Source organism: Ictidomys tridecemlineatus, chromosome 9 (assembly GCF_052094955.1).
Source record: "Ictidomys tridecemlineatus isolate mIctTri1 chromosome 9, mIctTri1.hap1, whole genome shotgun sequence".
Taxonomy (NCBI): Eukaryota; Metazoa; Chordata; class Mammalia; order Rodentia; family Sciuridae; genus Ictidomys; species Ictidomys tridecemlineatus.
In genome coordinates, this window is record NC_135485.1 from 73,828,143 (window position 1) to 73,900,231 (window position 72,089).

Consider the following 72,089-nt stretch of genomic DNA (forward strand, 5'->3'; position numbering starts at 1 on the left):
TTCTCTGGGCGCAAGATAAGTCCACCCTGAATGCCAGGGGGAGCTCCACATGCTGCTGTAGCAAGGGTACAGGGCACTTCCTTCTCCAGGGGCAAGAGGCCTCCAACTCCTATCTGGAGTTCTGCACACTGCAAGAGGCAGACTGCAGGGGACTCTCATTACCAGGGGAGAGATCCCTCCACCCTGGGTGCCAGGGGTGGGGGGAGCTCCTCACCCCGCTGCAGCCAGGTTTGAGGGGAATTTCCCCTCCAGGGGCAAGACCACTCCACCTTGGGTGCCAGGAGAAGCTCCTCACGCCACTCCAGCCAGGATCAAGGGCACTCCCCACTCCAGATGTGAGATCCTTCCATGCTGGGTGCCACGGGATCTCCACACACCACTGCACCCAGACTCCAGAGGACTCCCTCCTCAAGGAGCGAGACTCTTCTACCCAGAGTGCCTGGGGTCCCACCTCAGCTGCTGCAGCCAGGGTCCAGGGGACTCCTCCTCAAGTGGCAGGACCCATCCACCCTAGGTGCTAGGGGGAGCTCTGCATGGCACCGCAGCCAGACTAGAGGCAACTCCATTCTCCAGGAATGGGACCCTGCCACCCTGAGTGCCAGGGGGAGCGCCACAGGATGTTTTACCCAGGCTCGAGGACACTCCCCTGTCCAGGGGGAGACCTCTCCACCCTGGGAGCTTGGGAAAGCTCTGCATGCTGTTGCAGCCAGGATCCAGGGCACTCCCACCTCCAGGGGCAAGACCCCTCCATCCTGGATGCCTGGGGGAGCTCCAAATGCCACAGCACCCAGGCTTTAAAGGCCTCCCCCCTCCAAGGGCAAAACCCCTCCACCTTGGTGCTGGGAGGACCTCAGCATGATGTTTCACCCAGGCTCAAGGGGACTCCACCCTCCAGGGCGAAAACCCTCCAACCTGGCATCCAGGGGGAGCTCAGCATGCCTGCAGCCAGGGTGGACGACACTCCCCCCTCCAGGGTAGAGATACCTCCATCCTAGTTACCAGGGGGAGCTCCCCAGGACCAGCAGCCAGGGTCGAGGGCACTCCCCCCTCCAGGGGCCAGACCCCTCCACCCTGGGTACTTGGGGGAGCATGGAGCTCAGTGATGTGTGGACATCACTGAAGCCAGGGTCAAAGGGACTGCCCCCTCTAGGGGCGAGACCCCTCCACACTGGGTGCCAGGAGGAGCTCCATACTTCACACCAACCAGGGTCTAGGGCACTCCCTCCTCCAGGGGTGAGACTCCTCCACTCTGAGAGCTGGGTAAAGCTTCTTACTTGGATCCAGCCAAGGTAGAGGGCACTTTCTCCTTTAGGGATGGGACCCCTCCCTGCTGAGTGCCAGGGAGAGCTCTGCATGCCACCAGACCCAGGCTAGAGGGGACTTCCTTTTCCAGGAACAGGAACCTGCCACTCTGGTTGGCGGGAGAGCCCACAGGATGCTTCAACCAGGCTCGAGGGGACTCCCCCTTCCATGGGTGAGACCCCTCCACCCTGGGTGCCATGGGTAGCTCAGCACAACTCAGCAGCCATGGTCAAGGGCACTCCCCCCTCCAGGGGCGAGACCCCTCCACCCTGAGTGCCTGGGGGAGCTCCACACACCACTGAAGCCAGGGTCAAGGGGACTGCCCCTTCTAGAGGCTCCTCCACACTGGGAGGAGCTCCATACTCCACCCCAGCCAGGGTTGAGGGCACTCCCTCTTCCAGGGGAGAGACCCCTCCACCCTGAGTGCCAGGGGTAGCTCAGCACACCACTGCAGTCAGGGTTGAGGGGACTCCTTCATCCAGGGGCGAGACCCCTCCACCCTGGGTGCTGAAAGGAGCTCCATACTCCTCCCCAGCCAGGGTCGAGGGGACTCCCCCTTCCAGGGGCAAAACCTCTCCACCCTGGGTGTCAGTAGGAGTTCTTTACTCTGTCCCAGCCAAGGTCAAGGAAACTCCCTTCACTAAGTGCAAGACCCCTCCACCCTGGGTGCCTGGGTCAAGGGGATTGCCTCCTCCAAGGGTGAGACTCTTCCACCCTGAAAGCCACCACAACCAGGGTCGATGGGAATCCCTCTTTTAGGGGCTGGACCCCTCCACTCTAGGTGCCAGGGGAAATTCTGCATGACCCTGCAGTCAGGTCAGGGGACTCCTCCCTCCAGGGCCATTACCCCTCCACATTGGGTGCCTTGAAGAGCTCCTTACTCTGCCCCAGCCAGGGTTGAGGGCACTCCCCCATCGAAAAGCTAGATCCCTCCACCCTGGGACCTGGAGGTTGCTCGAAAGCTTCTGCAGCCAGGGACCAGGGGACTCCCCTCTCCAAGGGTGGACCACTCCACCCTAGGTGCCAGGAAGCTCTGCAAGCCACTGCACCCATGCTTGAGGGGACTTGCCCTCCAGGTGCGGGACCCCTCCACCCTGGCAGCCGAAGGAGCTCTGTATGCTACTGCAGCCAGGGTGGAGGGCACTGCCCCCTCCAGGGGCAAGACCTCTCCACCCTGGGTGCTGGGGGTGGCTCCACACGCTGCTGCAGCCAGGGTCGAGGGGACTCCCCCCTCCATGGGTGGGACCACCCCAACCTAGGTGCCAGGGCAAGCTCCGCAAGCTGCTACAACCAGGCTCCAGGGCACTCCCCCCTCTAGGCTTGAGACCCCTCCACCCTGAGTGTCTGGGGAAGGGGGGAAGCGCTGCAGGCCTCATCATCCAGGCTCTAGGATACTCCCCGCCTCAAGGGGCAAAACCCCTCCACCATGGGTGCCAGGGGGAGCTCCATTCGTCGCCCCAGCCAGGGTGGAGGGCACTTTCTCCTCCAGGGGCCAGATCCCTCCTCTCTAGGTGTAGGGGGGAGCTCTGCATGCTGCTGCAGCAAGATTCCAGGGGACTCCCTTCTCCAGGGGTGGGACCTCTCCACCCTGGGTGCCTGAAGGAGCTCCACACACCACTGCAGCCAGGGTTGAGGGCACTTTTCCCTCCAGGTAGACCTCTCCATCCTGGGTGTCTGGGGAGCTCCTCATGCAGCTGCAGGCTTGGTTGAAGGGACTCCTCCCTCCAGGGGCCAGACATTTCCACCCTAGGTGCAGGGGGGAACTCTGCATGCTGCTGCAGCCAGGGTCCAGGGCACTCCGCCCTCAAAGGGAAAGACCTCTCCAACCTGTGTGCCAAGGGGAGCTCTGCACACCACAGCAGCCAGGGTTGAGGGTACTTTCCCCTCCAGGAGTGAGACCTCTAGACCTGGGTGCCAAGGGAGCTAAGCAAGCCACTACAGCCAGGGTCGCAGAGATTCTCCCCTGCAGGGGCAAGACCCCACCACCCTTGCTGCCGAAGGGAGATCCTCAAGCCCCTGCAGCCAGGGTCGAGGGGACTCGCCCCTCCATGGGCTATACCCCTCCACACTGGGTGCCTGGAGGAGCTCCTTACTTCACCTCAGCCAGGGTCAAGGGCACTCCCTTCTCCATTGGCGAGATCCCTCCATGTTTGGTGCCAGGGGGAGCTCTGCAAGCCTCCACAGCCAGGGTCCAGTGCACACATCCCTCCAGGGGGAAGACCCCTTTACTCTTGGTGACAGAGGGAGCTCCACAAGTAGCCTCAGCTAGGGTCGAGGGGACTCCCGGCTCCATGGGCAAGACCTTTCCTCCCTGGGTGCAGGGGGTCGCTCAGCAGGCCACTACAGCCAGAGTCAAGAGGACTTCCCCATACAGAGGAGAGACCACCTCCACCCTAGACGCTGTTGGGAGCACCTCACGCCAATGCAGCCAGGGTCCAGGGCACTCCCTGCTCCATGTTCCAGACCTCTGCACCCTGGGTTCCAGGGGAATCCCCTTAAGCCGCTGCAGCCAGTGTTAATGGCACTCTACCCTCCAGGGGCAATACCCCTCAACCCTGGGTGATGGGGGAGCTCTGCAGGCAAGCATCCATCACATTCAGCCTCCAGGGGACTCCTTCCTCCAGAGGCCGAACCCCTCTACCCTGGGGTCTTGGGGTCGCTCAGCATGCCACTGTAACCAGGATCCAGGGAAATCTCCCCTCCAGGGGTGAGATCCTTCCACCCTGGGTCCGGGGGAGCCCTAAACGCCACAGCAGCCAGGGTCCAGGGCACTCCCTGCTCCAGGGGCGAGACCCCTCCACCCTGGGTGCCAGGGTGAGCTCTGCACACCACTGAAGTCAGGATTGAGGGGACTCTCCACTCCAGAGACCAGACCCCTCCACCCTGGTTACCTGGGGGAGTTCCGCATGCCACTGCAGCCAGGGTCGAGGGGACTCCTTCCTCCAGGTGCAAGAGCCCTCCACCATGGTGCCAGGGATAGCTCTGCACACCGCTGCAGCCAGGGTCCAGGGAACTCCCCACTCCAGGGGCAAGACCCCTCCACCCGGGTGCTGGTGGTCGCTCTGCATGCCACTTCAGCCAGGGTCGAGGGGACTTCCCCATCCAGGGCAGGACCCCTCCAACCTAGGTGCCAGCACAAGCTCTGCAAGGGCACTCCCCCCTCCAGGCTTGAGACGCCTCCACCCTGAGTGCCTGGGGTCGCTCAGCAGCTGTTTCAGCCAGGGTCGAGGGGATTCCCTTCTTCAGGGGCAGACTTCTCCACCCTGGGTGCCAAGGGGGTGCTTCACAGGCCAAGGCACCCAAGCTAGAGGAGACTCCTCCCTCAAGGGGCGAAAGCCCTCCATCCTTGCTGGGGGGAGCTCCATTTGTGGACCCAGCCAGGGTGGAGGGCACTTTCTCCTCCAGGGGTGGGACCCTTCCTCTCTAGGTGCAGGGGGGAGCTCTGCAGGACCTCTCCACCCTGGGTGCCTGAAGGAGCTCCACATGCTGCTGCAGCCAAAATCGAGGGCACTCCCCCCTCTAGGGGGGAGAACCCTCCAACCTGGGTACCAGGATGAGCTCCACACCACTGCAGCCAGGATTGAGGGCATTTTACCCTTCAGGGGTTAGACCCCTGCACCTTGGGTTTTGGGGGGAGCTCTGCATGCAGCCGCACCCAGGCTCCAAGGGACTCTCCCCTTCAGGGAGAAGACCCCTCCAACCTGGGTGTCAGGGGGAGCTCCCCACGCTGCTGAAGCCAGGTTCAAAGGGACTCTCCCATCCAGGGCCTGACACCCCCATGCTGGGTTCCAGGAGGAGCCCTTTACTCTGCCCAAGCCAGATTTCAGGGTACTCCCGGCCCCTGCCCTGAGACTGCTCCACCTTGGGTGCCAGGGGTAGCTCTGCACACTGCACACTGCACACTGCTGTAGCCAAGGTGGAGGGGACTCCCCCATCTAGGTGCAAGACCCCTCCACTCTGCATGCTGAGTGGAGCTCCTTACTCTACCTTAGCCAGGGTCAAGGGCACTCCCCAATCCAGGGGTGAGACCCCTCCCCTCTGGGTGCCTGGGGTAGCTCCACACACCACTGCAGCCAGGGTCCAGGGGACTCCCCCATTCAGGAGGTAGATCCATCCAGCCTGTGTGCCCAGAGGAGCTCCTTACTCTGCCCCAGTCAGGGTCAAGGGCACTCCCTCTTCCAGAGGCAAGACCTCCCCACACCCTTGGTGCCTGAGGTAGGGAGCTCCACAAGCTGCTGCAGCCAGAGTGGAAGGGACTCCCTCCTCCAGGAGGGAGAACCCTCCATCCTGGGAGGAGGGGGGAGCTACTCATGCTGATGCAGCCAGGGCCTAGGGCACTCCCTTCTCCAGGGGTGAGAAGACTCTAACCTGTGTGCCAGGGGAAGCTCCTCAGGCCTCTGCAGCCAGTCTCAAGGGGATTCCCATCTCCAGGGGTGGGATCACTTCACCCTGGCTGCCAAGGGGAGCTTTGCATGCTGCTGCACCCAGGGTTGAGGGCACTCCCCTCTCCAGGGGAGACGCCTCTACCCTGGGTGCCTGGTGGAGCTCACACACTGCTGCAGCCAAGGTCGAGAGACTTCCCCCTCTAGGGGTGAAACCCCTCAAACCTGTGTACAGTGGAGATCTCCACACAGCTGCTGCACCCTGGCTAGAGGAGACTGCCTTCTCCAAAAATGGGACCCCGCCACCCTGGGTGCTGGTGGGAGCTCCACATGATGCTTCACCCAGGCTAGAGGGGACTCCCCCCTCCAAGAGCTAGACCCCTTCACCCTGGGTGCCCCGGGGGTAGCTCCACAGGCCACTACTCCCAGTCTCGCGGAAACTCTTTTCTCAACCTTGGGTGCCAGGGATAGCTCCACACACAGCTTCATCCAGAGTTGAGGGGACTGCCCCCTCCATGACATGACCCCTCCTCCCTGGGTGCTCCAATGAGCTCCTTACTCCGCCCCAGCCAGGGTCTGGGGCACTCCCCTCTACAGGGGCTATACCTCTCCGCCCTGAGTGCTTGGGGTAGCTCAGCACACTGCTGTAGCCAGGGTGGAGGGGACTCCCCCCGTCCAGGGGCAATACACCTCCACTATAGGTGCCTGGAGGAGCTCCTTATTCTTCCCAAGCCAGATTGGAGTGTACTCCCCCCTCCAGGGGCGAGACCCCTTCACCCTGGTTGCCTGGTGGAGCTCCGCAGGCAGCGCAGCCAGGCTGAGGGGACTTTCTCCTCCAGCAGAGAGACCCCTCCATCCTGGATGGCAGGATGCGCTCCAAAGGCCACTGCACCCAGGCTCTAGAAGACTCCCCCATCAAGGGGCGAGACTCCTCCACTCTGGGTTTGAGGGGAGCTCCTCATGTTGCTGCTGCCAGGGTTATGGGGACTCCCCCTCCAGTGGCAAGACCCCCTCCAACTTCGGTGCCTGGGGATCGCTCCACATGTCACTGCAGCCAGGATCCAGTGGACTCCCTTGTCCAGGGGCGAGACCCCTCAACCCTGAGTGATGGGAGAGCCCTGCACGCTATTGCAGCCAGGGTCCAGGGCACTCCGGGCACCAGGGGCAAGATTCCTTCACCCGGTGCCTAGGGAGACCCGCACATGCTGCAACCAGGCTCCAAGGGATTCCCCCTTCCATGGGTGAAACCTCTCCACCCTGGGGGCTAGGGGGAGCTCTGCATGCTGCTGCAGCCAGACTCCAGGGGGCACCCTTCTCCAGGGGCAGGACTCCTCCACCCTGGGTGCCAGGGTAAGCTCAGCACGCTGCTGAAGCCAGGGTCAAGGGCACTCTCTTCTCTAGTTTTGAGACCCCTCTCACCTGGGTCCCAAGGGGAGGTCCACACACCACAGAAACCAGGGTGCAGGGTACTTCTCCCTCCAGGGGCGGGTCCCCTCCACCCTGGATGCAGGAAGGAACTCCACATGCTGCAGTAGCCAGGGTCAAGGGGATTCCCTCCTCCAGTTGAGAAACCCTCTAACCTGGGTGCCAGGGCGAGCTTCCGCATGCCCCTGCTTCCAGGCTCCAGGGGACTCCCTGTTCCAGGAGTGAGACCCCTCCACCCTGGTTGCCTGAGGGAGCTTCTTACATCATCCAAGCCATGATGGAGTGAACACCCGAGTCCAGGGACAAGACCCTTTCACACTGGAAGCCAGGGGAGCTCTGCATGCTGCAGCCAGGGTCCATGGCACTTCCCCCTCCAGGGGAGAGACCCCTTCACCCTAGGTGCCAGGGGGAGCTCAGCACGCTGCTGCAGCCAGGGTCCAAAGGATTCCCCCTCCAGGCAAGGGACCCCTCCAACCTATGTGCCCAGGGAATCTGTGCATGCTGCCTAGCCAGACTGGAGAAGACTCTCTTCTCCAGGGGCAGGACCCCTCCACCCTGGGTGCCAGAGGGGAGTTCCAAATGATTCTGCACCCAGGCTCAGTGGACTTCAGTAGCGAGACCCCTGAACCCTGGGTGCTGGGGGTTGCTCTGCACACTGCTGCAGCCAGGGCCAAGGGCCCTCCCTACTCTAGGGGAGATACCCCTCCACCGTGGGTGCAGGGGAAAGCTCCTCACACCGGTGCACCCGGGCTCCAGGGAATCTCTCATCCATGGGTGAGAATCCTGCACCCTGGGTGCAGGAGGAGCTCCACATGCAGATGCATTCAGGGTCAGAGGGGTCTCCCTCCTCCAATCACTGGACCCCTCCACCCTAGGTGCAATAGGGAGCTCTGCATGCTGCTGCAGCCAGACTCCAGGGGATTCCCTTCTCCAGGGGCGGGACCCCTTCATCCTGGGTGCCAAGGGGAGTTCAGCACGCTGCTGCAGCCAGTGTGGAAGGAACTTTCTTCTCCAGGGGTGAGACCCCTCCAACCTGGGTGCCAGATGGAGCTCCACACGCCACTACATCCAGGGTACAGAGTACTCCCCCTTCCAAGGGCGAGACCCCTCCAGCTTAGGTGCAAGGGGCACTCTGCATGAGGCCACATCAGACTAGAGGAGACTCACTTCTCCAGGGGTAGGACTCCTCCTCCCTGGGTGCCAGGCGGGAGCTCCTTAGGATGCTGCAGCAGGGTCAAGTAGACTCCCTCCTCCATGGGTGAGAACTCTCCACCTTGGGTTCCAGGCAGAGCTCTGCACGCTATTGCAGCCAGGGTCTAAGGGACTCCTCTGTCCAGGGGGACCACTCCACCCTAGGTGCAGGGCGGAACTCTATGATGCTGCAGCCAGACACCAGGGGACTCCCTTCTCCAGGGGCGGGACGCCTCCAAACTGGGTGCCAGAAGGAGCTCCACATCACGCTGCTGCAGCCAGGATCTAGGTCATTCTCCCTTCCAGGGTAGAGACCCCTCAATCCTGGGTGCCAGGGGGAGCTCCACACACCACTGCAGCCAGGGTAGAGGGCACTTTCCCCTCTAGGGGGTAGACCCCTCCACCCTGGGTTCCTGGGATCACTCAGTATGCTGCCACTGCACCCAGAGTCCAGGGAAATGCCCCCTCCCGGGAAGGGACCTCTCCACCTTAGTTGCCTGGAAGAGCTCCCCACGCAGCTGCAACCAGGCTGGAGGGGACTCCCTGCTCCAGACTTGAGACCCCTCCACCCTAGGTGAAGGGGGGAGCTCCACAGCCAGCTTCACCAAGGCTTCAGGGGACCCCTCCTCCTAGGGCTAGACCCCTCCACCCTAGGCGCCTGGGGTCCCTCCACAGCCACTTCAGCCAGGATCCAGTGGACTCCCCCATCTAAGGGCAAAACGAAACCTCTTCACCCTAGACGCCTTGGAGAGCTCTGCATGCTGCCACAGCCAGATTCAAGGGGACTCCCTCTACAAGTGCAGGACCCCTCCACCCTGGGTGCAGGGTGGGAGCTCTGCATGCACACCCAGCCAGGGTTGAGGGCATTCCCTCTCCTGGAGCAAGGCCCCTTCACCCTGGGTGTCAGGGGGAGCTTCATACACCGCCCTGCCAGGATGAAGGGCACTTTCTCCTCCAAGAACTAAACCCCTCCACCCTGGGTGCAGGGGAGAGCTCCACACACTGTCACAGCCAAAGTCAAGGGCACTTCCCCCTCCAGGGGCAAGACTCCTACACCATGGGTGCCTGGGGTCACTCCTTAGCCTCTTCAGTAGAATTGAGTGGAATCCCCCCTCCATGGGTGAGATCCCTCCAACCTGGGTGCCAGGGGAAGTTCCCTATGCTGCCCCAGCCTGGGCGGAGGGCACTCCCCACTCCAGGGCGAGACCCTTCCACCCTGGGTGCAGGAGGGAGCTCCATACACCTCCCCAGCCAGGGTGGAGGTCACTCCCCCTTCCAGAGGCAAGACCCCTCTACCATGGGAGCCAGGGGAGCTCTACATGCTGCAGCCAGAGTCGAGGGCACTCCCCTTTCAGGGCGAGACCCCTCCACCATGGGTGCTGGGGGAGCTCCGCATGCCTCTACACGCAGACGGAGAAGACTCCCCCTTTCAGGAGTAAGATCCGTCCACGCTGGGTGCAGCGGGGGGAATCTCTGAACGCCACCGCACCCAGGCTCCAGGAGACTTCCCACTCCAGGGGCGAGACCCTCCAACCTGGGTTCCAGGGGGAGCTCAGCATGCCACTGCAGCCAGGGTTGAGGGCACTTTCCCCTCTATGGGCGAGACCCCTCCAACCTGTGTGCTCAGAAAAGCTGGGCATGCCGCCACACCCAGGGTGTAAGGGACTCCGGGCTCCAGAGGGATATCCCTCCACCCTGGATGCTGTGGGGGGAAGGTCCATATGCCACCGGAGCCAGGGTCCAGGGAACTCGCTCCTCCAGGAGCGGGACCCCTCCACCCTGGGAGCTGGGGGAAGCCACCCCATGCTGCTGCAGCCAAAATCCAGGGCACTCCCCCCTACAGGGGCAAGACTCCTCCACCCTAGATGCCTGGGGGAGCTCCACACACCGCGGCAGCCAGGGTCAAGGAGACACCCCCTCCAGGGGCGAGATCCTCCAACATGAGTGCCAAGGGGAACTCAGTGTGCCACTGCAGCCAGGGTTGAGGGCATTTTCCCCTCCAGGGGGGAGACTCCTCCAAACTGGGTGCTGGGGTTGTCTCTGCATGCTGCTTCAGCTTGGCTCACAAAGAATCCCCCTTCCATTGGCGGGACCCCTTCTCCCTAGCTGCCTGGGGAGCTCCATGAGCTGCTGATCCCAGGCTCCATGGGACTCCCCCATCCAGGAGTGACACCTCTCCACCCTGGAAGCCTAGGGAGCTCTGCATGCTGCTGCAGCCAGGTTGGAGGGCACTCTGCCCTCTAGGGGCGAGACCCCTCCAACCTGTGTGCCCAAGAAAGCTCTGCAGCCATCAAACCCAGGGTCGAGGGCACTCCCCCCCCTCCAGTGGAGAGACCCTTCGACCCTGGTAGCCAGGGGGAGCACTCCTCTCTGCTGCAGCCACGGTCCAGAGCACACCCCTCTACAGGGGCGAGACCTCTCCACCCTAGGTGCCTGGGGGAGCTCCACACACCATGGCAGCCAGGATCCAGGGGACTTTTCCCTCCAGCGGGGAGACCCCTCCACCCTGGGTGACTGGAGGAGCTCCTTATTCCACCTCAGCCAGGGTCGAGGGCACTCCTTCCTCTATTGGTGAGACCCTCCACCCTTGATGCCAGGGGGAGCTCCACAGCCCTCCATAGTCAGGGTCCATTGCACTCCCCGCCCGCTGCAAAGGGGAGACCACTCCACCTTGGGTGACAGGGGGAGCTCTCCACACTTAGCCTCAGCCAGGGTCCATGGGACTCCCCCACACACAGGGGCAAGACATTTCCATCATAGGTGCTGGAGGTTGCTCTGCATGCCACTGAAGCCAGGGTCAAGGGAACTTCCCCCTACAAGGGCGAGACCCTTCTACCCTAGAAGCCTGGGGGAGCACCACACGCCACTGCAGCCAGGGTCCAGGAGACTCCCCCCTTCACGGGGGAGATCCTTCCACCCTGGGTGCAGGAAGGAGCTCTGCATGCTACTGCAGCCTGGTCTAGGGCTCTCCCCCCTCAAAGGCAGAGGCCCTTTCAACTTGGGGGAGCTCTGCAAGCCCACAGCAGCCAGGGTTGAGGGTACTTTCCTCTCAAGTGGGAGACCCCTAGACCTGGGTGCTCGGGGAGCTTCCGAGCCGCTGCAGCCATGGTCGAGGAGACTGCCCCCTCCAGGGTTGAGACCCCTCCACCCTTGGTTCTGGAAGGATCTCCGCCCTCCCTGCAGCCAGGGTCCAGGGGACTCCCCACTCCAGGGGCAATACCCCTCCACAATGGGTGCCTGCAGGAGCTCCTTACTCTACTCCAGCCAGGGTTGAGGACACTCCCCACCTCCAAGTGGGAGATCCCTCCACCCTGGGTGCTGGGGGTCGCTCAGAAAGCTGCCATGGTGGAGAGGACTTCTCCCCTCCAGGAGGGTGACCCCTCCATCCTAGGGTCCTGGGGGAATCTTCATATACTGCTGCATCCAGGGTTGAGGGGACTCCCCCATCCAGGGGTGCCTGGAGGAGCTCCTTACTCTGCCCCAGCCAGGGTCGAGGGCACCCCCTTCTCCAGGTGCAGGATCACTCCACCCTGGGTGCCTAGGGGAGCTCCAAACACCACTGCAGCCAGGGTGGAGGGGACTCCCATTTCCACCGAGGAGACTCCCCCCTCAAGTGGCGAGACTCCTCCACCCTGGTGCCAGTGGAGCTCCTCATGAAGCTGCACCAGGTTTGAGGGGAATTTCCCCTCCAGGGGCGAGACCTCTCCAACCTGGGTTATGGAGGGAGCTCAGCACGCCTGCAGCCAGGGTGGAGGGCACTGCCCCCTCTAGAGCGGAGACCCCTCCAACCTTGGTGCTGGGGGAACTCTGCAGGCTGCTGCAGCCAGTTTCGAGGGCACTCCACTCTCTAGGGATGAGACCTTCCACCCTGAGTGCCCAGGTGAGCAGCAGCCAGGGTCAAGGGGACTCCTCCCTCCAGGGGCGGAAACCCTCCACCCTAGGTACCTGGGGGAGCTCCCCACACCCCTGCACCCAGGCTAGAGGGGACTCCCCCGTACAGGCGGGAGACATCTCCACCTAGGATACTGGGTGGAGCTCCACATGCTGCTGCACCTAGGCTTGAGGAGACTCCCTCTCCAGGAGTGAGACTCCTCCACCCTGGGTGCCTGCTCTGCGCAGCTGCTCAACCAGAATCCAGTGGACTCCCCCTTCTTGGGGCGGTACCCCTCCACCCTAGGTGCCCTAGGAAGTTCTGCATGTTGCAGCAGCCAGACTCCAAGGGACTTCCTTCTAGAGGTGCGGGACCCCACCACTCTGGGTGCCAGGGGGAGCTCTGCAGGCCGGGGCTCCCAGGCGCGAGGAGAATCCCACCTAAAGGGGGGAGATACCTCCACCCTGGGTGCAGGGGAGAAGCCCCTTACTCTGCCCAAGCCATGTTCAAGGGTACTACTGGCTCCAGAGGCGACACTACTACACCTTGGGTGCCCTGGGGAGATCCGCATGCCGCCCCAGCCAAGCTTGATGGGACTCCTCCCTCCAGAAGTGAGACCCCTCCAACCTGGGTGCCAGGATGAGATCCACAGGGTGCTGCACCCCGGCTCGAGGAGATTCCCCCCTCCAGGGGCTAGAACCCTCCACCCTGGGTGCCAGGGGAGCTCCTCAGGCTGCTGCAGCCAGGGTTGAGGAGACATTCCCCTCCAGGGGCAAGACCCCTCTAACCTGGGTTGTGGGGGAGCTCAGCATGCCTGCAGCCATGGTGGATAGGACTCCTGCATCTAGGGTGGAGACCTCTCCAACCTAGGTGGTGCTGGAAGGAGCTCTGCAAGCTGCTGCATCCAGAGTCCAGGGCACTCCCTTCAAGGGTCGAGTGGTCCTCCCCCTCCATGGGCGAGAACCCTCCACCCTGGGTGTTGGGGGAGCTCAGCACACAGCTGCAGCCAGGCCTGAGGGAACTCACCCCTCCAGGGGCGAGATCCCTCCATCCTGGGTGCCTGGGGTCGCTCCACATGACACTGCAGCCAGGGTCGAGGGGAATCCCCCCATTAAGGTCGAAATCCCTCCACTAGGTGCATGGAGGAGCTCCCCATGCCGCTGTACCACCCAGACTGGAGAGAACTCCCCCCTCAGGCGTGAGACCCCTCTACCCTGGGTGCCTGAGGTCACTCCACATGCCACTGCAGCCAAGGTCAAGGGGAATCGCAGCTCCAGCAGCAGGACCTCTCCACTCTAGACACCTGGGGGAGCTCCTCATGCTGTCGCACCCAGGTACCAAGGAATTTTCCCTTCCAGGCCTGAGACCCCTCCATCTAGGGTGCCGGGCGGGGTTGGGGGGAGTTCCGCATGCCACTGCACGTAGGCTTGACTGGACTCCACCCTCCAGGGGTGAGACCCCTCCACCCTGGCTGCCTGGGGTTGCTTCCCAGCTGCTCAACCACATTCCAGTGGACTCCCCCCTCTAGGGGGTGTACCCCTCCACCCTAGGTGCCCTGGAGAGCAGAGCTCTGCATCCTGCCGCAGCCAAACAAGAGGGTACTCCCTACTCCAGAGGCGAGACCCCTCCACCTTGGGTGTCAGGGGGAGCTTCCCAGCTGCTGCAGCCAGGTTCAAGGGTACTCCCCACTCCAGGTGTGAGACCCCTCTTCCCTGGGTGCCAGGGGGAGGTCTGCATACCTCCGAAACCCGACTCCAGGGGACTCCCATCTCCAGGAGTGGGACCCCTACACCCTGGGTGCCTGAAGGAGGTCCTTACTCCACCCCAGCCAGAGTCGAGGGCATTCCCTTCTCCAGGGGAGAGACCCCTCCACCCTGGGTGCCCAGAGGAGCTTCTTACTCTGCCCCAGCCAGGGTCCAGGGCAGTCCCCCCTCCAGGGGCAAGACCTCTGTGGGGGGATCTCTGCACGCAGCCGCAGCCAGGGTCCAGGGGACTCCCTCCTCCGCGTGCGAGGCTCCTCCACCCTGGGTGCAGGGAGGAGCTCCTTACTCCGACCAAGCCAGGATCCAGGACAATCCCCCTTATATGGGCGAGACTCCATCACCCTGTGTGCTAGGGAGAGCTACCATGGTGGAGGGGTCTCAGGATGGTATACCCAGGTTCCAGGGGACTCCCTTCTCCAAGAAAGGAACCCTGCCACCCTGGGTACCAGAGGGAGCCCCTCAGGATGCTTCACCCAAATTACAGAGGACTCCCCTCTCCAGGGTCATGACCCCTCCACCCTGGATGCCAGGGGGAGCTCTGCATGGCACTTCAGCCTGACTCCAGGAGACTCCTTTCTCCGGTAAGGAGACCCTGTCACCCTGGGTGTCAGGGGGAGCTCCGCATGATGCAGCACCCAGGCTCAAGGAAACTCCCCCTTCCAGGTGCGAGACCCCTCCACCTTGGGCACCGGGGAGGGGGGAGCTCAGCATGCAGCTGCAGCTAGACTCCAGTGGACTCCTCCCTCCAGGGGCAAGACCCCTCCACCCTGGGTGCTAGGGTGAACTCCTCAGGCCACTGCACCCAGGCTCCAGGAGACTCCCACCCCATAGGGGCCTGACTCCTCCCTGGGGACCAGTGGGAGCACCACAGCTGCTGTGACTCCCAAATCCTGGGGCATGACCCCTACAATTTGGGTGCCTGGGGGAGCTCCACACACCAAGGCAGCCAGGCTCAAGGGGATTCCCCCCTCCAGGAGTGAGACTACTCCAACCTGGGTTCCTTGGGAGCTCAGCACACCTTCAACCAGATGGAGGGCACTCCCCACCCCAGGGGCGAGAGCCCTCCACAGTGAGTGCCAGGGAGAGCTCTGCATGCTGCTGCAGCCAGGGTCCAGGGCACTACTTCCTCCAGGGGCCAGCTCTGCTCGTCTCTGCACCCAGGCTAGAGGGGAAGCCCCCCTCAGGCATGATATGTCTGGGTTCTGTGGAGAGCTCCGTATGCCAATGCACCAAGGTTCAAGGAGAATACCCCCCTGCAGGGGCGAGACCCCTCCACCCTGGGTGCCTGGGGGAGGTCTGCATGATGCTGCAGTCAGACTTGAGGGGACTCCTTTCTACAGGGGCAGGACTTCTCCTGGATGCCAGGGTGGAGCTCAGCAGGCCGTGGCACCCAGGCTAGAAGAGACTGGAAGAGACTCCCCCTTCAAGGGGTGAGACCCCTGGGTGCCAGTGGGGAGCTCTGCATGATTCTGCACCCAGGCTCAAGTGGACTACCCCTCCAAGGACGAGACTCCTGCACCCTGGGTGACTGGGGTAGCTCTGCAGACAACCACACCCAGGCTCCAGGAGACTTCCCTATTCCAGGGGCGAGGCTCCTATACCCTGTGTGCCAGGGGGAGCTCTGCACACTGCAGCAGCCAGGGTTGATGGGACTCCTCCCGCCAGCAGCGGGACCCCAACACCCTAGGTGCATCCGGACTCCAGAGGACTCCCTTCTCCTGGGGTGGGATCCCCTCAACCCTGAGTGCCTGGGGTAGCTCCGCAGCCACTTCAGCCAGGGGTGGGATTCCCTTCACCCTAGGTACCCTGGGGAGCTCTGTATGCTGCCGCAGCCAGACTCCCTTTTACAGGTGCGGGACCCCTCCACCCTGGGTGCCAGAGGGGAGATCCACAGGCTGCTGCTCCCAGGCTCGAGGAGACTCCCCCCTCAAGGGCCGAGTCCCCTCCATCCTGGGTGTCAGGGTGATCTCCGCATGACACTGCAGCCAGGCTTTAGGAAACTCCTGCCTCCAGAGGCGAGACCCCTCGACCCTGAGTGCCGGGGGAGCTCCTTATGCTGCCCAAGCCAGGGTGGAAGGCACTTTCTCTTCCAGGTGCGAGACCCCTCCACCCTGGGTTTTAGGGATAGCTCCCTCCAGGGCAGGACCCCTTCACCTTAGGTGTGGAGGGGAGCTCTGCACAATGCTGAAGCCAGATTCAAGGGGACTCCCATCTCAAGGGGCGGGACCACTTCACCTTGAGTGGTGATGAGGGGTGCTCCGCAGGCTGCAGCACCCAGGCTTTATGAGACTCCCCTCTCAAGGTGCGAAATCCCTCCACCCTGGGTGCTGGCGTTGGGGGTGGGGAGCTCTACACGCAGACACAGCCAGGGTCTAGGGGTCTCTATCCTTCAATGGCAGGATCCCTCCAACCTGGGTGCCAGGGGGAGGTCAGCACGCTGCTGCAGTCAGGGTGGAGGGTACTCCCCCTCCAGGGGCGAGACCCTTCCACCCTAGGTGCCCAAGGGAGCTCTGCATGCTGCTACAGCCAGACTGGAGGAGAATCCTTTCTCCAGGGGCATGACCCCTCCACCCTGGCTGCAGCGAGGAGCTACTCAAGATGCTGCACCCAGGCTCAAGTGGACTCCACCCTCCAGGGACGTGACCCCTTCACACTGGGTGACTGGGGAAGCTCCGAAGGATGCAATACCCATGCTCCAGGAGGCTTCCCCACTGCAGGATGAGGCCCCTATACCTTGGGTGCTAGGGCAAGCTCTGCATGCTGCTGCAGGCATGCTTGAAGAGATTCCCCCCTCCAGGGACAAGACCCCTCCACCCTAGGTCCAGGGGAGCTGCATCCAGCTGCATCCAGTTTTGAGGAGACTCCCCCATCCAGGTGCAAGACCCCTCCACCCTAGGTGCAGGGGGGCGGGAGCTCTTCACAAAGTCTCAGCCAGACTTGACGGGATTCCCATCTCCAGGGACGGGACCCCTTCACCCCGGGTGCAGGAGCCAGGGGAACTCCGCAAGCCTTCACAGACAGGGTCGATGGGACTTCCCCCTCCATGGGCAAGATCCCTCCACCCTGGGTTCTGTGAGTAACTCCGCACAACCATGAAGCCAGGGTCGAGGGGACTCCGGCCTCCAGGGGTGATACCTCTCCACCCTGGATGCCAGGAGGAGCTCCTTATTCTGCCCTAGCTAGGGTCGAGGGCACTCCCCTCTCCAGAGGCAAGACTCCTCCACCCTGGGTACCAGGGGGAGCTCCATATGCTGCCCCAGCCAGGACTGAGGGCACTACCCCTCTAGGGAAAAGACCCTTCACCCTGGGAGCCTGCAGGAGCTCTTTATGCTGCTGCAGCCAGGGTCAAGGGCACTTCCCACTTTAGGGGCCAAACACCTCCACCCTGGGAGCCAGGGGGAGCTCAACACACTGCTGCAGCCAGGGTCAAGGGCACGCCCTGCTTCAGGGGGGAGACCTTTCCACCCTAGGTGCCTGGGGTAGCTTAGCATGCCACTGCAGCCAAGGTAGAGGGTACTTACCTCTCCAAGGGGGAGACCCCTCTGCTGTAGTAGCCAGGGGAGCTCTGCATGCTGCAGCCAGGGTCAACAGCACTCCATCTCCAGCCAGGGGCAGAATCCCTACACCCTAGGGGCAGGGGGGAGCTCAGCATGCTGCTGCAGCCAGTCTCCAGAAGATTCCCTTTTCCAGGGGCAGGACCCTTCCACCCTGGGTGCCAGAAGGAGCTGCACACTCTACTGCAGTCAAGGTTGAGCGCACTTTGCCCTTCAGGGAAGAGACCCCTCTAACTTGGGTGCCTGGGGGAGCTCCTAAACCTCTGCACCCAGTGTCTAGGGCACTCCCCACTCCAGGGGCGAGACCCCTTCACCCTGAGTGCCAGGTGGAGCTCTGAACTCTGCTGCAACCAGAGTCTAGGGTACTCTTCCATCCAAGGGTGGGACCCCTCCACCCTAGGTGCAGGAGGGAGCAATATATGCTGCTTTAGCCAGACTCCACAAGACTTCCTTCTCCAAGGGCAAGACCCCTTCACCCTGGGTGCCAGGGGGAGCTCTGCACTCCAGCTCGATGGGACTCCCACCTCCATGGGCCAAACTTCTCCATCCTGGGTGCTGGGGGGAGCTCTGCATGCTGCTGCAGCCAGACTCCAGGGTATACTCTTCTTCAGGGGAGGGACTCCTCCACCTGGGTGCCAGGGGGAGCTCAGCATGCTGCTGAAGCCAGGGTCAAGGGCACTCCCTTCTCCAGGGGCGAGACTCCTCCAACCTGGGTCCCAGGGGGAGATACACAAGCCACAAAAGCCAGGTTCCAGGGTACTCCTCTCTCCAGGGGTGACCCCCCCCCCCAGCCTGGGTGCAGCAAGGAGCTCCACTGGCTGCAGCATCCGGGGTCAAGGGACTCCCCACTTCAGGTGAGATACCCCTCCAACCTGGGTATCTGGGAGAGCTCTGCATGCCACTGCCCCCAGGCTCAAGGGGACTCCCTCTTCCAGGGGCTAGACCCCTCCACCCTGTGTGCCTGAGGGAGCTTCTTAAACCGCCCCGCCAGGGTGGAGTGCACTCTCTGCTCCAGGGGCAAGACCCCTTCACCTTGGGAGCTCTGCATGTTGCAACCAGGGTCGATGGCACTTCCTCCCACAAGGGGCAAGACCTCTCCACCCTGAATACCAGGTGAGGACTGCAGGCTGCTACACTTAGGGTCCTGAGCACTCCCCACCTCCAGGGGCGAGACCCCTCGACCCTGGGTGCCAGGGGTAGCTCAGCACTCTGCTGCAGCCAGGGCCAAAGGGACTTCCCCCTCAAGGGGCGGGATCCCTTCATCCTACGTGCCAGGGGGAGCTCTGCATGCTGCTGCAGCCAGACTCCAGGAGATTCCCTTCTACAGGGGCGGGACTTCTCCACCCTGGGTGTCAGGGGGAGCTCCTCAGGCTGTGGCACACAGGCTCTAGGAGATACCTCCCTCAACGGGTGAGATCCCTTCACCCTGGGTGTCAGGGGAAGCTCCAAACTCCTGTGCATCCAGGGTTGAGTGGACTCCTGCCTCCAGAGGCGAGATCCCTCCAACCTGGGTGCCAGGGGAATCTTCACATGCCACTGCAGCCACGGGTGAGGGGACTTCACCCTCCAAGCATTGTACCCCTTCAACCTAAGTGTCCAGGGAATCTGTGCATGATGCCCTAGCCAGACTGGAGGAGACTCCCTTCTCCAGGGGCAGAACCCTTCCACCCTGGGTAAGTGGGGGAGCTTCCTAGGACACTGCACCCAGCCTCCAGGAGACTTCCCTACTCCAGGGGCGAGGCCCCTATACCCTGGATGCCAGGGTGAGCTCTGCATGCTGCTGCAGACAGGCTCGAGGGGACTTTTTCCTCCAGGGGCAGACCTCTACATGCTGCTGCAGTCCTGGTCTAGGGAACGTCTCCATCAAGGGGTGGGACCCCTCCACCCTAGGTGCAGGGAGGAGCTCTGTATGCTGCTGCAGCAGCCAGACTCCAGGGGACTCCCTTCTCAAGGGACGGGACCCTGCCACTCTGCCAGAAGGAGCTCTGCAACACGCTGCTGCAGCCAGGATCTAGGGCAATCCCCCATCCAGGGGGAGACCCCTAAAGCCTAGGTGACAGGGGGAGCTCCACACGCCACTGCAAGCCTGGTTGAATGCACTTTCCCCTCCAGGGGGAGACACCCCCACCTTGGGTGTAGGGGGTGCTCTGCACTCAGCTCAGCCATGATCCAGAGGACTCCCCCCTTCAGGGGCAAGACCCCTCCACCCTAGGTGGTGGGGAAGCCCTGCACACCACAGCAGCCAGTCTTGAGGGCACTTCCCATTCCAGGAGCCAGAACCCTTCTCCCTGGGTGCCAGGGGGATCTCTGCAAGCCGCTGCACCCAGGTTCGACTGGACTCCCCCCTCCATGGGTGAAACCTCTTGATCTTGGGTGCTGGGGGAAGCTCTACATGCTGCTATAGCCAGACTCCAGGGGACACCCTTCTCCAGGGGCGGGGCTCCTCTACCTGGGTGACAGGGAGAGCTCAGGACTCTGCTGAAGCCAGGGTCAAGTCGAGGGCACTCCCTTCTCCAGGGGCGAGACCCCCTCAACCTGGGTCCCAGGAGGAGGTCCACAAGCCACAGAAGCCAGGGTCCAGGGTACTCCTCTCTCCACGGGGGGTCCCCTCCACCCTAGGTGCAGGAAGGAGCTCCACATGCTGCAGTAGTCAGGGTCAAGGGGACTCCCCCCTCCAGGTGAGATAACCCTTTAACCTGGGTGCCAGAGAGAGCTCCACATGCTGCTGCATCCAGGCACAAGGGGATTCCCTCATCCAGGGGCGAGAACCCTCCACCCTGGGTGCCTGAGGGAGGTTATTATGCCGCCCCAGCCAGGGTGGAGTGCACTTCCCTCTTCAGGGGCTAAACTCCTCCACCCTGAATGCCAGGTGAGGTCTGCAGGCTGATGCACCCAGTGTCCAGGTCACTCCCCCCTCCAGGGGCGAGGCCTCTCCACCATGGGTGCCAGGGGGAGCTCAGCATGCTGCCTCAGCCAGGGTGGAAGGGACTTCCCATCCAGGGGCAGACCCCTTCACCCTAGGTACCCTGGGGAAATCTGCATGCTGCAGCAGCCAGACTCCAGGAGACTACCTTCTACATGGGTGGGACCCCTCCACCCTGGGTGGCAGGGGGAGTTCCTCAGGCTGTGGCACACAGGCTAGAGGAGACTCCTCCCTCAAGGGGTGAGATCCCTGCACCCTGTGTGTCAGGGGAAGCTCCAAATGCCACTGCAGCCAGGGTTGAGGAGACTCCTGCCTCTAAGAGTGAGACCCCTCCAACCTGGGTGCCAGAGGGAGCTCCGCACACTGCTGCAGCCATGTCAAGGGGACATCCTCCTCCAGGTGTGGGTCCCCTCCGACATAAGTGCCTAGGGAATCTCTCCATGCTGCCCTAACCAGACTGGAGGAGACTCTGTCCTCCAGGGATGGGACCCCTTCACCCTGGGTGCCAGGGGAGAGTTCTGCATGATTCTGCACCCTGGCTCAGTGGACTCCCCCCTCCACGGATGACAGCCCTCACCCTGGGTGACTGAGGGAGCTCCACGGGCCACTGCGCCCAGCCTCCAGGAGACTTCCCCACTCCAGGCACGAGGCCCCTATACCCTGGGTGCCAGGGCTAGCTTCTCAAGTTGCTGCAGCCAGACTCCATGGGACGCCTTTCTCCAGGGGCAGGACTCCTCCACCCTGAGTGTCAGGGGGAGCTCAGCATGCTGCTGAAGCCAGGGTGGAGGGCATTCCCTTCTCCAGGGGTGAGACCCCTCCAACCTGGGTCCCAGGGGGAGTTCCACAGGCCACAGAATCCAGGGTCGAGGGTACTCCTCCCTCCTGGGTCGGGTCCTCTCCACTCTGGGTGCATCAGGGTCAATGGTACTTCCTCCTCCAGTGGTGAGACCCCTTCACCCTGAATGCCAGGTAAGGTCTGCATGCTGCTGCACCCAGGATAGAGGGCAATCCACCCTCCATGGGTGAGACCCGTTCATGCCCAGAGAATCTGTGCATGCTGGGGTAGCCAGACTGGAGGAGACTCCCTTCTCCAGGGGTGAGACCCCTTTATCCTGGGTGATTGGGGGAGCTCCACAGGCCACTGCACCCAGCCTTAGGAGACTTCCCCATTCCAGGAGGGAGGCCCCTAAACCCTGGGTGCCAGGGCAAGCTCTGCTTGCTGCTATAGACAAGCTCCAGGGGACTTTCCCCTCCAGGGGCGAGGGGTTGCCAGGTTGTCCCCATGCTGCTGCAGCCTGTTTCAAGGGGACTACCCTCTCCAGGTGGGAGGCCTCTCCACCCTGGGTTTCAGGGATAGCTCCCTCCAGGGTGGGACCCCTCTACCCTAGGTGCGGGGGTGAGGGAGCTCCACTTGCTGTCGCAGCCAAGGTGTAGGGGACTCACCCTTCAATGGCAGGACCCCCTAAAACCTGGGTGCCAGGGGAAGCTCAGCACGTTGCTGCAGCCAGACTCCAGGGGACTGCCTTCTCCAGAGGTAGGACCCCTTCATGCTGGGTGCCAGGGGTAACACACCACGCTGCCACAGCCAGGCTCGAGGGCACTCCCTTCTCAGGGGTGAGACTCCCCCTATCTGGGTGACCAGGGGTGCTCCACATGCAGCTAAAGCCAGGGCCAAGTATACTCCACCCTCTAGGAGAGTGACACCTCAACCTGGGTTCCAGAGGTAGCTCCCCAAGCCACTGCAGCCAGGCTCAGTGTTCTACTCCCTCCAAAATGGAGACCCCTCCAACCTGGATGCCAGGGTGTGCTCGGCACACCACCTCCACCGCACTCAGGCTCGAGGGGACTCCCCCCTCCAGGGGGAGACCCCTCCACCCAGGGTCCCTGTGGGAGCTCTGCAAACCACTGCAGCCAATGTCGAGGTGATTCCTTCCTCCAGGGACGAGACCCCTCCACCCTGGGTGTAAGGGGGAGCTCCTCATGCTGCTGCAGCCAGAGTTGAGTGGACTCCCCATACAGGGGTGGGACTCCTTTACCGTTGTGTACCTCGGGAGCTCTGCACGCCACACCGCAGGCAGAGTTGAGGGGTCTCCTCCCTCCAGGAGCCAGACCCCTCCACCCTGGGTACCTGGGGAGCTCCGCACACCACTGCAGCCAGGGTCAAGGGGACTCCCTCCTCCAGGGGCGACCCCTCCATCCTGGGTGCTCACCCTGCTGCAGCCAGGGTCGAGAGGACTCCCTCCTCCAGGGCAGAAAGCCTCCATCCTGGTTGCCAGGGAGAGATCCATATGCTGCCCCAGGCAGGGTCAAGGATACTCCGTCTCCAGGTGAGAGATTCCCTCCAACCTGTGTGTCTGAGGGAGCTCTACACACCTCCTCACAAGGATGGAGGGGACTCCTCCCTACAGGCGCAAGCCCCCCACCCCCACCCCCGGCACCTTGGGTGCCAGTGGGAACTCCGCACACCAGAACACTGCTGCAACCACGTTCCAGGGGCGAGACCCCTCCAACCTGGGTGCCAGAGGGAGCTCAACACACCTCTTCAGCCACGGTTGATCTGAACTCCCTTCTCCAGGGGCAATACCCCTCTAACCTGGGTGCCTGAGGCAGCTCTGCAAGCGGCCTCAGCCACGGTCCAGGGCACTCCCCACTCCACGGGCGAGATCCCTTTAACCTGGGTGCCAGGGGGGAGCTCTGCACACCACTGCAGCCAGGATCCAGGACACTCCCCCTTCCAATGGGGAGACTCCTCTAATCTGGGTGCCAGGGGAGCTCCACACATGGCTTCACTCAGGCTCCAGGAAACTCCTTCCTCCAGGGAGGAGACCCATCAACACTGGGTGCCAGGGGGAACTCCACAAGCCACCGCAACCAGGGTGAAGGGCACTCTCCCATCCAGGGGTGACCCCTGCAACCTGGGTGCAGGTGGGAGCGCTGCACACCAAGTTGTATCATAGTGTGAATTTCAAGTCAGACAAGATATAACTATCATCTGCCTTTTACTTCCTTTCTGGGTTTTGCATAATTTTCATAATTTTTACTTTTTAGGACCCCTGAATTGGGGAATGTGATATCTAACTGGAATGCCAGTATTCTAATTTGTATCTGCCTCTGTTTATAGATTCTAATGCTGTTCTTATCACAATCATGTGGGCTGTTCTTTGGGAAAGAACCTACTCACTGCAGCACAGTTTAGGTTCTTATCTGGTGTTTAAAATCTTGATTACTTGAACTATCAACTTACTATTGGTTTTCCCTCTACAGAAAAACAGAACTCTGCAGATATCTGCCAATAAGGACTCACTTTCAATAGACTTACTCCCAATAAACTCTGATGGCTTCCTTGGGACCACCTCCAGTGACCAGAAAGGACTTGTATTATGTTTCTACAACATCTGTTATCATGTAAAAGAGAAGAGAGGCTTCCTATTTAAACAGAAAATAACTGAGAAAAGGATACTATCAGATATCAAGTATGTGCATGACCTTTTTTAAAAATTAAATTATTTATTTATTCTAATTTGTTATACATGATGGCAAAATGTGATTCATTTCACATTGTACATATAGAGCACAATTTTTCAAGTCACTGATTGTACACAAACTATTTTCACATCATTCGTGTCTTCATATATGTACTTAGGGTAATGATGTCTAACTCATTTCACCATCTTTCCTATCCCCTTCCCCCCTCCCTTACCCTTACTCCCCTTTACCCTATTTAAAGTTCCTCCATTCCTCCCATGCTCTCAGCCATTGCCATTGTGAGTCAGCATCCTCATATCAAAGAAAACATTTGGCCTTTGGATTTTAGGAATTGGCTTGCCTCATTTAGCAATATATTCTCGAACTCCATCCACTTACCTGCAAATGCCATGATTTTATTCTCTTTTAATGCTGAGTAATATTACATTGTGTATATATACCAAAGTTTTCCTATCCACTCATCTACTGAAGGGCATTTGGGTTGGTTCCACAATGTAGCTATTGTGAATTGTGCTGCTATAAACATTGGTATGGCTGTGTCCCTGTAAGATGCTTTTTTTAAGTCCTTTGGGTATAAACTGAGGAGTGGGATAGCTGGGTCAAATATTGATTTCATTCCAAGTTTTCCAAGAAATCTCCATACTGCTTTCCAGAGTGGTTGCACCAATTTGCAGTCCCACCAGCAATGTATGAGTGCGCCTTTTCCCACACATCCTAGTCAACACTTATTGTTGTTTGTATTCTTGATAGCTGCCATTCTGACTAGAGTGAGATGAAATCTTAAGACTAGTTTTGATTTGCATTTCTCTAATTGCTAGAGATGTTGGATATTTTTTCATATGTGTGTTGATTGGTTGTATATCCTCTTCTGAGAAGAGGGTCCTTGGCCCATTTATTGATTGGGTTATTTGTTTTTTTGATGTTAAGAGTTTGAGTGCTTTATATATCCTAGAGATTAGTGCTCTATCCCATGTGCTTGTGGTAAAGATTTGCTCCCAAGATGTAGGCTCTCTATGCACCTCACTGATTGTTTCTTTTGCAGAGAAGAACCTTTTAAGTTTGAATACATCCCATTTATTGATTTTTTATTTTGTTTCTTGCACTATATGAGCCTTACTAAGGACATTGGGGCCTAATCGGACATGATGGAGATTTGGGCCTACTTTTTCTTCCATTAGGTGCAGGGACTCTGGTTTAATTACTAGGTCCTTGGTCCACTTTGAGTTAGATGAGTTTTGAGCATGGTAAGAGATAGAAGTTTAATTTCATTTTGTTACATGTGGATTTCCAGTTTTCCCAGCAGTATTTTTTGAAGAGGCGATGTTTTCTCTAGTGTATTTTTTTGGCACCTTTGTCTAATATAAGATAACTGTAGTTATGTGGGTTAGACTCTGTGTCCTCTATTCTGTAACATTGGCCTACAGATCTATTTTTGTGCCAATACCATGCTGTTTTTGTTTCTATTCCTCTGTAGTATAGTTTGAGGTCTGGAACAGAAATACCTCCAGCCTCACTTGTCTTGTGCATGACCTTTTAAAGACTACTTTATTGACCTACAATGAACTTCTAGCTTTTATGTATTACCAATAAACTCTATGAATATTTCTGTTCAAATCTTTAGATATTTAACAAATGCTTTCATTTCTTTTGTCTAAAGTAGGAGTGAGATGATCTCTTAAGTGTATATATTTAACTTTGAAAGGAACTGAACTAACAATCCATTTGTAAAAGTGATTGTACCATGTGTATCAATCTTTGAGAAACTGACAAATTAATGTGCCTTTTAGTTTTTCATAAGTCAACCACATGTTTTAATTGAAATAGGCCAATATTTCTATTTCACTACTCAAATGAGCTTTCTAAACATATTGGTTTTAGGTACTTGTGCACTTTATGTCCTTTATTTTCTACAACAAGGAGGTTGAAATGAGAATATATTGTGAAAGTACTTTTCTTTTTAAATAGACCTGTTTTAAATGAATGGTCTATTATTTTTCACATTCTATAACAGTTTATTTATTACAATAATGAAGACAGATGAAACATATACAAATATAAGATCCCTAGAATCTCACTGATGTTATGTAGTTTATAGAGTACCTAATAATTTTAATTTTATTTTTATTCTTTTTATCCAGAAACATAATCAGAATTCAAAGTGTGGTGTTGAAGTGAGATCTAGAGCTGAAAGGAGATGAGTGTTATCATAGAACCTATTACTATGAGGTACCTCTATGAGGTACCTCTATGATGCTGGCCTCAGGAGTGTCAGCGTTTTTGTAATATTTGTGAGGCTCTACTTCCCTTCTATGGAGTCATGATGTAATTTGGCTTTGCTCAGATACCATTGCCTATGAATTTTGTTTCTGTAATAAGGGAAATAATCATCCCTGGTCAAAGTAAGCACCCTCAACTGGCTTTTCAAGGCTGAAGAGTGGCTACAAAATATTTTTTGACTCAGTGTGGCTGCAGATCTATATGGAAGTAGATGTTTGTTCCATTTTCTTGATATTTTTATATGATTTTACACTTTCAGTTAATGCCAGCCAACTCCCTTTAGAAATCAAAGAATTGACAAAATAGCATAGAAATTTTTAAGTCATCGAAGGTAAAGAAATAGCAAGATTTTAAGGGCTGACTGGGCTGAGGCAAGGGCTGCTGTGCAGGACTGGAACTCTGTCCATGCAGGAATACCTGCTCTCTTGCCTACTTTTAATTTTTCTCTTGTGTTGGTTAAGTAATCCTGACTAGAATAGGGAGAGGAATAGTGGATGTAAGGCTTTGATCTTTTGCTATATGATTAGATAGATTGACTACTGAAAAGCTGACAAGCATTTTGTGAAACACAGTAATTATGAAATTATTTTCCCTAAAAATTTTTTGATGAACGAGGTAGAAGGTACCATGCTTTGAATATGTGCAAGTTAAACAACTATAAAGCACACACTGTATGAGTGTTCATTTACCTCACTTATCCCTTCTAACTAGTTAATTATGCACTCAATAAACTAAGATGGATATTCTCTTATTCAACCAAATAGGGATCCTAGTAGGTGTCTGGTGTTGTTGAAGATGCTAGTTACAGAAATGCCCTTTATTCATAGAAACCTGATGGAAGAATTATGAAACTAGAGCAGTTTTCCTGCATTTTTTTTGCTGTGATTGATTGAAGTACTCAAAGACAATACAGAACCTCCTCATCCTCCATTGGAGGGCACATGGAGATACAGAAAGTGAAAACTCTTTGTGTGTGTGTGTGTGTGTGTGTGTGTGTGTGTGTGTGTGTGTGTGTGTATGTAGAGAGAGAGAGAAAGAGACAGAGTGAGAGAGAGACAGGGAGGTTGACCATGTCCCAGAATGGCATTTAACTTCTTTGACTATAAACAAAACAAGACCAAAGGGTGCACCATAATCTCATAATGTGTAGTAGATCCAACAGGAATCCTTCAGGTCTTTTCATGTTGTAGAGTCAGTATTTGGGATTCAGTGTTCCATGTCTAATGAGGGAAGGTGTCAAGAGCAGTAAATGAATTATGGTCTTTGAACTGTACGGATTCAGAAAAGATGCCCCTCCTAGAAACTCTAGGGGCCTAAGTTGCCAATTGGAGACCACAGAACTTCTTTAGTGATAATCTGTTCAAAGGGAAATTCCATACTAGCCATGGATTTATCAGTTCATCACCTAGGTTCAAATACCAGCTGCCTGGGGGAAGAGAATTAGGGGTGTAAGCTGATAGTTCTAATTGGGCTGTTTATATTCAAATTTTCAGTTTTGCTTTTCATTTTTAAAAATATTTATTCTTAAGTTTTAGATCCACACAGTATCTTTATTTTACATTTATGTGGTGCTGAGGCTCGAACCCAGTGCCTTGTGCATGCTAGGTGAGCACTCTACCACTGAGCCACAACCCCAGCCCCAGTTTTGCTTTTCTTGAAGAAACTTTCTCACAATTGTTCCTTTTGCTGTTTAAACCTGTATAATGAATTTGCTGAGCCTGCTCATGGTCACTATTAATCTATCAATGTACAGTGATCTACCAGGCCCCAGTTTTTTCTCTATTTGTGTGTCTGTTTGTCTTTTATCCATACCCTCACCGCCCAGTATAGAAACTTGAATTAATAGTAGTGCAGGGTGCAGCAGAAGGGCAGGAGGGAGACGAGGTTACAGAAAGACACAGTCTTCTTGGCAAAGTTTTACAGTTTTAAGAGGGATTCATATGCTGTAAAGCAGAAATAAGAGGGGAATGGCTTGTGAGGGGTGAGAGAAAGGTGGAGGTGAAGATGGGGGGAACAGAAAAGGTGAAGGACTTAACTGAATTTTTGACATGAGTGTAGTTCCAGACTCTATTGAAACAAATTAGCATGGCTCTGTCTACTCATGGTGTTTGGGAAATAGAAAATAGTTGACCACCTGTAGGTGCTCATTCCCTTGACTAGAGTGTGAACTTCAGGGGGCTAGGACTTTGTTTTTCCATTTGTTTATCTACTGGATTTGCTCTCACCTCTATCCCATGTCCTAAAATAGTATCTTGTACGTACATAGTAGACACGGCATAATTGTGTTGCCTGAATGGATGTGGAATTAGTCAGTGTCCTACATAGTAACTGTGGCATTTGGGTTTCTACCTTCTGATGTTTTCTGTAACATTGTCAAAAAAACCAACAAAGGGACTTTTGAAATGCTTTGCCTTACTATATTCACATTTGTTTTTCTGGTTGAATTGTTCAGGATGGCTTGCTCTCTCTCTCTTTTTTTTTTTTTTTTGACTACATATCTTGAAAACATGGGAAATTTTCTAGGCAATAAAAACTTAGGAAATAAAAAGGATTTTACTGATCATTTCTGAAGCAGTTTCTAGGTAGATATTAATAAGGGAGATGCATTAAGAACTGTAGACAAATGCAGTTTGAGAGTTTGCCCAAGCATTGTGAACTTGGGTTATTGCTAATGATTGAACCCAAGACTTCATGCATGCTAGATACTCTCACTTGCACTGACCTACACCCCCAGACATACCCAGTCATTTGTGTGTCTTTACATTGGGGGAGGAAGGATAACAAATGAATTAAGAATTTTCTGAATCCCAGTTTACCACACTCTCAGTAGTCCAGTGATTCAGTTTCCACAGTTAATAAACAAAGTGAATTGTACATATCACCTCAGCCTCTGACAGCCCTGGTTTCATTTGTTAAAGATCAGGTGCTACAGGCTAAGAAAGATGAGATCATTCTAGATGTGAGTGCTGTGGGGCAGTTGCTCTGGTACTTTCATATTTCATGACACCTATGCAATCATAGGATCAACCTCCCTGGGTATCAGTATGTGAGGGCACATAGCTGTTGGCTTTGATCCTGTGCTTGGAATAGATACTGATTCCACTGTAGAACACATCTTGATGTATCTAGCAATTCAAAAGAAAGACTGGCATACACACCAGAGTTCTGAATGCCTTAAGCCAGACTGCTTTGCACACTCCTGTGCCCCTGCAGTAGCCCTGCCCTTAGTTCTATTCCTCCACTTAATTCTTCCTAGTAGATTCACCTTTTATGTTTAGGATAATAATTAGTTTAAAATTGACTTCTTGGGTCTTAGCACAGTCAACACTGCCATAATCATCCTCTTCTACTCTGATTGTTTACTACCCTCAGGAATACACTTAATTTGATTGAAGCATATTTATATCCATTTTCTGACTGTGCATCTCACAAGGATGTCCATACTACAGGGATGTCATGCAATACTAAACAGAATGTTTTCAGTCAATTAACCAGATACTTAACAAAGCAGTGAGTCATCTACCCTGGTTTTTTTTAATTGGTAAGATTTTTTTTTTAATGTGAACAACACGCAATTTTTTTTATACTCTGGAGTACTTTGCTTCACTCTTTGATTTCTACTGAAGATATATTAATTTTCATTCTGACTAGAGTTTAAAAGTGAGAACATTACTGCTGATAAATCTCCAAATCAGTGTTCATTAATGGTGTCTAACTTGACTGGGAAGCAGGTGAGGGGATTTGAAGAGGCTGATCATTAAATATGATTTAGAAACTGTTTTAAAAGGAGTAAGAGTAATGCAGGTTATTCATAAAAAAATCGCTACTTATTTTGTGGTCTGAACATGAAATATGTCATTTCCCCCAAAGAGATTAGGGGTTTCAAGATATTTGAGGGATCTCAGACATTTTTTATAGGTCCTGACTAGACTTCTAGTAATCAATGATATTTTACATTAATATTTGGTGCTTTTTATCTATCTGTAATTTCATCAAACTTTCCTAAATGCATTCAGTGTAGTCCCTAAACCTATGGAACTCTTTATAAAGTAAAATACTAAATCAGTATATTTTTGTGTTTACAGTGGGATCATAAACCCTGACCTTAATGCCATTGTGGGACCCTCAGTTTTAGGCAATACTTTGTGAGTACAAACGAAGGTGTAATTAAGCCTTTTTGGCTGCATTTTAGTATGCTTTTTAAAAAATCACATGTGTTGGTTGTGCATGGTGGTACACTCCTGTAATCCCAGCAGCTTGGAAGGATGAGGCAGGAGGATCATGTGTTCAAACCATCCTCAGCAAAAGTGAGGTGCTAAACAACTCAGTGAGTTGCAGTCTCTAAATTAAATACAAAAGCTGACTGCAAATGTGACCTAGTGGTCAAGTACTACTGAATTCAATCCCTGGTACCTGGTCCCCACCCCACAAAAAAAAAATCACGTGAATTTTCTGTGCATTTCCTGTCTGATGCTAGGTACTATGGATAAAATCAATTTAGACTAGCATATGGTTTTAATCCAAGGACCAGGAAGTCTTATTAAATTCAGCTTTAACAACATGACATGATGAAGTGATCCCAATATAGCAGTCCATCATATTATGAACTAATGTGGAAAGAAGATAAGGGAATAATGTTAAAAGTGAACAGAAGGAACTGAAGTTCTCAGGGAGATCATGCATCAGACATAAAGAATACTGTTGCCTGGGTTGGGACAATGAAGGTGAGGGTCACTGGGAATCTATACTGGATAAGCCAATAATATTTTGCTTTAATGATTTTGGAATGTCTTGTAGCACATGAAGAAAAGAACACTAAGAATTTCTGTGTGTGCATGCACATACACAAACACACACATAGGTTAAACCATAGAATTTTTGACTAGTTCAATTTTTAACTTGAACAGAATCTGGATTCTGAGTAGGTGAGAGATGTGGCCTTTGTAGGAAGGAAAAATCACTCAACATGTGTGTCTTTTTATAGGTTGTTAGATAATTGGCTGCAAGGAAGGATCCAAGTGGTATATCTGGAGATGTTGGGGTATACAAAGTACCTGAGGATTCCAATATACCACAAACTACAGGGTATGTGGTACAGGTAAGTATTGGTGATTTCGCTTTTTTAAGTTTCCCCTGTTTCTGTATGTGCAAGAGACTGGGCTTATAGTTTTGCATGCTTCCAATTGAAGATGCTCAGTACCAACTTTATTTATACCACCTTTACATAATCTCCTTTAAGATTGAGGTAGGAGTCAAAAGGAGAGGCAGAAAGAACCTGGAATATAGACTTTTAGGCAGTAGTATCAATTCTAGATTTTATATCATTTCCAAAACCATCTACTGTTGTCTTTTCGGCTCTTCATTCACCTCTCTTCTTCTCCTAAAGGATGACTTTAGCAGCTCCTCATAGAAAGCATTTTGTATATGTCTAGAAGTTATCATAATTATGTGTGCTCCATCTGAGTATGCAAATAGCTTCCCTCAGGCTCTAAAACTGTCTGTGTAGAATTTCTGAAATCCTTAGAGTTGAAACTTTACAATAACTAGAACTTTCCTTTGGTTTTATTTTACTTATTTATTTTTTTAGTTGTTGATGAATCTTTATTTTATTTATTTATACGTGGTACTGAGAGTCGAACCCCATGTCTCACACATGCTAGGCGAGCACTTTACACTGAGCCACAACCACAGCCCTGGTTTTATTATTTTCATATTTTAAGTTACACACACAGAAGTGATGGTCTTAGAAAAACTCAGTGTTTCTCAATGAAATCACATTTGCCTTCAGGATGATGTTGCGATGGACACACTATCGGTGAGAGAAAACTTATGGTTCTCAGCAGCTCTTCAGCTTCCAACAACTATGACAAAACAGGAAAAGAAGGAGAGGATCAACAACATCATTAAAGAGTTAGGTCTGGAGGAAGTGGCAGATTCCAAGGTAATGTGTAAAATCTGAAAGAGTCATAACCAGGAAAGAGGAGCTCAGAAGTTTCCTAATGTGTATGGTGTCAAAACTAGCTGCTTTCTGTAGTGATGAGAAAGGTAACTAGTTACATAGTATGAAGAGGGAAATATGTGGGGAACAATCTTACCTGTGGTCTATTCCTGAAGAAGGAGTAGATCTATGTGGAGAGAGCCCCTCACATGGCTGTTTTTATGGTCCTCCCACCCCCATTGTTCAAGACACAGGTTGTTTGATGTCTTTGCACTGATTTTTCTTGTTCTTCTTTTTCCTCTTATAGCTGCTCTTCTCCAACTCTTCCTCTAGGAAATATTGTTGCATGTTTTTTGAGGTATACTTCTGGATTTCATAAATGAAAAGAATCCAAGTATTCTTTTTTTAATTGTTTTTTAGTTATATGTAACACTGGATTCATTTTGACATAATTAGAGAATATAATTTGTTGTGGTTCATTCCCAGGTACTTCCCTTTTATTCCCCTCACTCCTTCCTATTCCTCTACTCTGCTGATCTATTTACTTACAGTATTTTTAACATTATTTCTTGTGTGTGTGTGTGTGTGTGTGTGTGTGTGTGTATATATATATATATATATATATATATATATATATTTATTTATTTATGTACATAAAAATGTTTGGTCAGATTCATTCCATTGCCTTTCCTTATCTAATTTTCCCTCCCTTCACTTCATTCCACTTTGTTGATTCCACTGAATTTTTCTATATTTTTATCCCCTCACCCTTTATTCTGAATTAGCTTCCACATATTAGAGAAAATAATCAACCCTTGTCTTTTTGGGGGTTGGCTTGTTTCACTTAGTACGACATTGATATTCTCCAGCTCCATTCATTTACTGGCAAATGCCACAAAGTTGTTCTCTTTATAGCTGAGAAATACTCCATTATATATATACTATTTTTTCTTTACCCATTAATTGTTAAAGGGTATTAGTGATTTCCAGGTATTAGCAATTTTGCCTTTTAGGTTTCCCCTGTTTCTGTCTGGGCAAGAGCCTGGGCTTATAGTTTCATTCCATAACTTGGCTATTGTGAACCATACTGCTATAAACATTGCTGTGCATCACAGTAATATGCAGATTTTAATTTTTTATATATAACAAAGGGTGAGATAGCTGGTATATGGTGGTTCTATTCTTAGTTTGTTTGAGAAATCTCCATACTCCAGAGTGGTTGAACTAATTTGGAGTTCCACCAACAATGTATGAGCACACCTTTTTCCCCATATCATTGCCAGCATTTATTGTTATGTTTATTCTTGATAATCATCTTTCTGACTAGAATGAGATGAAATCTCCGTGTAATTTTAATATGCATTTCCCTAATTGCTACAGATATTGAACATTTTTTTTGTGTATTATTTCTTTTGAGAAGTGTCTATTTAATTTTTTTGCCCATTTAATGGTTGATTCGTTTGTTTATTTGGTGTTTTTGGGGGGATTATTTGTATTTTCTGGAAATTAATGCCCTATCTGAGAAGTAGGTAAGAAATGTTTTCTCCCTTTCTGAGGCTCTCTTTTCAAATTCTTAGTTCTTTGCTGTGCAGAAACTTTTAAATCTAATGCCATCCCACTTATTGATGTTGAGTTTATTTCTTGTGCTCTAGGAGTCTTAATAAGAAAGAGGTTTCCTGTGCCATTTGTTGGAGTGTTGGGCCAACATTTTGTTCTATCAAGTGAAGGGTTTCTAATCTAACATCTAGGTCTTTGATCCACTTTGAATTGAGATCTGTGCAGGGCAAGAGGTAGGATCTAAATTTAATTCTACTCCTTATGAACTTCCAGTCTTCTTGGTTCCACTTGTTGAAGAGATTGTATTTTTTCCACTATATGTTTATGGCATCTTTTTCTAGTATGGGGTAACTGTATTTCTGTGGCTTTGTCTGTATCTCTCCTATTCTGTTGGTCTTTATATCTGATTTTGTTGGAAGCCATGTATAAATTATGATAAATTTTGTGTTTGTTTGAGCCAGCATAAGGCAGGGAAGCTGCTTTTCTGGGAACTCCTGGGTGAAATTCCTTGATTGGAGAAAGCCCAGATCATGCTGGTGCCCTGCCTTAGCTCACAGGCATAGGATCAAACACAGCCCTCAGGAGGTGGGCATAACCAACTAAGCATTAAACAACCTGTTTTCCCCCACACTTATCCTGTTTTTCCTGATGAAATTATTTACTATGCCCTTTGGTCTTTACCGCTATACATAAAGTAAGCACAGGTTTTCCTCTTTATTAGGATAAGACCCCATCAGGTATGTTCCACCCATCACCCATCTTACCTCTTGTTTTTATTTCTTTAATATTACTTTCCTAGCTTTTATTTCCAGCTAGTACACACCTCTCATAGTTACCCACTCCCTCCCCATGCAGTTTGTGAGTGAGATGTTTTGGTGCATGTAACATGCTGTTTTTGTTACTATAGCTCTGAAGTATTATTTAATGTCCAATATGGTGATACCTCGTGCTTTGCTTTTCTCTCTCAGGATTTCATGGGCTATTCTGTGTCTCTTATTTTTCCAAATGAATTTCATAACTGTCTTTTATAATTCTTTGAAGAGTGTCAGTGAAATTTTGATGAGAATTGCAGTGAATCTGAACAGTGCTTTTGGTAGAATGGCCATTTTTGACAATATTAGTTTTGATTACCCAAGAACATGGAAGGTCTTTCCATTTTCTTTTTTTTTTTTTGACATATCATACCTTTGAATCAAATGGGGTATAACTTCTCATTTTTCTGAGATCTTCTTCAACTTCTTTCTTTAGTGTTCTGTAGTTTTCATTGTAGAGGTTCTTTTGTCTCTTTTTTTCAGATTGATTTTTGAAGCTATTGTGAATGGGTTGTTTTCCTAATTGCATTTTTAGCCAATTTATCATTGGATTATAGGAATATGGTTAATTCACGGATGCTGATTTGTGTCCTGCTATTTTGCTGAATTCACATATGAACTCTTGAAGTCTTCTGCTAGAGTTATTTGGGTCTTCTAAATAAAGGATTATGACATCATTAAACAGAGATAATTTGAGCTCTTCTTTCATATTTGCATGTCTTCAATTTCCTTTTCTTGCCTGATTGCTCTGGTTTGAATTTCAAGGTCTATGTTAAATAGGAGTGGGAAAAGAGGGCATGTTTTGTTCCTGTTTATAGAGGAAATGCTTTCAGATTCTCTTCATTTAATATAATGTTGGCCTTACGTTGCTCACATATAAATACAGATAGAAAAAATTTATCTCAACATTATAAAAGGTATATGTCAATATCTTTAAGATTTTATAGAAAATTTTTGAATTTGCAATTTTATTGGTTTCTGCTCCCACTTTAATTATGTCCTATCGTCTAATGATTTGGGCATTGGTTTGTTGGTTCTTGTTTTCCTCGGGGCTTGAGATGTAATTTTAGATATTTATTTGTTACCTTTCCATTCTGTTAATGTATTAGCTCAATGCTATGAACATTTCCTTTTAGAGCTGTCTTCATATTGTCACAGAGAACTTGATATATTTTATCACTCTTCTCATTGACTTCTCAAATTTTTAATTTTTCCCCCAAGGTATTCTTCTATCCATTCATCTTCAAAAGTGTATTATTTTATCTGCTGGTGTTAGAGTGGTTTCTGCTTTTTACCTTATTGTTGATTTCCAATTCATTCTGTTGTGTTATTGTAGAATTCAAAATATTATCTCTATCTTATTGTATTTGCAAACATTTGGTTTGTGACTGAAAAGGTGGTCTGTTTCAGAAAATTTCCCATGTGCTCTAGTGAGGAAAGTGAATTCAGTCATTGATGGATTAAAATATTCTGTTGATGTCTTGTAGGTTCATGTATTAATGGTATTTTTTAGTTCTCTACAGAACTAGAATCTTTACTTATCTTATGTTTGGTTGATCTATCCAGTGTTGAAAGAGGAAATTTAAAGTCACTCAGTGTCATTGTATTGTGGTCAATTTGATTCTTAATATTGCTAAGGGTTTCTTTCATGTATGTAGATGCTCTGTTGTTTGAGGCATTGATCTTTTCAATCATTATCTTGTTGATATATATTCCTTTAGTAGTATGAAGTAACTTTCTTTGTCTTTTCTGATTAATTTTGTCTTAACATCTACTTTATCTGATATTGGAATAATTATGGTTGATTGTTCATGGTTATATTTTAATGATATATCTTTTCCCATTCTTTTACCTTATGTCTATGGATATATTTACCTCTGAGGTGAGTCTCTTGCAGACAACTATTGTTGGGTCTTGTTCTTTAATGTAGTCTGCCAATCTGTCATTTGATTGAAGATTTTAGACTATTTACATTCAATGTTGTTATTGAGAGATGGTTTATAATTCTAAACATTTGATCTATTTCTAATGTTTAAAGCAGACTTGTTTTCCTTTAATTGACTTTGATTTCAGGGACTTCATTCCTATGTTTCTTTTCATTTTCACTCTTCATTTGTTCTTTATGGAAAATTTCATTGAATATGTCTTACAATGCAGGCTTACTAGTTATGAATTCTTTTGTTTCTGTTTTTCATGAAATATTTTTATTTCATCTTTAATTCTGAATCTTAATTATGCTGAGTATAGAAATTCTTTGTTGATACCATTTTCTTTCAGAACCTTGTTTATAGTACTCCAAAATCTTCTGGATTTTCGATTCCGACTTGAGAAATCAGTTGGAATCTGTTTTGATTTAGTTCTAAATGTGACCAGCCCTTTTTTATTGTAGCTTTTACAATTCTATCCTTACTCTATATGCTAGGCATTTTCATTATAATGTTTCTTAGTGTGAATCTATTGTGATTTTGTATACATGGATTCCTATATGTTTCTTTGATTTGAATTTCTCTCTCATTCCTAAGGGTTGGAAAATTTTCTAATATCACTTTATTTAAAAAATTGTGCATGCCTTTAGCTTATATTTCAGAGCCTTATTCTAGCCCAATAGATACTAAATTTGGTGTTTTAGTGATCTTATATTTTTTGAGTTTTCTATTCATTCTTAACATCTTTTCTTTATGCAATCTTTATTCTAGATTATATGTTTTGTTTTCAAGACCTAAAGATTTATCTTCAAAGTGATATAATCAATTCATGTTGCTTTCCATTGAGCTTTTAGTTTGGTTTCTGAGTCTTTAACTTCCAAGATACCTATTTGGTTCCCTTTTAGACTTCCTTTATTTTTATTGAAGTAATCTTTCACTTTCTGTATTTTTTCTCTGATTTCAATTTTATAACTTTTTAGGTTATATAATATTTTATCTTTTAACTTTCCATTATTTTTTCTGACATTTTCTCTATGGTAGTGTCTATGGAGTCAGTCATTGAAATATTAGGGAGGGACTTTGGGATGATTTTTTTTCTTGATTTTTTTTCATAGCAATTCTATGCCTGCACATCTCTTGGTATAGTTCTCACTTCTTTTTTAAGAGAATTACTACTTATGAGTTTTTTTTTTTTCTTAAGAGCCCTGGGATAATTTCCTATTCAGATGCTAAATTTTGTCAATGTGTGACCTCTGCTGATCCTAATATCAGCACCAGTTTCAAGGATGCCACTGAATCCTATTTACTATAACTACTCCAGAGCCAAGGCTTGTATTATTCAACCTTATAAGAAAGAAAAACTTGTTGCTATTTTTCTCCACAGTTTCCCAAATACATATGTAAACCTTTAAAAGTGTTCTGGAATAGCTCCAATAATAGTTTTTAAATTTAGTACAATTACTGTAATCATAAATGAGGGATTGGTGGGGAATTGGGGAATGTAGGCCCTAAATGATTGGAAAAGAGAAAAATTAAGAGATAGAGAAAAGATAATTTGCACTAAGGTACAAAGGTAAAATTGATGGATAGTGGATATGTGAGGTAGTAGCAGATAATGCAAGAGAATGAATCAGGGGTAAGAGGAACAAGTATAAACTAGAGATATGAAAACAAATATAAGAAGATTTATTCTTATAATACTTTAAACCATTAGATAAAATACATTCAAATGGATTGAAGGGACAATGTTGGCTATTGGGGTTAAAACACTCATTCATGCTAAAGAGTTATGTAAATGATCATAGTTGATGTTAGAGTTATTCATAGTAAACCATGCCAAGATGAAGGAAAATCTTGTTAAATTTTGGTTGGGATATCAATGGGGCTTGGACAGGTAGCAGATAAACATCATTTTTTTTCCTGTGGATCTCTCCTGAGTTACAATGGCACAGGAGACACTTTTTACCCCCTTTGGTTGTTGTTGTTGTTGAGAGATTGGGGCTGCTTTTCAAAATGATTTTATCTTTCCAGGGAGACAGTTTCTTTTACTTAGTTCCAAGCAGGCACTTTAGTGTGTTGCTTTCTTGGATTTCCAGGGGAAATGTATAAAGGTAATTGTTGGCTTCTTAGAATCATATAATCTCATTGATTTAAGTAATTTTTTCAGCTCTTTATGATATTTTAACATAAAAAATGTAGACAAATAGTCTGGTTACCTAAATGATATGATGGATAACCTAACACTGAATTACTGTCTCTATAGAGTACTACTATTCCCTTCAATGGTCATTTGTATCCCTTTTCTCCCACAATAACCTAAGGAAATGAGCACATATCTTACCTTACTGATACCATTATAAAACAAATGGAACAAGGTCTCTATATTATGAGCTGTTACATGTTTATATTTATTAATATGTCCCTAATTGTTCCCAAAAGCCTTTTTCTCTGCTTATAATAATTGTATAAAATAATATATTTCATTGTGCCATACTCATATATTTATATAATACTTTGATCAGGTACCCAAATGTCTTTTAAAGATCAGTTCTTTATAGAAACCATTCAAGGATTGTGTGTTTTCTACTTCCTACCTCCCCTAAATCTTCTTTATCCCCTCCCCACACATTTACTGGCTGCAAATATTGTGCCATTCACCTTGTGAAATATCCCCTGTTCTGGATTTTTCTGAAAAGATGAGTGAGCAATTCTGAGGTAAGTTACATATAGAAAAAATCATTTGGGGGAAAATATGAAATTTAAAGGATGCTAATATAGTATGTTGGAAATTATATGCTCCTGGCTCCAAGATGACTATCTTCTTTTCAGTCCAGTTGGGATATTTTGTAGATGTGGTGTGTCTGTATGGGATGTTCAGAACACACTAAAAGATCATTGTAAGTAGTTTTTTTTTCTTTTCCTTTTTTTTTGTTTTATTGTTTTGTTTGTTGTTGTTGTTGTTTTTGTTGTTGTTTTTGTTGTTGTTTTTTTTTTTTTTTTGGTACCAAGCGTGCTTAAACACTGAGGCACATTTCAGCCCCTTTTTATATTTTATTTAGAGATTGGTTCTCGCTAAGTAGCTTAGGGCCTCATTAAGTTGCTAAGGCTGGCTTTGTCCTTGAGAACATCATTCCTGAGCCTCCCTAGCCACTAGGATTACAGGCATACTACACTGTGCCAGGCTCTCCTTTATTAAATATATTTCCCTACATCATAGTTTTCTTTTTGGTTTGGTTTGATTTTTTAGTGTTTTAACTTACTCTCTTAAAATATTTGACTGTCAAGGCATGCTCAGGACTATTAAAAGAATGAGATTCAAATCAGGTGACTGCTCTGCATTGAGGCTTAGCTTACACATGGGGTTAGAGAAAAACTTTTTTCCCCCAGATGTCATTTATTTCCTGTCCAGAATGATGAGGAATATGAAGTAAAATGACTCTAACAGGAATGGTACTGATTAATTCACCAAATAGCAGTGACCATGGAAATTCTTGAACAAGATAATAATTCGTGTTTTAGGTGGAATCTAAAGGAGAATGAAAAAAGACTAGTATAGGAATGAAGCTGATCCTTGATCCTCTCATCTTGTTCCTGGATGAACCCACAACTGGCTTAGATGGGAGAACAGCTAATGATGTCTTTACACTTCTAAAAAGGTAAAAACTATGGCAACATTTTATTTCATTCATTTACTCTTTGATCACTTCTATTTTACTGGTATTTCTGGTGCAGGAGATTTAGAAGTTTTTTTTTTAAATGTTTCTTCTTAATTATCAGGATACAGTCAATAAACAAGAAGCGGTTCAAGAAAGATGAAGCAAGAATATAGGAAAGGAAGGCTAAGGTGAAGGCAGGGAGCTTTCTAATTAGAAGGATCAGAAAAGGCCTCAATCATGTGACACATACGCTGGGAGAGAATGAGTGAGATGTGCTATAATTCAGAAGAGAGTTCGGGTTAGAAAAGGCAGCCAAGTGCCTCTGAAGCACAGCATGTCTGATGTGTGGGGAAAACTAGCAAGTCCAGAGGGACAGACCCAGAGACTATGAGGAGTGACGTTTGGTGAACTGTCACAATACCACAAACTGGAGGCTTAAACACAAAAATTAATTTTCTCATGACTCTGAAGGCAGAAATTTGAAAAATTGTATGTTGTGGGTTGTTTCTTCATTGGCCTCTCATTGGCTGCAGATGGTCACCTTCTCCCTTTGTATGTCTGTGTCTTAATCAACTCCTAACTGGACATAGTCAGATGAGAACCATCAATACCTCATTTAAATTTTAAAAGACCTCTTTGAAAGCACTGTGTTCAATGTGGCCACATTCAGAGGCCCCGGGGGATAGGGCTTCAATATCTGAGTTTGAGGAGGACCCAGTTTAGCCCTTCACAGGTGGATTAGGATGTTAAGTGGAGTTGGGCTGGTGGCAGAGGTCATGTAAGAAGTATGGCTTTTCCTGTCACTAGAGGAAATGGGGAGGTTTTTGAGAGTTTTGGAGCATAGCAATGGCTGTGGAAAGACTGCAGTTAGGCAAGGATGAGGGAAGATCCAATGAAGGAGCTGATGAAAGATGATGAAGCTTCGACAAAGATGGTCCTGGTGAGCAGAGGGTGGATTCTAGATCTGTTTTCAAGGGAACCAACAGGATCAGCTCAGGATTTCCACCTGTCATGGGAGGATTGAGACAATGACTGCTGACATTTGAGGCTTCAAAAAGTGGAAGAATGAAATTAGACAAATGCATTTCTTTTTATAAAGAAAGAAAAATGTGAATGGATGTTTATAGAAAATTTTTCAATAGTTGAGATTTAGACATCATCTTTAAAAATATAGTAACATATTTCAAACTGAAAGAAAATATCCAAGAATAATACAAATGAAATTCTACTTTTCTCGCCTGTATTTCCCTCTGTTACATTTCACTGTATCTGTAGCCCCTCCTTTCCTCTCTGCTACTTCCCATGTAGTTTCTTCTGCCATCATGCCTTTCATCCCAAATACTTCCTACCAAAATTCCAATCCAAGAGAACACACCATCATCTTAAATTCCCAGTCAATAAGCCTTTCTTTGCCAGGATCCAATCATGGCTACTCAAATCTGTTGCTAGGATACAATCAGAGATACTGTGACTGTTTCCTGTCTGTCAATATCTCTCCAGAAATACACTTTTCCTGTCTTCTTACAATCTAGAGCAATTCATGGTGTGACCCCCTGCAGGGTCCATCCCAGTGAGTGTTGCATGATGCTCAAGAATGAAAGGATGCTGAGTACTCAGTGCAACACACCTGAGAATGCAACCTGCACAGGTAATGTCAGCCTTTATCATCTAATTGTGGTACACATATATGTATACATAGATATTTACTAAAAAAATATGTGCACGAACAGAGATCTATAACTATTGCTGTTTTGTTATTGTATATACATTGAAAATCCCATGAATTCATAATAATATTTCTGACTCCAAACTAACACCTCTGTCTTACTTTTAGTCTTTGCTATTTTCATGTTTCTGACTTCAGACAGGGAGAGTTTAGGCTCCCATTATCTCATACTATTTGCTTACTTGCTTACTGATGTAATTTATTTGTTTATTGGAACCAGTCTCCAAGAAGTTCCAGTCTCTTCCTTTACCATCTCTAGAAACTCCTCTGCCTCATTGTTTTAAGGTGTCAATCACACTATCTTCAAGGCTTCCCCTCTCTGTCACAACCTTGCTTCCTCTGATCTCATAACCCTATGAGCAAGTCTCTATGCTAGAAGAGAGGAAACAGCAAGAAAGGAAGATATTTATGAGTTAGACATCACAAATTTAAAATGCCATTTGCACATATAAGTGATGATGCCCAGTCATGGCTCTGGAGTTCAGGCCCCAATACAGAACCCATGTATGATATTTAGATTCATAGAAATTTTCTTTGTGGTTTGCTCTGCTTAGCACACAGGCATCTTTCCTAATGCAGAGAGCTCTGATCAGTCCTTCCCAAACACTGCTGTGCAAGTTAATCACCAGGGGTCTGGTTGAAATGCAGATCCTGTTTCTATAGGTCTCAGGAAGGGTTAAAAATTTTTCACAGGAGATTTGAAGAATTACTGACACTAATGCTTGTAGTCCTCAGAGCACACTTTGAGTGTCAGAGCTCTCAGGAACCACGTGTCCATCTTCCAGTCCTTTCCCAGCTCCTATTGCCTGTTGACTGAATTCCCATCTTTTTCTGAAGTGCTCCCCATAGGCCTGTTTTGCCATCTCTCTTACTTATCTTCTTCACCCAAAACAACACCAACACAAGCAAACACATAAACACTGCCTGTCGTGTTACATGGAACTGCTTCTTACAATTTTGAGAGTAGACTTGTTCACTTTGTTCACCTTGTTCTTTTACTGTATCTCTTTTCTTAGCTCACCATCACTGGGATTTTGGATATTCTACCTATATCACCTTCAGACAGGTTATCACTCTCCTTTTTTTTTTTTACAAGGAGCCAGATTAAAATTATAGATCTTACTTCCTGTTTCTCCATGAGGCAGAACCTCCTTGCATACAATAGATTTATGAGGTGCTTATCAAATTATTAAATTGAAGTGGTTCTTTTCTTGAAATACTTTTTAAAAATTGGGAAAGTGATGATGTTGGCCTTTGTTTCTTCTAACCTTAAGTAATAACTCCTATAAAGGGCAGTTTAGAACTGTTTCTACCATAAAATCTGACCAGAGCTCAGATCCCAACAGGGCCCCTGAGTAACTGTGAGGGCTTAGCCAGTTACTTAACATTTAGACCTTATCTGTAAAAAGAAGGAAATACTAGTATCATAACAGCCTTACTATAAAAATAAAGATTTATCTCTGAAACATTTAATTAAGTGCTATATGGCATTCTAAGTGCTAAATAATATTAATGTATTATCAAGGTAGGATGAAAACCAATTACTAAAGATTCAGCATAATTAAATGATCAATGAAAATTGGTTATATGACCATCTTTTTAATACTTAATCATTAACTAGTTCTTTTTTTCATGTATTCACTAAAATTTGTATTAAAAGGATTAAATTACCAAGACATTGACCAACATGAGACAGGACAATGACTTATAAGAATTAAAATTTGAACAATCTACACATAATGAAGATGGAATATAACAATATACATTTTTTTCTCTTTATTTGTAGAGTTTTCCATACTGTACTATTTGTAGTCTCACAGGTCATTAACTAGTTTTTGAAAGTGGGTGTACTCAAGAGATTATGTGAGATACTTGGCAATAACATGGATTCCCTATTTCAACAATCAGAGATTGTGTACCAACTTCACTGAATTCACTGTCTCGTTAGACTCTAGGAAAATGCACTTTCTCTCAATCTCTATAGACAATTCTAGACTGCTGATGCACCAAACTTTAAGAATATTTTGTCTTTTAATAAAAGCATTGAATTTTATTTTTGTCAACTACCAAGTATGTAATGAGTTGAGATTACAAGTTTGTAAAAGAAAATCAAGTTGAACTGAGAGAAAAAGCTCTACTGGCAGAAGTAAGTATTTTACCAAGAAGTGCAAGGTCCAGATGTTTAATGATTTATTATTTCCCTTTTTCACTTAGGATTTCTCAGCAGGGGAGAACAATTATATTTACCACCCATCAGCCTTTCTATTCCATCTTTAAGCTGTTTGACAGTCTTACCATATTGGCCTCAGGGGAACTAATGTATCATGGTCCTGCCCAGAAGGCTTTGTAGTACTTCCAATCAGCAGGTGCGATTAACCTTTTAATGCACTAGATTCTTCATACACAGACTTCTGGAAGAGCAGAGGTGTCCAGAGGAGTGCTACAGGAATGTTCCTTGATCTTACATAGAATTAACTGGGGTGACTACACTGTAAAACATCTTTGGTCAGTTCAGCACCAGAACTTTTTTTATTATGCATCACTTGCTTATTGTTCACATCTCTCTTCTTCTCCTCTCGAGTTTGAATATGCATGGTGTGTGTGCTTTTGTGTGTGTGTGTGTGTGTGTGTGTGTGTGAATTTCTCATGGGCCTTTATCTGTTCTCCTTCCCAGTTATGGTGACCTTCCCTGAAAGGTCAATAATTAGAATGTTGGACTCACAGCTAGTTATTCTGTCAGTTGAAGATTTTGAAAAGTTTCAAAACATTGCCTTTTTTCAATTTGTTCTAATTAGTTGTACATGACAGCAGAATTGCATTTCAAATCATTGTACATGAATGGAGCAAAACTTTTCATTTCTCGGGCTGGACATGATGCAGATTCAAAGTCTTCATTCAATCATACATGTACCTAGGGTAATAATATCTGACTCATTCCATCATCCTTCCTATTTCCCCACACACCCTTCTTTCATTTCCCACTACCCAATCCAAAGTGCTTCCATTCTTCCCTAGCCCCCACCCCTTTATGGATCACCATCTACATCTCAGAGAAAACATTTGGAGTTTGTTTTTTTGGGAATGACTTATTTTACTCAGCATGATATTCTCCAACTCCATCCATTTACTGGAAAATACAATGATTTCATTCTTTAAGTCTGAGTAATACTTTATTGTGTATATATACCAAATTTTCTATATTCATTAATCTGCTGAAAGGCTACTGAATTGGTTCCATAGTTATGCTACTGTGAATTGAGCTGCTACAAACATTGATGTGGCTGTGTCACTGTAGTATGCTTATTTTAAGTACTTTAGGTAAAAAACAAAGAGTGCAAGAATTGGGTTAAATGGTGGTTCCATTCCAAGTTTTCTAAGGAATTTCCATACTTATTTCCAGCATGTTCCACTAGTTTTAAATATATGAGTACACCTTTTCCCCCCACATCCTCACCAACACTTATTGTTGTTTGTATTCTTGATAACTGCCATTCTGGCTGGAGTGAAATAAAATCTTAGAGTTGCTTTGACTTGCATTTCTCTAATTGCTAGAGATCTTGAACATTTTTTTTTCATATATTTGTTGACTTTATTTTTTTCTCCAAAGTGTCTGTTCAGTTCCTTAGTCCATGTATTGTTTGGGTTATTTGCCAAAATATTGTCTTTTAGATCATGTAACAGATTGTGTTTCCCAGTAGTTCTCCTGATACATGGTCTTGTTCTGCCTTTGTGAGGGTTCATGGAGATACTGCTGCATTTTCTAGTAACATTAGATTGAAGATTTATGTCTTGAATGGTATAAGTGACCATTACTCAATAGAAAGGCTGGTCCTGAATCAGACTTAATGGGCCAAAATTTCTGGAATGCCTTGTTCTCTTTAGTTCAGATTGAATACTATGATTTCTTTAACAACTTATCTATCTGCTTAAATTTTGAGCTTTTTGGATATGATTGTAGATGCTTCCCCAAGACCCCAAATAAAGTTGTAAATAGTCATTCTTTTTTTAATTTCTTATATACATCACAATAGAGGAGTGCATTACATTCATATTTTTGCATTACAATTCTTAATACACCTTTATACCACAATTTATCATATCTCTGTTTGTATATAAGGTATGTTGACACCAAACTCACATCTTCATACATAAATTTTGTATAATGATGACCGTCCACTTCCACTATCCTTGCTATTCCCATTTTTCCTTCCTTTCCCTCCCACCCCTATTCCCTATCTAGAGGTAATTTTCCACTCATGCCCTCTCTCCCTACCCCACTTTGAGTCATCCCCCTTATATCAGAGAAAACATTTGACATTTGTTTTTTGGGGATTGGCTAACTTCACTTAGCATAATTTTCTCTAATGCCATCCATTTCCCTGAAAATGTCATGATCTTATTCTTTTTTAGTGCAGAGTAAAATTCCATTGTATATAAATGCTACATTTTTTTAATCCATTCATCCACTGAAGGACATCTAGGTTGGCTCCTCAGTTTAGCTATTGTGAATCATGCTGCTATACACATTGATGTGGCTGTGTCTCTGTAGTATGCTGTTTTTAGGTCCTTTGGGTATAGTCTGAGAAGAGGAATAGCTGGGTCAAATGGTCATTCCATTCCCAGCTTTCCAAGGAATTTCCATATTGGCTGCACTAATTTGCAGTCCCAACAGCAGTGTATGAGTGTAACTTTTTCCCCAAACACTCAACAACACTTGTTGTTTGTTTTCATAATGGCTGCCATTCTTACTGGAGTGAGATGATATCATAGAGTAGTTTTGATTTGCATTTCTCTGATTGCTAGAGATGGTGAGCATTTTTTCGGATATTCGTTGATTGATTGTATCTCATCTTCTGAGAAGTGTCTGTTCAGGTCCTGGGCCCATTTGTTGATTGGATTATTTGTTTTTTTTTTTGGTTCTTATTTTGTTAAGCTCTTTATATACATTAGAGATTAAAGCTCTATCTGATGTGTGAGGGGTAAAAATTTATTCCGAGGATGTAGACTCTCTGTTCACCTTATTTCTTTTGCTGAAAAGAAACTTTTTAGTTTGAATCCATCCTATTTGTTCATTCTTGGTTTTAATTCTTGTGCTATAGGAGTCTTATTAAGGAAGGTGGGGTCTAAACCAACTTGATGTATATTAGGGCCTACTTTTTCTTCTATTAGAAACAGAGTCTCTGGACTAATTCCTAGGTCCTTGATCCATTTTGAGTTAACTTTTGTGCATGGTGAGAGATAAAGATTCAGTTTCATTGTGTTGCATATGGATTTCCAGTTTTCCCAGCATCATTTGTTGAAGATGCTATCCTTTCTCCAGTGCATGCTTTTGGAACCTTTGTCTAATATAAGATAGTTGTAATTTTGTGGGTTAGTCTCTGTGTCCTTTAATCTGTACCATTGGTCTATGAGCTGAGCCTGTTTTGGTGCCAGTACCATGCTGTTTTTTTTTTACTGTTGTTCTGTAGTATAGTTTAAGGTCTGATATAGAAATACTACCTGTTTCACTCTTCCAGTTAAGAATTTCTTTAGCTATTCTGGGTCTCTTATTTTTCCAGATGAATTTTATGATTGCTTCTTCCATTTCTATAAGGAATATTATTGGGATTTTGATCAGAATTGCATTGAATCTGTATAGTGCTTTTGGTCATATGATCATTTTAATAACATTAACTCTGCCTATCCATGAGCAAGGTAGCTCTATCTTCTAAGGTCTTCTTCTATTTCTCTCATTAGGGTTCTGTAGTTTTCATTGTATAGATCTTTCTCCTCTTTTGTTGATTCCCAATAACTTTTTTTTGAGGATATTGTGAATAGGGTAGTTTTCCTCAATTCATTTTCAGAGGATTTGTCACTGATATACAGGAATACCTTTCATTTATGGGTCTTGATTTTATATCCTGCCACTTTGCTGAATTCATTTACTAGTTCTAGAAGTTTCCTGGTGGAGTTTTTTGGGGGTCTTCTATGTATAGAATCATATCATCAACAATTAGTGCTACTTTGAGTTCTTATTTTCCTATAGTTATTCATTTAATTTATTTCATCTGGTAATTGCTCTCGCCAGTGTTTCAAGAACTATGTGGAATAGAAGTGATGAGAGAGGGCATTCCTGTCTTGTTCCAGATTTTAGATGGAACGACTTTAGTTTTTCTCCATTTAGAATGATGTTGGCTTGAGACTTAGTATAGATAGCCTTTACAATGTTGAGATAACTTCCTGTTATCCCTAGTTTTTCTAGAGTTTTGAACATAAAGGCATGCTGTATTTTGTCAAATGCTTTTTCTGCATCTATCAAGATGATAATATGGTTCTTATCTTTAAGTCTATTGATGTGATGAATTACATTTATGGATTTCTGTATGTTGAATCATCCTTGCACCCCTGAGATGAATCCCACTTGATCATGGTGCACGATCTTTTTGATATGTTTTTTTCTCTGATTTTCCAGAATTTTATTGAGGATTTTTGCATCTATGTTCATTAGAGATATTGGTCTGAAGATTTTTTTCTTTGAGGTATCTTTGTCTGGTTTTGGAATCAGGGTGATACTGGCCTTGTAGAATAAATTTGGAAGTACTACCTCTTTTTCTATTTTCTGAAATAGACTGAAGAGTATTGGTATTAGTTCTTCTTTAAAAGTCTTGTGAAACTTGGCTTTATATCCATCTGGACCTGAGCTTTTCTTGGTTGGCAATATTTTTATGGCTTCTTCTATTTCCTCACTTGATATTGGTGTGTTTATGTTGTGTGTATCTTTCTGACGCAATCTGGGCAGATCACATGACTTTAGAAATTTATCGATGCCTTCACTATCTTCTATTTTTTTAGAGTATAATGTTTTGGAATAATTTCTTATTATCTTCTGTATTTCTGTAGTGTCTGTTGTGATATTGCCTTTTTCATCATATATGCTCGTAATTTGGGTTCTCTCTCTTCTTCTCTTCATTAGCATGGCTAAGAATCTGTCAATCTTATTTATTTTTTCAAAGAACCAACTTTTAGTTTTGTCAATTTTTTCAATTGTTCCTTTTGTTTTGATTTCATTGATTTCAGCTTTAATTTTAATTATTTCTTGCCTACTACTGCATTTGGTGGTGCTGGTTTGTTCTTTTTCTAGGGCTTTGAGGTATAGTGTGAGATCATTTATTTGTTGGCTTTTTCTTCTTTTAAGGAATGAACTCCATGCAATGAATTTTACTCTTAGTACTGATTTCATAGTGTCCCAGAGATTTTCATATGTTGTGTCTGTGTTCTCATTTACTATTAAGAATTTTTTAATTTCCTCCTTGATGTCTTCTGTAATACATTGATCACTCAGTAGCATATTGTTCATTCTCCATGTGATGTAGAGAATCCTTATTTTATCGTTGATTTACAATTTCATTCCATTATGATCAGATAAAATGAATAGTAGTATCTCTTCTCCTTTGTATTTGCTAAGAGTTACCTTGTGGCATAATATATGGTCTATTTTTGAGAAGAATCAATGTGTTGCTGAAAAGAAAGTGTATCTGCTCGATGTTGGATGATATATTCTATATATGTCAATTAAGTCTAAGTTATTAATTGTGTTTTTGAGTTCTATAGTTTCTTTATTTAACTTTTGTTTGGAAGATCTGTCCAGTGGTGAGACAGAGGTGTTAAAATCACCCATGATTATTGTGTTGTGCTCTATTTGTCTCTTGAACTTGAGAAGAGTTTGTTTGATGAACATAGCTGCACCATGGCTTGGGGCATATATATTAATAATTGTTATGTCTTCTTGTTGTATGGCACCCTTGAGCAGAATGTAGTGTCCTTCTTTTCCCTTTTGATTAACTTTGTCTTAAAATCTTCTTTATTTGATGTGAGTATGGTTTCCCCTGCTTGCTTCTGAGATCCATGTGAGCGATATGATTTCTCCCAACCTTCCACCTTCAGTCTGTATATGTATTTTCCTATCAAATGAGTCTCCCGTAGGCAGAATATTGTTGGATCTTATTAAATCCATTCTACTAGCCTATGTCTTTTGAATGGTGAGTTTAAGCCATTAACATTTAGGGTTACTATTGAGATATGGTTTGTATTTCCAGCCATATTTGTTTATTTTTGTTATTTAACTTGACTTGATTTTCCCCTTTTTTTAGGAGAGAGAGAGAGAGAGAGAGAGAGAGAGAGAGAGAATTTTTTTTAGTATTTATTTTTTTAGTTTTTTCGGTAGACACAACATCTTTGTTTGAATATGGTGCTTAGGATTGAATCCAGGCTGCATGCATGCCAGGCGAGCGCACTACCACTTGAGCCATATCCCAGCCCCTTGATTTTCCTCTTTGGTAAGTTTTTCCTTTACTGTACTACCTCCCACTGTTGGTTTTCATTGTTATTTTTTATTTCCTCTTCATGAAATGTTTTGCCAAGGATGTTTTGAAGCTCTGGTTTTCTAGCTGCAAGTTCTTTTAATTTTTGTTTATTGTGGAAGGTTTTTATTTCATCTTCAAACTTGAAAAGTAATTTTGCTGGATACAAGATTCTTGTTTGGAACCCATTATCTATCAGCCTTCGAAATATGTTGTTCCAGGATCCGCTAGCTATCAGGGTCTGTGTTGAAAGATCAGCCATTAATCTAATTGGTTTACCCCTATATGTAATCTGCTTCCTTTCTCTTGTGGCTTTTAAAATTTTCTCCTTTTTCTGTGTGTTGGGCATTTTCATTATAATGTGTCTTGGTGTGGATCTTTTGTGATTTTTTACATTTGGCTTCCTGTAGGCTGATAGGATTTGGATTTCTGTTTCATTCTTCAATTCTGGAAAGTTTTCTAATATTATTTCATTGAACAGATTGCTCATTCCTTTGGTTTGGACCTCAATACTATCCCAATAACTCTTAAATTTGGTCCTTTTATGCTATCCCATATTTTTTAGATATTCTGCTCATGGCTTCTTATCTGTCTCCTTGTGCTGTCTATGTTCTTTTCGAGATGATATACTTTGTCTTCGTTGTCTGATGTCCTATCTTCTAAGTGGTCTACTCTGCTGGTGATATTCTTATTTGAGTTTTTAATGTGGTTTATAATTTCTTTTATTCCTAAGATTTCTGTTTTTTTGTTTGTTTGTTTTCTTATGACCTCTATCTTCCTGTAGAGTTGATCTTTTGCTTGTTGGATTTGTTTATGTGATTCATTGTTGAAGTCATCTTTCATTATCTGCATTTGTTGTCTAATGTCTTCCCTGAGACTGCAGAACATCTGCTGTATGTATCCTGAAATGTTTATCTGACATTTTTTTTGCTGTAGATGTTACCTCTTCAATGTTGTATTGTCTTGCATTGTTTGTGATCCTTTCTTTCCTTATCGTTTCATGTTGCTCATGTTTCTTACAGCTCTGTTAGACTGTTATGTTAATGTTTTTTCCCCTATAGATTTATATTGCTCTGGTATAGTTCCGAAACCTCTCTTCTGAGGGGAAAGACAATGTTAACAGTTCCCAATATCCACAATATATTATCTATGGCAAATTTTCATTATTAATATGTTTAAAGTTAGTCTCTATGTCTAGAGATGTTGGCTTCAATTATTATTTAAAGTATAGTCATTAGTTTCATAAAAGGCATATCATTTCTGGTAGCATATAGAGAACAGAGGGTCAGGTGTAGGATGTTATATTAAGGGGGAAGGGTGTGAGGGTATGGGGTTAATCTAACTTAGCAACTTTGGAGGAGAACTCTAATAAATAGACATGGGGTAATTTACGAAAGAATGTATAAATTCAAACTCCTATATATATTTAGAAAATTACCCGAAGTATAAATAGTAAAAGTTAGGAGGTTGAAAGTGGGATAGAGGGAGGAAGAGAAAAAAAATAAATAGAAAGAAAGAAAAGATAAAGAGAGAGGGAGAAAGTAAATAATGAAAAAAGAAGGGGAGGGGGACATATGCAATGTCTCTATATTATATTATTCTGGTGATTCAGTTCATGCAAAGTTCTTGGTTTCACATATGTTGGGGTTTGTGAGGACTAAAAAGGGAAGGGTAGAGTTGAATGGATGAGAAGAGAGAGAAAGAAAAAAAAACTCTCAGAATTTTGTTTTCTTTTCTTCCAGTAGGTGGCATTGTCTCTTGCAAGCCTCAGTCTCTGAATTCAGGGTGGTGGAGGTAGCCAGTGTGAGAGGGCTTGAGCTTCTACCTGAATCCTCCCTGCTCTTAATCTGTCTGAGTTGGAAACCAGATGCCTATACAGTTGCAGTTCCGTGTTGATAGCTATGCCCTCTAAAACATTGTGAGAAAAAAGTTTGAGTCATCACAGCTGGAGGTGGGGGAGTTAGAAACCAGGTACCTGATTATCCACAGAACAGCGCTGGTAGCCACACCCACCAATAGATGTCAAGTATGGTTCTCCAAGATGGATTCCATCTGTTTTCTGCATTGGGTGTTTGGTGAGGTGGGGGATGCTGGGGTGACCTTGTGCTGTGGCCAGAGCTCATTCTGGTGACTGCAGCAAAGACTCTGCATTCTGCACCACTGTGCAGGTTCAGGTCCACCTCTAATAATCATTCTTTCTTATTTTTTTTTATTGAATATCTGTCACTTAAAAAGCAGGAAAAAAAAAACATAAAACACATGTGAGTCTGGGGAGTCCAGGGAAGGTGAACTAAAGAGCCACAGCTCAAATTCCATTAAAATCCCAATAACATTCTTCATAGAAGTAGAAAAAGCAATCACAAAATTCATTTGAAAAAATAAGGAAACCAGAATAGCCAAAGCAATTCTTAGCAAGAGAAGTGAAGAGGAGGCATCACAATATCAGAACTTACATTATACGTCAAAGACATAGTAACAAAAATGGCATGATATTGGCACCAAACAGACATGTAGAGCAATGGTACAGTCTAGAAGACACAGAGACAAACCCACATAAATACAGTTATCTCTTATTAGACAAAGGCACCAAAAATATACATTGAAGAAAAATAACTCCCTCAACAAATGGTGCTGTGAAAACTGGAAATCCATATGTTGCAAAAATAAATTAACCCCCTATCTCTCACCCAGCACAAAACTCAACTCAAAGAGGATCAAGGACTTAGGCTCTAAAACAAAGACTATGCACCAAATAAAAGAAAAAATCAGGCCCAAATCTCTACAATGTCAGCATAGGAAATGACTTCATTTATGAGATTCCTAAAGCGTAGAAAGTAAATTTAAGAGCCAATAAATGAAATGAAATCTAACTAAAAAGCTTTTTCACAGTAAAGGAGAGAATGAATAATGTGAAGAGAGACTCTAAAGAATGGGAAAAAAATCTTTACCACATGCAACTCAGAGCAACTAAACTTCAGGATATACAAAGAACTCAAAAATCTTAAACACCAAAACACAAAAAAACCTAATCAATAAATGGGCATAGGAACTAAATAGACACTTTACAGAAGAAGAAATACAATCAGTCAATAAATATATGAAAAAAAATGTTCAACAGCTCTAGCAATTGGAGAAATGCAAATCAAAGCTGCCCTATAATTTTATCTCATATCAGTCAAAATGGCAATTTTCAAGAACACCAACAAGAATAAATGTTGGTGAGGTTGTGGGGAAAAAGGTACACTCATATATTTCTGGTGGGACTACAAATTGGTGCATGGTGCTGGAAAACAGTATAGAGATTCCTTAGAAAACTTGGAATGAAACCACCATTTGATGCAGTTATCCTACTTCTTGACTTATACCCAAAGGACTTAAAAATCAGCCTATTACAGTGACACAGCCACATCAATGTTTGTAGCAGCTCCATTCGCAGTAGCTAAACTATGAAACCAACCTAGATGCCCTTCAACAGCTTGGTGGATAAAGAAAATGTTGTATATATACACAGTGGGGTATTATTTAGCCTTAGAGAAGAATGAAATTATGGCATTTGCCAGTAAATGGAATAAATGCTAAGCCAAATAACTCAAACTCAAAGAAGCAAAGATCAGATATTTTCTCTGATATGCAGATACTAATTCACAATAAGGGATTAGGTGCTTAGGAAGAATAGAGATATTTTGGATTAGACAGAGGGGAGTGAAGAAAGGGAAGGGGTACTGGGTATGAAGGATAATAGAATGAATTGGGCATTAGCCCTATTTACATATCTTATTACATGCCTGATACAACTCTACATCATGTACAACCAGAAGAATGAGAAGGTATACTCCATGTATTTGATGTGTCAAAATGAATTCTACTGTCATGTAAAACTAAATAGAAGGAATAAAAATAATCAGAGGTCAGACCAAGTTAAGATGCTTCTGTCACAGAAAGTTGAGGTAAGATGTCACTTGTGCTGTGCTGGTCACATTCTCTTGATAATGCTGCTCTCGAGATTTGTTGTCTATTTGCAATTATGACAGCTTGGGAGGTGTTCATTTGAATCTCTGAATTTAGTAGGTTGCAAAGCAATCTGCTGACTGCCTGCTGACATTCCAGCATTCTGTAGGTGAATTCAGAGAGCACAGTGCTCCCAGAAATTTAATATCTTTTTTGGAAGCTACATTTACATTTTTGAAGAAGTACTGATAAGCAACAGAGCATACTGATACCTGCTTGGGTTTTGAAGACTCATGAGAGAAAAAGAATAATGTAAAATGTTCTGAAAAGTCCAAAAATGGTTTGGAATGTTTTTGTTTGTTTGTTTGTTTTGCCTGGGACACAGATAGTTGTCTAAATGTTGTGTGATTGAATAAAGAAGAGGAAAGGATAAATTAGTGAGGGCAGAAAAGAGCAGAAAGATGAGGAAAAAGTTGTTCAGTCTGTCTTCCCTACCCTCATATCCAATGTCCTCTGCATGTGAGTCTTCTTTACTTTCCAAGACTACCAGCTTGAGTTCTTTGGGTGTCTTATTTTGTAGGTTTTCCCTGTAAATTCTATAATAATCCTGCAGAATTGTTTCTGGATATTACCGATGGTGTAATAAAAAGGGATTCAGAAAATTATGAAGGTATGTAAACCTTTCAAATTAACATAATTCTTCCCAATTAATTTGGCTGAGTTTTAGCAATGTGGTGACTTATTAAAACATGACTTTGTGAATTTACATGTTATTGTAATGAACATATAGACTTTGTTGAAACTGAGTGCTGTGTGTATTTTTATTTAATTTATGAATGAACATCTGAATTATTTTTTGTACTCAAGCTTTAATTCTAAAGCTTGAGTACGAAAGCTTTTTGTGGGAGTTGTTACACAAATAAGAGGTCTCAGAAAAACTTGTGAAATCAGTAGTAATCTGTTGATAATGAGTTAGTAATTTGTGGCCTATTATCCACTTTTATTCCGAAGCTTACAAGACTGAAATGCATTCAATGACAGATGATTCAGATATAAAAGAATTATCTATTAATTTTTCCAAGTCCACTTTCTACAATAACACAAAAACTGAATTGGAAGAACGCTCAAAGGATGAGAAGAAAATATGCTTAATCAGGAAAGAGATTCCCTATGTCACTTCCTTCAGCCATCAGCTCATTGGCCTCATCAGGCGTTCATTCCAAAAATTTATGGGTAATCCCCAGTACTGGGCACCTTTGGTAAGTGACATGTTTTCCCAATTATGCTATGAAATACCAATGTGGGAGCAATTTGTTTCTAATATGGACTTATGCAGGATTCTTTTATCTTCTACTCACCCTTCCATTTATTTGTCATTCCCACTCAGTTAGAATTTGGAAACAGCCAATCAATTCAGTGTATTGTCTTGGATATGAATTGTCCCCCAAAGGTTCATGGTTGAAGGCTGATCTCTATTGAGCAATGTTGAGATGTGGGGCTCTTTGGAAGTGGCTATATCATTTGACATCATCAAAAGATTAATGTATTGATGAATTTACAATTTGATGACATTATTGGGAGATGATGTAAACTATACCACTCAGGGCCTAGTGGGAGGAAGTAGGTCACTGTTGCATGCCATGGAAGGATGTATCTTGTCCCTGACCCCTACCTTGCTCTGTTTCCTGGCTGCTATGAGGTGAACAGCTTTCCTCCTCCATATCCACATGCTATGATGTTCTGCTTCACCTTATTCCCCCCGAAAAAAAAAAAAAAAACTCAGCCATCAGACTATGAACAGAAATATGACTCTGTGAGCCAACATAAAGCTTATCTCTTGTTGTAGTTTGTTTTCATAGCAATGACCCACATACTGACAAGAACAACTTAGAAGAAGAAAAATTTATTTGGGGCTCATGGTTTCAGAAGTTTCAATTCATAGAGAAGTGACTGCATTGCTCTTGGCCCACAGTGAGACAGTGCATCAGGGAGGAAGGGCCCAATACAAAAAGCTGCCCAGCTCATAGTGGGGTTCAGAAGCAGAAAGAGATGGAGAAGGGACCACAGGAAGAACAATGCTTTCAGGTCACCCCTGCTTTGCCCCCAGTGACTCATCTCCTCTAGCCACACCCCACCTACCTACAGCTAAAACCCAGTCAGTCAATTCCAGCTGGTATTGAATAATTAGGTTGCAGCTCTCACAACTTAATCATTTCACCTCTGAATATTTCTGCATTATCATAGGAGCTTTTGTGGATACTTCATATCCAAATCATAACACCGTCTTTCTTAGTTCTCTTAATTATATTGTCACAGTGGTAAAAAACAATGAAGTTCCTATGCATATAAATAATTTAAGTGGCTTCCTGGACTGCATAACTCAAAAATGTTTGCAATATATCAAATTCTAATGGATAATGTTAGTCAAAATTTTATTTTTATAAAGTGTTTGGACAAGAAAATATCAACAATTGTGTCATTTTCTAGTAGTTGTTCATTATCATTTATTTATTCATTCCAAAGATACATTCCAATATCATGTGTTGCATTTGAAGACTCTACTACAGTAGTTGGGTAAATGGGTTAAAAATAAAAATTCTGCTTGTGTGCATCTTATTTCCTTATGAAGGAAGTGAAATGATAGCTGAATAAAGAAAATACAGAGCATGTGAGATGGTAGAATGAACTATGCAGAAGGTTTAAGGAGTGAAAAGGTGAATGAAGGAAAGAGAGGGCTAGAGGTGGGGAGAAGACGGTTGATTTGCCATTGAAATCAGGTGTTGAAGCAACCTAGTGTCATTTTTTTTCTTCCTGATGGTAGTTTGTTCTGTCCACTGTCTGAGAGAAGAGACTGTAGGAAGAATGCTCTTCTTTATAATTGACCCTGCTCATTGATTGATTCTAACATTGGCAAAACAATACACAACCAAAGAATGTGCACTTTATGCACAGAAAGTAACCATACTTGAACAGATATTTACATTGGTTTTTAACTCTCTTAAATACTATGCAATGAAATTCTATTTTCCTTTTGATCAACTCTGTGGTAGTTGTCATCATCCTCAAATTTTGTATTTTGTTTTGTTTTGTTTTGTTTGCAATACTGGGGATTGAACACAGAACTTCACACACACTAGGCCATTGGGCTACATCTTCAGCCTATTTTTGTTTTTAGTTAGTGTTAACCCCTATTTCACACAAAACACTGGTTCTCTTAGTTCATTTGTCCAATATTTGTAGGGAATTCAATTCAGCTGGTTATTGTGGTTTATTATTTTTATGGTCAATCATTGTATTTCTGTGGAGTATTAAGATATGACATATTGCAGGCTTTAATGAACTGAATTCTCAGCATGAGTGGCACAGTTTTCATATTTAAGTGTTGTTGCTTTCTATGTATACATGAGAATCTGCATCCCCATTACAGTGATGATGTTTATTGCTTCAGATTTCTTTAGTCCATGTGATTTGGCATTTCTCTCAAGTGCTTTAGTGTCCTGTTGTCCAAAGACAATATATTATTCTTAGATAATAGATTTGACATCATTTGAAAGAACGTTAGTTCAATTAGATGCATTAATTTTGGTAGCCCATTGTTCAACAGGAAGATGCTATGATAATTTGATTCTTCGGAATGATTTGTTCATTAGGCTTTTCTTACTTGTCTCTAAAACTGATGTTTAAGTGTCTTATCTAAGAAACATACAGTATTTCTGGGCAAGATGTTATTAGAACACAGATGTTTTTACATCAGAGTATGCGTGTTTTGAGCCTAGGCTCCCTTAAGAGTCAAACAGTAGGCCCAGAGCCTCCAGGTAGCACATTCAGCCTACTTGTCTCATCATTGAACTCGGTTCTCCAAAAGCAATTCCAGCAATGTTCAGCAAAGCAGTAGTCTACTGTAAGGGAAGAAACTTGTAGATCCCTGAGCTCAGTGGAACAAGTCTTGTTCAGGATTTTAAATGTTGAAATGTTAGCTCAGGAGCAGGCAAACCCTTTTAGGTAGAGGCTCAGAAGATAAATATTTTAGGCTTTCAGAACCACACATGGTGTTTTTCTCACAAGGTCAACTCTGCACTTCATTATAAAAGCAACCACAGCTAATATGTGAGCAAATGAACATGTCAGCATTCCACTAAAATTTTATTCATGGAGACTGAATTTTGAATTTCATATTGAAAGAAATATTATTCTTGACCTTTTACCCTCCAGGTATTAAAAAATTGGTAAAGCATTCTTAGCTTGTGGGCTTAACCAAATTAGTGACTGGTTTTGGTCTGTGAGCCATAGTTTTCTGATCTTGGTGTAAGTTGTTTTTTTTTTTGTTTGTTTGTTTGGTTTTTTTAAGGTACTGTGAATTTAACCCAGGAGGCTTTACCACTGAGACACATCCCTAGACCTTTTATATTTTATTTTGAGCCTGGATCTTGCTAACTTGGAAGGGCCTTGCTAAATTGCTGAGGCTGGCTTTGAACTTGCAATCCTCCTGCCTCAGCCTTCCAAGTTGCTGGGATTACAGGCATGTGCCACTGAGTCTGGCTCTGACATAGGGTTCTAATCTTGTATAATTTTCATTTTTCTAAGTTTTTGTAAATGGAGTTATTAAAAGTTTTAATAAATTCCTGCTGATAATCCTTTACTTATTGCCTTATTGCATTTTATTTATTGCCATGATTTCGACTTGACATTCAACCAGATGATATGTTGGAAGATATAGCAATGAATGGATTATTTGAAAAGTGAGGTGTTTTGTTCATTTATATCTACTTGGACAACATTATCACTAATATCTCTAAGCTTCATTGTTTCTACTTGCATATTAAACATTTGACTATGCATTTAATTATTAATTTGTTATAGTACAAGCTACAAACATCCCTTAGAACACACCATGATAAATGTTATTTGAATACATCTGAACAACAGCAGAATAATGTAGTTGGATAATTTCTTTATTTTACCTGTTTTGAACAGAGACCAGAAGACAGATGCACAAATCTCATAGTTAGTGTCATTTACTCTGTTTGGAAATATTCAGTTTGCTCAATGGCTGGCTTTCTTTTACTTCATGCAAGAATAAACAACACATGTGAACCTTGTAGAGCCATCAGCATTAATTTTAGAATATTGATTAGTTGAAAGAAAGAGCAGATTCTGAGGGTTTTGGAAATATGACAGTGGAATGGATTCCCGAACCTACCCCTAATATTTGTCTTATTAGCAAAGAACTTTAGGCATATATCATATGTGAAACATTTCAATGATCTTCTCTCCAGAATCTCATTCTTACAAATTATTCTTTACAGATCATGGTTCTTTTCTTTGCACCATGGCTGCCATTTTGCCAACTGTCCATTACAAATTAGTTCATGGCTTGACATTGTTGTAATATTGAGATTTTTAAAAAAAACTTTTACATTTCCAAGATAACTGGATGGGTGTTTTATTTTCTTTACTTTCCCATCTTCTGTACTATTATAGTTAACCCATGTATAAGAATAATGCCTCACATATACTCCAATATAGCCCTGGGCCTTATGCCCTCTGAAGCAACCTTAAGATATTTTTATTCTAAGAGCAAATGTAATATTGGTCCATTTTCTCTGGGAGACATTCACACAGACTGAATAGATGAAGATGGTAAATAAAGGCAAAGAATTGGCAGGTCAGGTATGCCATGTTAACTGAAGGTCTCAATGGTTGGTACTGAAAAATGTGCCACGTCAGAGGAAATAATCACTGAAGCACTTGGATGCCCCCAGGTGGTAATGTGCTTTGGTGACTGTGACAATGTACTTTTCCTGTTCAGGTGGAAATTCAGAACAGTTTGAATAGGTGCATATCACTACTTACTTATCATTCAAAATTACATTGATAAAATTTTTGAGTGGCATTAAAATTTACTTATCTCTTCATTTTGCAGTGATTGGGATCAAATCTTGAGTCTGGCAAATGCTAGGCAAGCATTCTGTAGCTTAGCTACATACCCATCCCTGAAATTTCATTTATTTCTAACAATTATAGAGAAGTCATCCAGTTTTAATTTGGACTCCTTGAAATATTAAACTGTTCACATTCACTGGCATGAAACATGAGAATTCAGTTCAAGTCAAAAGTCTTATATTGTTCCCAAAACATCTTCCTCAAATTACTTTCTCATGCTGTTAACCTATGTGACATTTGTGGACAGTGCCTGGTGGACACTGGGAAGAATTTTAGCTTGTCTGGTCATCTGCTCCCTTGTCCTGTCAGTACTCAAAAAACAGAATCCTTACATTTTCAATTTAACTTATAAAGTGTCTAATAACAATCACTGTTTGATAATTCCTCAGTGACTATGGTCAATCTCTTTAATATGTATATTTCAGTGGAGAGATTTCATTAGGTAATAAATCCTTACTTGTAATTGAAACTCTTTCCTCTCATTTTTCACTTTTCTCTTTGAATAGATAATTTCCTCATTTGTTGACGGACTGGTTACAGGTGTCATGTTCATTTTGCTGAGGGATGCTTGTTCTGAAATCCATAATAGGTAAATAAATTTGGATCTCATTTTGTGAAAATGCCATCACTTTATTTAAGCCCATGAACATCCATTAAAATTTCAAATTTATGACAATACAGAGTAAACATTTCTGTTTTATTATGGGGTAAGATTAGTTAGTGGATTGCAACTGAATGGAAGAGTTAATTTTCAGTTTCAAAATTTATATATGTGTGTGGTGGTAAATTACACACATTACATGCACATTCTAACCACTTTAGAGTGCAGAGTTAGTGGCATCAAATACATGCATGTTGTCACTGGTCAACACCATCCAACTCCCAACCATTTCTTTATCTTCTCAGGTGGAATCTTCAACCCACCTTAGAGTAACTACCCACATCCATCATTGCCACATCTGCAACTTTCTTGTTCTGAATGTTCCCATTCTTGAAATCTCACCAATGTGAAGTCATGCAATACTTCTCTTTTTTATTACTGCCTTATTTTCCTGAGCATAAAGTCCTCAATTTTCTTCTAAATTGTTGCAGATGTTCTAATTTCATTTCCTTTTAAGGCAAAATTGTATATATGTATAAACTACATTTTATTTATCCATTCATTCATTGCTGAAAATCTGGCTTGCTTACACCTTTTGGCTATTGGAATGATGTTGCTATAGGTATACACACACCTACGTGAATCCTTCTTTCAACTGTGTCTTAGGCAGATACCCAGCAGTAGAATTGCTGGATCATTTGGTAATTTTAAAAATTTTTTGAAGACCTGTCAAAATCTTTTCTACTGCATTTTTCATTCTTACCAACAGCACACAGAGTTCCAATTTTTTCACATCCTCACCAAAACCTTACTAATTTTTTTTCTTTTTAAAAGACAGAGATCCACAGAGTCTTTGGAGAAATGTTTGGTTTAAGTCCTTTGCTAAATTTAAAATTGTTTTGTTTGGTTTTGATTGAAGTTTTTATATTTAGGGGTTATTCATCCCTTTCAGATATATTGTTTAGATATATTTTATACCATTCTGTGGGTTTCTTTTTACTCAATTATAAGGCTTTTGTGCAAGGATGTTTTTAATTTTAAAATAGTCCAGTTGATATGTTTTCTTTGGTGGTAATCAGGCAGTTTTCTTAATTTTGGCATTTTTTGTGTGACTTGCGAGTGTAGGATGTGTGGATGGGAATGAGTTGTTCCTGATTCTCCTATGCAAAGCACTCTAGTCAGTGTTATGATCCTGTCTAATTTCAGTCATAATGTGCCCTTAACTTATCCCATGAAGACATTTTCAACAGCTGCCTCAATTTCTAAATAGATTCTCAATATCCCAGACCTCAGGATTCTCATAATTTATGTATGGAGAACCATTCCTCACTAGATACTGGGCTCCCTGCTTCACGATTATGGCTATGTTACCTCCCAAGGTCCAAGGGCCAGAGGAGTGGATGGTCTCATCTCCATTTTACTGTTGAGAATAGGTGAGCTTGGTCTTTATCTGAGGAGCTAATTCAAATAATGAGGAGATGGTGCTTTGTTGTTTTTGTTTGTTTGTTTGTTTGTTTGCTTTTATACTGGGGACATAACCCAGGGACTCCTAACCCCTGAGTCACATTCCTAGCCCCTGCCCATGTTTTAATTATGTTTTATTATGAAACAGAGTCTCGGTTGCTTAGGGCCTCATTAAATTGCTGAGTCTGGTTTCAAATTTGTGATCCTTCTTCCTCAGTCTCTAGAGTCATTGGGATTTTGGCATGGGCCATTACACCTAGTGAGAAGAATTTGAGAAAAAGAAAGATATCAATTTACTGTTTTGCTATCATATGAGAAAAATACTAGACTAATATTTCCAGAGCTATTGTCTTCTGTACAGGTCAAACAAAGGGCTTTTAAAGAAAAGTTCTGGGACAGACTCATTATGTGCCCCTTAAAAAGTATGCATAATGTACACATGGTGATTGAGGTAGCTTTTGGTCAGAACTGTTGGTACTGGTTCCCAGGTCTGAACATCTTAATGACACAGATTTTCTTATTATTAATAAGCTGATGAGCATAATAACCATGCCTGAGACAAGAAGAATGTTATTCTTGATTCCACATAGATAGGGAAGGCAAGAAGTAAGAGAGTAAGGAAAAGAAAAAAATCATTTTTAAATACCCCCCCTGGTTTTGAATAGCCAGATGCCTACTGAATGCCTAAAGTGAACCCCAGATATAGGCCAATTGGTTTTTTTTAATTTTTATTCCAATTTGTTATATGACAGCAGAATGTATTACAATTCATATTACATATATAGGGCACAATTATTCATATCTCTTCTTGTATAAAAAGTATATTCACTCCATCGGTGTGGTGTGTTCATACATGTACTTTGAATAATTATATGCATCTCATTCTACCATCATTTCTAACCTCATGTCCCCTCCTTTACCCTTTCAACCCTTTGCCCTATCTAGTCTTCATCTATTTCTCCCTTTGTAGCCCTCCCTAACCCACTATGAATCAGCCTCCTTATATCAGAAAAAAACATTCAGCATTTTGTTTTTGGGGATTGGTAACTTCACTTAGCATTACATTCTCCAAATCCATGTCTTTACCTGCAAATGCCATGATTTTATTCTCTTTTATTTTGGACTATGTGAAAATGGCCTTTATGTGTGCTTCATCTACCTCTCCTTTAATGATTATATGATTAGAGATTGATTGTTTTTACTAGAAAATGATGTCTCAGTGACTTACATGAGAAACCTTCATTTTGTTTCAATTGTACAGTCTGGAAGTCTGGGGTCAGAGCCCCCTTCCAGCAGGTCAGACTGCCATGAGGGTCCCTCTCTGCCTGTAGACGGCTGCTTCCCTCCGTATCTCTCATAGCACCGAGTGTCTGGGGCTCCTTCCTCTTACAAGGGCACCAATCACACCACAGGGACTCCAATCTCATGACCTCATCTAAACCTTATACTCTCATAAGGACATACTTCTCAGTACTCTGGTACTGGGGGTTATTTCTTTAACATAAATAAAAACAAAAATTAGTGAATACAAGTCAGTGCACAGCAATCCACACAGAAATTTCAATATGTGCTATCATGTGGAGTAACTAGGGCACCACTGAGGACACACAGGGAGAGACCTGATGAGATGATGCTTTCCTGTCTGTTTAAACCAGAAGAGTTCTATTCTGGAAGGAGTTCTGTGGGAAGAAACCAACCTAACAGTGTGACTTGACTGAGCTGCTTTTATTCCCATTCTCTCCTGACAGAGCACTGATGCTCTTCTACCAAATACCCTGCCATTGTGACTTCAGCAAATGGACAGTGCAGCACGTTGTGCTCCAGAAGAAGCGTTTTGTGTGAGTTGGCCTCTATTCAGGGAAAGGGCAATGCTGGCTGGTGGGCAAACTATTTTCATCCTGTACTAGGCCAGGGATTTAAAAATGGGGATTACTGGAAATTTTCTTTCTTTTTCATTACTATTCCATTCCTTATTATTAAAATTGAAATTTAAATTGTATTTATTTATCGTGAACAACACAAGCTTTTGAAGTATATACAAGGATTACCAATATTAACTGAGAAAAGCAGTCTTAAATGGAGTGGAAAATCAAGAACATGTGAGGGCTGCTACTCAGGAAAAAGAAATTTCAAGGTTGAGGTGTGGTTGACTAATCCCAATTCTGCAGAGAAAGTGAGGAATAAAGAGAGAAAGACGTGTCTTTTGTTTTTAGAAAGTAAGGATCCTCTCTAGAAAAATTCAGGAGATTTGGTAGACATTTAACTGTTGCATTAAGCAGCAAATTGGAGATGACTTATGAAGATGACAAAGTATGTAGCCAAGCACAGCCCTGAGTGGGTCACAGAGTGGAGAGAGCCAGAGGGCAGCCTTACAGGAAAGAGCAGGATGGTTTTATTCCTTGTATTGTTCAAAGATGAAAGAGACTTACCCATGCCCACGTGCCAGTACAAGAATCACCAGAAAGGAAAAGAATGAAGACAGGGATAAAATGGTTTGGAATTTGGAAAAAGAGGTGTTTGGAAGAGCAAAGATTAAGATTTGGTATCTGACAAGGATGTATTGTTGGAAAGCATGATCACTAAAGAAGAAAATCATTCATGTTTTAACATGAGAATGGAATTGAAAAGAGTTTGGAGGATCTTCAGCTACATTGGAGGCTTGGAGGGTAAGGACATCACTGTCACATTGCAAAGTGAGGAGAAGATAGTCCCTTGTACCACTGAGATTAGTTCTTTCTTCCCGGGGAGCCAGCCTCAGAGGGAAAGCAGAGTCTCTGAGGAGAGTGAGGAGATGCAGATTCTGCATTGCTAGAAGGGTTATATGGGGCCAGAGTGAGCAGCAGCAGGAGAGGTGCTGATGCCCCATGGGAGCTGAGAGGGGAAGGGCCTGGGAAATCAGCCCAGGGCTTGTGGGCAGCTGCAGGGTTAGACCTGGTAGCACCAGGAGTCTGCACAGCAGCCTCTCCTCTGGGCTCTGCCTTTGTAAACTAACCTGACGTGTTGGAATATATTTGTATTCTATAGACATGAGTCCACCAATGGGTATTACAGAGTGTCATCTTATTTCTTTGGAAGTCTTTTGTCTGATTTACTACTCGTGATGTTCTTGACAAGATTTTTATTTATTTGTACACTATACTTCATGGTCGGTAAGTAACAAGACAAAGAGGAGGTGTCTTTACTCTTGGATATGTGGAGAAGTTAACTTTGCTTGGCAAACATGTTTTGGGTTCCCCGAACTGTAAAACAAGCTATAAGGGAGAAAGCACATCTCTACTGTATATTCTCTAAAACAGCTAGTTATATGTACATTCCTTTCTAGACTTTTTTTAAATGAACTTTAAAAACTACTTATAAAACTATAATTTACCTGTTGCCACTATTTAAACAATACAGATGCTGTGTGTTTTACAAAAACATAGACTGACTTTTTAAAACTATTTGAAAGCTGGAATATTTATTGTCTTTTTCTACTGTTTTTCTCTCTCTACATGTATCTCAATATCAATATGAAATATAGATAGGCAGTAACATCTATAGTATGTGTAGATACATATAGAGAGGGACAAAAGCCTTTATACATATATATTCTCTCCCTGTTCACTTTTCAAATGAGAGGAAGATGGTAACTTGGGGGTTTATGGATCTAATGAAATTACTTGTTTGATGAAGTAGACAATATCATTTGTGCATAATTCTCTGGCTTCACGCCAGACTTATTGAATTATCATTTATATATGTTTTACAGATAAATACCCACCCCCACCACACACACACACATTCTCACACACCAGAAATTTCTTTGACAACAAAGTGTAGAATTTGAACTAATGATGGTGTTTACAACCTTCTGTTTAACAAATAATATGTATGGCATAAGAATTAGGCACGGGATCTAGAGCCCTAGATTCCTCATCGTGTTCTTGTAGCTGTTCCCAAATCCTCAGATTATGTGACACAGAATATTAACTCATAATTATAAAATAGTTTAAGAAACTTAACAGCCCTATTCTGAACCATAGAACCCTACAGCAATTTGTCTATAAGGACTTAAATCTGATAATACACCCTCTCAATTATGTGATGGAAGCAATGAAATTGATGACCTATGGTGTTGGAATAGTGAGTGACTTTTTAGTCCTGTTAGTATTGTTTTCTCAATGTTATACTGATATTGGCACAATAAATATTCCCTAATACACAGGGAGCTACACTGGACTAATCCCTTCTTTTTTAAGGATCCTAGCCAGGAGTAAAGGCTTTCTTCATCATGTTCTTAACTCTCCTGGCATTGGCTTTTTCATCCATTTCCATGACCCTGACCATAGTAGCAGGACACACTGACGGAAGTACAGTAATCCGTATCATGGACTTCTATTTTACATTTATGATGGTGAGTGTGTACTGTGCTTCTCTGGGATGTATTTTTGCCCTGTTTCTTCTGCACTTCCTGTCATGTAAACATATATTTGAGGATTTGGTGGGTAGGACTCATACTTTCAGGAGGCCACAGACTGAAATATCCTTTACATTAGAGAAGAAAACACTTTCCTCCCTACTCTTATCTTTTCTATTTTGCTTGTTTCTAATGTACTTACTTAATTTAGGCACCATGTTCTTACTAATGTTCTTTTAATAGAGACTTTTTGGTGACATATTATGAAACCTTGATAAATTAGAACTTCAAAAAACAGAAAAATTAGCTGATTCCCTCACAAAGACATAGCTCTCTGCCTGCCTTTCAGCCTGGTTTTAGAGAACTGCAGGCTGTGTAAGCACCAAAGGTGGTTTGGTTGGATTCACTACTCCCCAAGGTGAAAGTGAAGCTCCATGAGAAGTATAACAATGGTCTAGTTCCCATGCTCTCGCATGCTAAAAATGTTTTAAAATTATTGGAAATTCTAAAGTCCATGTAAGAGATTCTCAGGATCCATTGTTCTGGTTCCTGAGAATCTCTTATATCAATATATTTTTCTTTCATCTTTTTAAAATAAAAATATGGATTACTAAGTCTTAATCATTTATGCTTTCAAAATTAGCACAAACATAAATGAATCAACAGATATACAGTTTAAATGTCCACATTCCATCTACTACAACATCAGCTATGGAGACATGCTCAAATTATAGTAGGAGGAGATGTCTTCCAATGATACTTATGAAGCACATCCTCTCTATTAAAAACTGCTTATTATTAAGTTATAATTATTCATAATATTAGGGTTCATTTTGGCATAATCATTCAAGCATGGCTTAGCACATACTCTTGCCAAAGTTTCGTTCTCTGTTTCTGAATTTGGCAACTACCAATGAATATCATTGAGAAGTGATAAGTCTTATTTATATTTTATCTACTGTAAAGGAAATGTACTTCAATTAAAAAAGATGTTTTGTTTGATTTATTGATACTTTGATTTTTTATTTAAAAGTCTCCATGTAGAATTTTAAAAGCCAGTCATAAAATCACATTTTATTCAGAGAGGCCATATTATTCATCAGACACTTTTAGGTTAAGTCTGATGTTTGCAGGCACACCAACACTTTCATTGGTTTGCATATTCCTGCACACCTCACCCAGTTAGGACAAGAGTGAGGTGGAACTCAGCCTTTCCTCTCATTCATCTTCAACATTCCTTCCTGAGTCAGCATTGTTATACTGCTTTTTCTAGCATTAAATAGAGGGATTTACCATATTTTCTGGTGTACTACACTGCATTTTTAAGTTTATCGATTCTAGCCTTTGAAAAACCTGAAGCCTGCAATTCTGAAGCCCAATTTAATATTAACATCATGAATATAAAATGCAAAGACTGTAAATAACAATACTTATTAACATATGGGAGTAGAGAGGGGTATGTGATGCTCAGGAATATTCTTCATATGTTCCTAGATTTTCAGGATTATTAGGGGCAACACATGGTAGGGATATAATTAGAATAGTGAGCACAGTAAGGCCCATAAATACTTGCATTGTGCATTCTAAGATGCAATCAACTACAAACAGAAAACTCACGAAAAAGAATTGTGTGTGTACTAAATATGTACAATTTTTCTATTTTTATTCACTATTCTCTGAACTACTTAGTATATATGGTTATACATACATGGTAAAAACTACCCACATAGCATTTCTATGCTATTACACAATATGATAAATGTGGAGGTGATTTAAAATATAAAGGATACATATATTTAAAATATAAACAATTTACTTGGGATTACATGCAAGCATTATGCTATTTAAAAATAAAGGGACTTGAGCATCTATAGGCTTGGGTATCTGTATGCATGGATTCTGAGCCTGGGCTCTCTAGAAACCAAGAGACAAGTATACCTCTTAATCTTCCATTATATACAGTTGCAGAGAAAGTTGAGGACAATGAATTGACCATTAAGGATCTTCCAAATAAGTGAAATATACAACATAGTTTATAAAATAGTATATTTTCCTTAACTTAAAATAGTAAACAGCCTTAGCCATGCAGAGGTTGAACATGCAAAGGAAGGTTAATGTGTAGAATAAGTGCAAAAATTTCAAGAGTTGTTCCTAGCAGAAATGTTTAGAAGATTGTAGAGCTCTTGGAACGCATCTTCTTACAATTCTTCTTGAAATCCTTGAACTGTTCTAATTCATACTTTTTCTCTGTGTAGATTCTTTTGGGTCTGTCATTGTATTTTGGAATCAGGACACCTCAATTCTCATGGGTTCACTTCTTCAGCATTCCTTATTATGGCTTTATGGTAAGCTGTCCTTTTCTGCCCTTATGAGTGTGTCTCCAAGATGGGAACAGAGAAAAGAAAACCTACACATTTTACTTTCCCTGGTATGACTTAGGACCATCTCCCACCCAAGTATTTCCTTTCAGGAGAAATAGATGGAGAATCTCTAATAGCCTTCATTAGCACAAGGTCAGGAAGTCATCTGGGGTTTTCCTTCTGTCATCTTGTTGTTTGAGGGTAAGAAAGGGTGGGGAGAATAAATCTCATAGTAAAGCAGAAAGATTGATGCAAAACATTGTTTCTATTCAATAAAGAAATGAGAAGATGGGAGACTAGAATACATAGATCATGTTGAAAGGGAAATTATAAGAGAAACAAAGGCTATGTAACACTCAACCCTGTTTAGCAAGCTACTCAACTAAAAAAATGGTGCCTTAATACATTGTAACCAAGATTCTATTACCTATCATTATAAGTGGTTTTAATGAAAAGAACAGGAAATGTCATTACAACAAGTCTTCAGTATTTAATGAACAACAATGTATCATTATAATTATAAGGTTGTAGGATTACACAGAGAGAGCATGATGGAGGGGCTATGAGGTTATCTAGCAAGAATTCTTCCTTCTTGGCTAATTGGAAACAACATCCCAACCCTGGACTTCTTGATTAACAACTTCAGTCACTTTGTTGTGACAGACTGCAAAATGAAACTTGGTTTGTCTTTAAATATCATAGTAAGTTTAATAAACTAACCCCAGAAAAGCAGAGGCCAAATGTTCTGTTCAATATGCAGATAGCAAGCCACTATTAGGGACAATAGGGGTGAAGAATAGAAGTCGATTGGAATACACAAATGGAAATGAAGAGGAGAGACAGAAGATGGTAATAGAAAGGACAATAGAATTAATTGAACATAACTTTCCTAGCTTTGTATTTGAATATATTACCAAGGTAACTATGAACATGTACAACCATAAGAACAGGCTCCTAATTAGAATAAGCTGTACTCTGTGTATGTATAATATGCCAAAATGCACTCTACTGTCATGTATATCTAAAAAGAACAAATCAAAAGTTACTATAAAGACTAAACTTGAGGATTCAATTGTGACAATTTTTCGAAAAGTTTTTGAAATTTAAAACCATCATGACTTGCTTTTTGTGTTACATAGGATTTGCAGCATAATGAGTTTTGGGGAAGAAACTTCTGTCCAACACTCAATATAACAAATGGCAATGACTGTCCTGGCTATGTAATGTAAGTTGGTGTCCAGTGTCATAAGGATTTTCCTTTTTCTGCAATGAGATTCAGCAAGTCCCTTGGGCTGTGACTGTAAACTTGACTGAGCCCATTAAGTGTACTTCCTCTCCTCTTAAATGAATATGATATCTATACCTTTTTGGATCATTTTATGGATTAAATAAGAGATCATATGCAAGTTGCTTAGCATAGTATCAAGTAACATGACTGCATTCAATGACTGATAGCTATTGTATGTGAAGAAATAATTTTGAAAATATTGTTAGTCCATAGGTTTTTTTAAGGAAAGCAAATAAATTGACCAAAATTTCACAGATGCCAGGAATAAAGTTATATTTTCTGCTTAATTTCAGATGTTCTAGTGAAGAATTCTTGTTAATGCAGGATATGGATCTCTCACCTTGGGGCTTATGGAGGAATCATGTGGCTTTAAATATTCTGATATTTATCTTTCTCATAATTGCCTACCTAAGAATGTTATACCTTAAAAGAAATTCTTAAATTTCACTTTTATTTACTGCTAATTATTTTCACATTTAAAAAGCATCCTAATTTACTTTAAGTATCTAATAATTTTTTGTCTTTTGTTCAGTTCCATCTCACTGTTGATCAGGAACAATTATTTTCAACAGAAAATCAAAAACCAACAAAATGAATCATGCGTCAAAGAACAAAAACCAAAATCTAATGCTATTTCATATTGTATTAATTTATCTCACCAGAATGTAAGTATTAGGAAAAATTCAGGCTAATTTATTGACCTGAAAAAGAAAAACTTATCTCTAGAAACTCATAACAACTTTCCATTATCTCTGGCATCAGGTTCTCTATGCACAAAATGAGTAGGCAGGTTAGTAGCCCTCCAGTTTTAATAGTCTATGAATCTATATGTTCTGCCATTAAATAAATAAAATGTGTAAATGTTGTATTAGAAGTATGAACCTTGAATTATTCTGGAAAATCAGTGCTTCTTGTGGAGTAAAAAAAAATCCATGATGATAAAAAATCATGTCTTGGATAAGGTAACTGAGGGTGATGGAACTTACAGATATTCTATAGTGGAATTGTAAAGGTTTAGGGATCTTAACTGGAACCCTTGGGCTGCAGGTGGAATTGAGGGCCAGGGTCTGGGGATGAGGCTCTTGTGCCATTTCTGGAACATTCTGCCTCTGAATATTCACTTCATCTCCTTGCATGTCTCAGTGGTATATAATCTGGCTGCATCAGAATCTCCTGAGAGCTTTGCTAAGACACAGATGTCAGGTCCTGCCCCTCCCACTACAGGAGCACCTGCAGAGGTGCCTCCATGAAGAACTTGTCAGGGCATATTGTGACCTTTTCCAATGTTCTTTCAGCTCTGAAAATGTTATGCTTATGGTTTAATAACTTGGAGATCTACGCAAGATCTCCCCAACATTTGCACACTGAATTTATTTCAGTTTTCTCCCTTAATTCTTTACTTGTAGTAGAGAACTATTTACCAGTACTATGAATGTGTCTTTAAAACTTTGTAAAAGAGAAAAGTACAGTTCATTGAGTTGGTATCAAAATAAGGCACATGTGCAGCCATCAGTCCAGGTCAAGAATTAGAATGTGACCAGCAGAGAAGACCCCGCATGCACCTTCCCAGTCACTGCATCCTCTTTTTGCCATGGCCAGGCTTTTGAAATGATCCATGTATGTTCCCCTCTCTTGTTATCAGAACATCACTGCTGCTCAGGTTTGTGGGTTATTTGTTTGATTGTGGTTTTTTTTTTTTTTTGTGCACAGGCACATTCTTAAGTCTCTATTACATTTTAAATAAGCTTTTAATATTTAAATAATTTTATATTTACAGAAAAGCTGCAAAGATAGTGTGAAAATTTCCACATGTGACCTTTGCCCAGATTTCTTTAATGTTAACTTTTTATATTCCAAGCTTCACCAAAGATCAGAAATGAACCTTGAAACATCCTTGTTGATCAAACTGCACAGTTGCTTACAACCATATTTTTTTTACAAATATTATTTTATTGTTCTGGA

At 44.4% G+C, this 72,089-nt stretch overlaps 1 long non-coding RNA gene across 1 annotated transcript; it reads right to left on the reverse strand.

The window, feature by feature from the left end:
- Window positions 1-31,842: 31,842 nt before the first annotated feature.
- On the reverse strand, window positions 31,843-55,837 carry LOC144366791 (uncharacterized). The gene is made up of 2 exons (XR_013425930.1): window positions 52,103-55,837; window positions 31,843-32,035 (listed from the first exon to the last, which is right to left on the reverse strand). It is a non-coding gene; the product is annotated as an uncharacterized LOC144366791 (long non-coding RNA).
- Between the last annotated feature and the right edge of the window lie 16,252 nt (window positions 55,838-72,089).